The sequence below is a fragment of the Somniosus microcephalus genome, unplaced genomic scaffold, assembly GCF_052327205.1.
Source record: "Somniosus microcephalus isolate GS21.2 unplaced genomic scaffold, FLI_Smic_1.0 unresolved_chr2, whole genome shotgun sequence".
In the NCBI taxonomy this organism is placed as follows: domain Eukaryota; kingdom Metazoa; phylum Chordata; class Chondrichthyes; order Squaliformes; family Somniosidae; genus Somniosus; species Somniosus microcephalus.
Window position 1 is genome coordinate 44483592 of NW_028225180.1, and position 72089 is coordinate 44555680.

Here is a 72089-nt window from a genome sequence, read left to right on the forward strand (position 1 = left end):
ATCTCCCACCATCAAAATCCTGGGGGTCACCACTGACCAGCAAATTAACTGGACCAGCCACGAGTGGTGATGACCTGGAATTCTTTGCCGATGGAAGTGGTGGAAGCAGACACACTCAATGTTTTCAAGGGGAGACTGGATGGGCACTTGAGGGAAATAAACTTGCAGGGCTACGGGGATAGAGTGGGGGAATGGGACTGACTGGATTGCGCTACAGAGAGCTGGCACGGGCTCCACGGGCCGAATGGCCTCCTTCTGTTCCGTTATGACTCTCTCATAACTTAACAGGATTCTTATTTGTCAATTCTCTGTAACTATTTTAATTATTTCAGTGTTTCCTTCACCTGGAGTGTCACTGCAGTGACCTGAACTCTGCTCATATACGCTTTCATCATTTAATTCTCATTTTTACTGTTGTTTATGACTGAGCCCTATCCCTACCCCATTTAATAGTTTAATGTAAATTTTGGCCACGCTATTATCCTTTCCACTAAGACTTTGGTTTCAACGAGGTTCAGGTAAAGCCTGACATCAGTAGTGGGGAAAATGCTAGAGTCCATTATAAAAGATGTAATAGCAGAGCATTTAGAAAACAGTGACAGGATTGGACAAAGTCAACGTGAATTTACAAATAGTAAATCGTGCTTGACTATTCTACTGAGTTTTTTTAGGATGTAACTGGTAAAATGGATAAGGGAGAACCAGTGGATGTGGTGTATTTGGACTTTCAGAAGGCTTTTGATAAGGTCCCGCATAAGAGATTAGGGTGTAAAATTAAGGCACATGGGATAGGGGCAAGGTATTGACTTGGATAGAGAACTGGTTGGCAGACCGAAAGCAAAGTTTTGGAATAAACGGCTCTTTTTCCGAGTGGCAGGCAGTGACTGGTGGGGTGCCGCAGGGATCGGTCCTTGGGCCCTAGCTATTCACAATTCTGAGTGGCAGGCAGTGCCTGGTGGGGTACCGCAGGGATTGGTCCTTGGGCCCTAGCTATTCACAATTCCGAGTGGCAGGCAGTGACTGGTGGGGTACCGCAGGGACCGGTCCTTGGGCCCTAGCTATACACAATACATATAAATGATCTAGACAGGGGAACTAAATGTAATATCTCCAAATTTGCAGATGACACAAAGCTGGTTGGGCGTGTGTGCTGTGAGGAGGATGCCGAGAAACTGCAGGATGATTTGGACAGGTTGGGTGACTGGGCAAAAGCATGGCAGATGCAATATAACGTGGATAAATGCGAGGTTCTCCCGTTTGGTTGCAAAAACATGAAGGCAGATTATTTTCTGAAAGGCAATAGATTGGGAGAAGGGGAAGTGCAATGAGACCTGAGTGTCCTTGTGCACCAGTCGCTGAAGGTAAGCATGCAGGTGCAGCAGGTGGTTTTGAAGGCAAATGGCATTTTTTGACCTTCGTAGCGAGAGTGTTGGAGTACAGGAACAAGGAGGTCTTGCTGCAGTTATACAGGGCCTTGGTGAGACCACATCTTGAGTATTGTGTGCAGTTTTGGTCGCCTTATCTGAGGAAGGATGTTCCTGCCATGGAAGGAGTTCAGCAAAGATTCACCAGGCTGATACCTGGGATGGCAGGAATGATGTATGAGGAGAGATTGGGTCAATTGGTCTTGTACTCGCTGGAGTTTAGAAGAATGAGTGTGGATCTCATTGAAACTGATAGAATTCTGACAGGACTGGACAAACTAGATGCTGGAAGAATGTTCCCGATGGTCGGGGAATCCAGAACCAGGGGCACAGTTTAAGGATAAGGGGTAGGCCTTTTAGGACAGAAATGAGGAGGAATTTCTTCACCCAGAGAGTGGTGAGCCTATGGAATTCTCTACCACAGAAGGCAGCAGAGGCCAATGCATTAAATATATTCAAGAAGGAGCTGGATATATATCTTAAGGCTAAAGGGATCAAGGGGTATGGGGAGAAAGCAGGGACCGGGTACTGAATTTGGATGATCAGCCATGATCACATTGAATTGTGGAGCAGGCTCGAGGGGCCGAATGGCCTACTCCTGCTCCTATCTTCTATGTTTCTATGTTTATGTTTCGCCCAGCACTGGTAGCAGTGTCCCATGAAATGGAGCCTGTCCCTCCCACAACACTCATCTAGCCACGTGGTCACCTTTCTGGTCTGTTTGACTCTATGGCAATGAGCACGTGATAATCGGGTAATAATCCTGAGATTAGCTCCATTGAAGACATGGTTTTTAATGAAGCTCCTCACTCCACATACTCCCTCAGAAATAACTCCTCACTTTTTTACCTTTGTCACTGGTGCCGACATGAACCACGAGTAATCCCGCTTTCCAAACTCCTTTGCAACTGCATCAAGCTATCCCTTATCATGGCATAAGATTATGGGTAAACGGAGGTAATGAATCCGGGAATTTCCGATAATCCTCCCTGTGTGTGTGAGGCCCCGCTCGGGGAGGGAACTTTAGCAACCTCCGCAAAAACGGTCCAGCAAGTTACACCTGAAATAGTTGTAGACGCAGTTTATTGGGAAATAAAGTGAGAGAGTCCCCTCTCCTATAAATTAGTTGCGCAGGAACATTTAAAACGTGTAACGGTGCAGAATAAACTCTCATTTCTTTCAAACATCCCTTGGGACGAATGTTACAGCAGCAGTTATCGCCGTTTCCAATGCTCTTTTGCAATTTCCAATTGAATATCGCCCAACTACACTTTCAGGTATTGTTTTCCCGATATTAACATCTCGCTGTGCAAAAAAAGTTTCCTTATGTCGCGTCTGGTTCTTCTGCCCATTACCTTGGAATTCACAAAAGGGCGTGTCAATATGATTGGAGCTATTTGCTCGTGTGGAGGATAAAGAAAGCCATTTACTGGTTGGGCGGAATGGAATGTTTCCGTGTTGTAACATCGATGTATTTCTGTGTACATTGAGACCTCTCGGATGAGCATTGTATTAGGATCCTGGGAAAGTGATTGGGGATCTCAGGATGTTAGAACACTGGGGCCAGACCTGGGATAAGGGAGCACTGGGGATGTGGCCTAAAGGTTTGTTAACAGAGAAACCGGATCTGGAGTGAGGTAGTTGGGGCAAATACGAAACGTGGCTGTTTGAGATCCAGAAATGCGAACAACTTGGAATGCACATATGTCTTTGAAAGATTTTGCCAAGCTTCAGTTTCGAACCCGGTATTGGCAGATTTTCAACATTTGCCATAAGGCTCGGCCTTTGATGCAGCAATTTCACTGGGAATTGACTCATCTGTGAATCTTGGCCATACCTCACCTTGGAGAGCTTGAAAATTACATTCGCGTCGAATTTTATCATGTAACCGTACCGTGTTGTACTTGAGTTAGTTAGCTTCATTGGAATGTGTCAGAGGAGCTTTAAGCTGCATTGACCACATGCTGTATCTGAGTTACAAAATATAGCGAAATTTACACTGTGTTTAACACCTGCCGTACCTGCCCAGGGAGTACTTGATGGGACAGTATAAAGGGAGCTTAATACAGTATCTAACCTGTTGTGTCTGTGTATAATAAGACACAGACTGCAGGAGAACGGTACAACAGGTGTTTACTCAACGTGGCTCATACGGGAACTGATCTGCACAGATTACTACTCAGTGCTATATACAGGTGTGGTCACTGCCGGTACTACAGTACACATGAGCTGTAAAAGATAGTACCCCCCTTAAAGGTATATACATTACAATTCCTCCCCTTTTAGATTACCTGTACCATAACTCTCATTTCACAATTAAATATCAAACTAATTACAATTAACACTTTTAACATGCAACATTAGCTGAAAATAGTCTATTTATATATTCAGTCTTTGGGGAGGCTTCCTGATCCTTTCTGGATAGTGCCTTTCCCAAGTGTCTTGCTCTTGGTGCAGAGGCGATTCTGGCCCCCTGTCATCAGTTGGTTCATCAGCTTCCGATCCTACTGTTTCTGGGTAGATGCAACCTGTACGTCGGGTTCATCACCAGGTACATATGGGCGAGGCATGGGGATGACTTGTTCCTGTGACTCTAGGATCTGGTCAGCATGGCATCTCACGATGCTCTCCCCAACGTCCACTGTGTACATTAGTGGGCCCTGCCATGTCCTTATCGTTCTTGGCTGCCATTTTTCTGCTCGGTAGCCGCGGGCCAAGACTGGTTGCCCTACATTGAAGCTTCTTGTTGGCTTCTCATGGATGTGCTGGAATTGCTTACTCTCAACATCTCTTCATACGTTTGTTCTGAGCAAATCCAGGCGAGATCTTAACCTTCAGTTAAAGAACATCATGGCTGGGGCCTGGTTGGTGACTGCATATGTTGCATTCCATTAGGCGAACAGGAAATTGTCCACCTTGTGCTGCAGCGGAATGTTGTCATTGTACATAGCCTTTATTACCTTCTTAAAGGTTTGTACAAACCTCTCAGCCAATCCATTTGTGGCTGGATGATACGGGGCGGATGTGTAATGCCTTACCCCATTCTTTTTCAAGAACCTGCGGAACTCTTTGGACACAAACTGTGGTCTGTTGTCGGAGCAAATCTGTTCTGGCAAGCCATTCCTGGCAAAAATGGTCCGTAGGAATGCAATAGTTTTCTCCGTGGTGGTGGAGGACATTTTGATGACCTCAGGCCATTTCGAGTGCGCATCCACGGCAATTAAAAATATTAAGTCCATGAATGGACCAGCAAAACCAATATGCACCCGTTGCCATGGAGATGAGGGCCACTCCCATGGGTGTAGAGGGGCCTGTGGTGGTGCATTTTGGACTTTCTGGCATCCTGAGCAGCTCTTGGTCAGGTCCTGGATTTGTTTATCGATTCCCGGCCACCACACATAAGCCTAGGCTTTTCATTTTTACCCCTCCCAGATGATCCTCATTAAAATCATTGAGCACTCTATCCCTTAACTTGCGTGGAATTACCACTCGGGATCCACACATCAAGGTCCCCCGGCACACTGACAGCTGTTCTCGCCTTGTTGAGAATGCTGCCAACAGTGAGCCGCCATGTGCTGGCCATCCCTTCACCATCAAATCATATACCCGAGACAGTGTCGGGTCATTTCGGGTTTCCTTTTCGATACAAGCATTAGTTACCGGTAGGTATTCAACTATAGTCGAATGGAATATTTCTACAGGATCCACTGCTGGTGCTTCCACCGCAGTAGGCAGTGGCAGGCGTGATAGCCCATCAGCATTTCCATGCAGTTTCGTGCCCCTGTATTCAATCTCATAGTGGTGCGCCCCTAGAAAAAGTAACCATCTTTGTAGTTGTTGCGCAGTCATCATCGGAATGCCCTTCTTTGGATTAAAAATGGAGACAAGAGATTGGTGATCAGTCAGCAAGGTGAATTTCTGCACATGCAGATAGTGATTGAACTTATCCACTCCCCACACTAGGCTGAGGGCCTCCCTGTCAATCTGGGCATAGATACGCTCGGCTGAGGTTAGTGATCGTGACGCAAAGGCTAGTGGCCTCTCTGAGCCATCCGAGAATTTGTGCGACAGCACCGCTCCAATCCCAGAGGGTGACGCATCACATGCCAACCGAATTGGTAATGCTGGGTTGTAATGGGCCAATACCTCTTTCGATGTGATTAGTGTTTTGCTCTTCTGGAAAGCTCGTCTACATTCGTCACTCCACTTCCATGGCACCCCAGTTTGCAGTAGGGTGTTCAGTGGGTGTAGTATTGTAGACAAATTCGAAAAGAACTTATGGTAGTAGTTTACCAACCCGAGGAACGACCTCAGCTCTGACACATTTTCCGGTGCTGGAGCCTTGACTACTGCTTCAATCTTCTCTGGGGACTTATGTAACCCCTCTTTATCGATAACGTGGCCACAATACAAGATAGATCCCCCCCTTAAAGGTATATACATTACATAACCCGTGCTGTACCTGTCCTGAGAGTGTATGATGAGCAGTGTAGAGGGAGCTTTACATTGTATCTCGCCCATCCTGTACCTGCGCTGGGAGTGTTTGAAGGGACAGTATGGATGGAGCTTTACTCTGTATCTAGCCCGTCCTGTATCTGCCCTGGGAGTGTTTGATTGGTGGTTGTAGAGGGAGCTTTACTCTGTTTCTAACCCGAGCTGTACTTGCCCATGGAAGGTTTGATGGGACCGCGTAGAGGGAATTTTACTCTGGTGAGACTCTAAACTATTATTTTGGATCGGTCTTCACAGTAGAGGACATTAAACACATCCCAATAATAATAAATAATCAAGCGGCTATAGGGAGGGAGGAACTTAAAACAATCTATATCGCTAGAGAAAAAGTATTAGGCAAGCTACTGCGTTTAAAGGCTGACTAGTCCCCTGGACGCGATTGCCTGTATCCTAGGGTCTTAAAAGAAGTGACTGCAGCTATAGTGGTTGCATTGTTTGTAATCTACCAAAATTCCCTGGATTCTGGAGAGGTCCCAGCAGATTGGAAAACCGCAAATGCAACAACACTATTCAAGAAAGGAGGCGGACAAAAAGCAGGAAACGAAAGGCAAGTTAGCCTAACATCTGTCATTGGGAAAATGTTGAAATCCATTATTAAGGAGTTAATAGCAGGCCATTTAGAAAATCATAAGACAGTCAAGCAGAGTCAGCATGGGCTTATGAAAGAGATGTCGTGATTGACAACTTTGCTAGAGTTGTTTGAGGATGTAACAAACATGCTGGATACAGGGGAACCAGAAGATGTAGAGTATTTGGATTTCAGGAAGGCATTCGATAAGGTGCCACATAAAAGGTTACTGCACAAGATAAGAGCTCACGGGGTTTGGGGTAATATATTGGCATGGATAGCGGATTGGCTAACGAACAGAAAACAGAGAGTCACGAAAAATGGGTTATTTGCTGGTTGAAAATCAGTAACTATTGGAGTGCCACAGGGATCAATGCTGGGAACTCAACGTTTTGCAATATATATTAATAACTTGGATGAAGGGACCGAGTGTACTGTAGACAAGTTTGCTGATGATACAAAGATAGGTGGTTTAGCAAGTTGTGAGGAGGACACAAAGTGTCTGCAAAGGGATATAGATAGGTTAAGTGAGTGGGAAAAATTGGCAGATGGAGTACAATGTGGGAAAATGAGAGTTTATCCACTTTGGAAGGAAGAATGAAAAAACAAATTATTATTTAAAGTGGTGAGACTACAAAATGCTGCGATACAAAGGCATCTGGGGCTCTTAGTACATGAAACACAAAAGTTGGCATGCAGGTACAGCAATAATTAGGAACGCTAATGCAATGTTGGCCTTTATTACAAGGGGAATGGAGTATAAAAGTAGATACGTTTCGATGCAACTTTACAGGGCGCTGGTGAGACCACACCTGGAGTACTGCGTACAGTTTTGGTCGCCATATTTAAGGAAGGATATATTTGCATTGGAGGCAGTGCAGAGAAGGTTCACTATGATGATTTCTGGGATGAAGTGCTTGATGTATGGTTGAGCAGGTTGGGCTTATACTCGGTGGAGTTTAGAAGAATGAGAGGTGATCTTATTGAATCATATAAGATTCTGATGGGGATTGACAGGGAGGATGCTGAGAGGATGTTTCCCCTAAGGGGGTATCTAGATCAAGGGGGCATAGTTTGAGAATAAGTGTTTGCCCATTTCAGCCGGAGATGAGGAGGAATTTCTTCTCTCAGTGGGTCGTGAATCTCTGAAACTCTCTACCCCAGAGAGCTGTGGAGGCAGATTCATTGACTATGTTGAAAAGGAGATTGACAGACATTTGAACTACAAGGGATTCAAGGGGTTTGCAGAGTGAGTGGGGCAGTGGTGTTGAGGCCAAGATTGGATCAGCTATGATCTTATTGAATGGCGAAGCAGGCTTGAGGGCTCGACTGGCCTACTCCTGCTCCTGTTTCTTATGTTTTTCGTATGTTTCTCTTATGTATCTAAGACGTGCTGTACATGCCCCGGAAATGGTTGATGGGGCAGTGTAGATGGAACTTTACTCTGTACCCAACTAGTCCTGTACCTGCCCTCGGAGTATTTGAGTAGTGAGTGTAGATTGAGCTTTACTCTGTATCTAACGCATGCTGTACGTGCCTTCAGAAGGTTTGATTGCACGATGTAGATGGAGCTTGTCTCTGTATATAACCCATCCCGTAACTGCCCTGGGAGTGTTTTAACGTACACTGTTGAGGGAAATTTATCCTATATCATACGGGTACTGTTCCTAACCCGATGATTCAACCACTTGATACCACAGATGACCCCTCCACTTATTCTCTCTGATGCTCTGAGCGGGGTCGGAGACAGGACTGAATGCACAACCTGTGTACATGCCCAATGAGAATGCGCACCAGAAGCAGAGCCTGGCCATATGACCCTGGAACAAATCGACTGTGCGGAGCTCCGGCTGCTATATGACATTACTCCAGGCTGCTATATAAATGTCTCCTGTCTCCTTTCTGGTGTCACCTGGAGCCGAGTTTCCACCCCTGGTTACGCCCCATCAGTGGTGTGTCATTTTGGGCAGAGCTGGAGTGGGCAGCAGATATTGTGAATGATGTTAATGCCTATAAATAAGGGCAAACAAAATAACTATTTAAAATTAAAGTAATTAATTCAAATAAATTGTAAATATTTTTAAATTAAATATATTAATATTCTCAAAAATAGTCTCATTGTTTTTCTGTAATAAAGTTTCTAATTAAGATGAATCATGTTTATCTTAAAAGTTTCTTTGATTGAGCAGTATCCCAGGAAGGTGGAGAGACTGAAGACGAATCATCACTACACTAACTGGGGCGCGAGAAAGGTCGCTAGGTTCATACAGAAGATCTGGTGGGACCAAGACACCCAGTGTCGAAGACCAGAAACGGGAAGCTTCAAGAATGATTGCAAATGTGAGGAGCATTACTGAGAATCTCTTCAGTCGATGATTTCACCGCGATCAGAGTCTAAAAAGGTTTCGGGAGAAGTTTAGCAACTGGCATAATACTCGGCAGTTGATGCAGTAATTTGACTGGGGATTCACTGGTATGTAAAACTAACGGATATCTCTAGTTCTTGATCCACTTGGCAGATGGAGTACAATGCGGGGAAATGAGAGTTTATCCACTTTGGAAGGAAGAATGAAAAAACAAATTATTATTTAAAGTGGTGAGACTACAAAATGCTGCGGTACAAAGGCATCTGGGGCTCCTAGTATATGAAACACAAAAGTTAGCATGCAGGTACAGCAATAATTAGGAACGCTAATGCAATGTTGGCCTTTATTACAAGGGAAATGGAGAATATAAGTAGAGACGTTACGATGCAAATTTACAGGGCGCTGGTGAGACCACACCTGGAGTACTGCGTACAGTTTTGGTCGACATATTTAAGAAAGGTTATATTTGCATTGGAGGCAGTGCAGAGAAGGTTCACTATGTTGATTTCTGGGATATAGAGCTTGACGTATGGTTGAGAAGGTTCGGCTTATACTCGGTGGAGTTTAGAAGAATGAGAGGTGATCTTATTGAAACATATAAGATTCTGATGGGGATTGACAGGGTGGATGCTGAGAGGATTTTTCCCCTAAGGGGGTATCTAGATCAAGGGGGCATAGTTTGAGAATAAGTGTTTGGCCATTTCAGCCGGAGATGAGGATGGATTTCTTCTCTCAGTGGTTCGTGAATCTCTGAAACTTTCTACCCCAGAGAGCTGTGGAGGCAGATTCATTGACTATGTTGAAAAGGAGATTGACAGACATTTGAACTACAAGAGATTCAAGGGGTTTGCAGAGTTTGTGGGGCAGTGGTGTTGAGGACAAGATTGGATCAGCTATGATCTTATTGAATGGCGGAGCAGGCTTGAGGTCTCGACTGGCCTACTCCTGCTCCTGTTTCTTATGTTTTTCGTATGTTTCGCTTATGTATCTAAGACGTGCTGTACCTGGCCCGGGAATGGTTGATGGGGCAGTGTAGATGGAGCTTTACTCTGTATCCAACTAGTCCTGTACCTGCCCTCGGAGTATTTGAGTAGTGAGTGTAGATTGAGCTTTACTCTGTATCTAACCCGTGCTGTACGTGCCATCAGAAGGTTTAATTGCACGATGTAGATGGAACTTGACTCTCTATATAACCCATCCCGTAACTGCCCTGGGAGTGTTTTATTGAGAATCTCTTCAGTCGATGATTTCGCCGCAGTCAGACTCTAAAAAGGATTTGGGAGAAGTTTAGCATCTGGCATAATACTCGGCATTTGATGCAGTAATTTGACTGGGGATTCACTGGTATGTAAAACTAACGGATATCTCTAGTTCTTGACCCACTCCCCAGAGGGAATAGTTTATTCTGTCTGCTCTACCAAAACCCATATCATCTTCAAGACCTCTATTATGTAACTTCTTAACTTCTCTGTGTGCTAAACCACTGTTTGTATTCCTGTTTGTCCTGTTTGTATTCCACTGTGTACATGCCTGGACATGCCTCGGCTGACTCCTCCCACAGGTCCTAGTATAAAGGTGACTGCTCCTCAGCCCTCGTATCCTGGACCGGTCGACCACTCGAGGCAGACCTCCATTCTGTTGTTAATAAAAGCCTTTGGTTACTCTTCTAACTCTCAGTCTTTTATGAGTAATTGATAGCGCATCAATTTTATTAACAACATTTTTATAATGGAGAAGATCCTCACACCAGCATGCCTGGACATAGATCATCGGGAGGCGGACTCATCCACCAAGTTTACTCACTGGCTTAAGTGTTTCGAAAAATTCCTGACCGCCTCCGAAGCAATCAAATCGGACCAGGACAAACTGGATGTCCTGACCTCCAAAGTGAACCACCGAGTGCACTCGGTCATCCAAGACGCGACCTCGTATGCGGATGCTATCAAGCTCCTCAAGGACCAGTACACGAGCACAGTGAACGAAGTGTACGCCAGGCACCTCCTGGGGAGTCGTAAACAACAACCTGGGGAATCGACCGTGGAATACCTTCAGGCACTGTCTGTGCTTGGCCGGGCCTGTGGTTGTAAGGATGTAAAGGCCGCCGTGTACACAGAGGAACTTATCCGGGACGCTTTTGTAGCGGGCCACAGATCCAATTAAACACGACAGCGACTGTTGGAGCAGAGTAACATCGACCTCAACAAGGCCTCTGAACTCGCACTATCGTTGGATGCAGCCTACCAGGGCATGGATGCCTACTCCTCTGCACCGTGGACGCCACGGGGAATGACAGCCTGGGACACGGTAGGACCGCCTCATAGCGCCGTGCCACCCCAGCCACACCCCAACAACGGCCCAACTACCGCAGCAGTGTCCCAAGGCCAGACAGCAGTGCCCCAAGGCCAGAAATGCTACTTCTGTGGCCACGCAAAACACCCCAGAGCGCGCTGCCCGGCGAAAAACGCGATCTGCTCGGGCTGCGGGAAGAAGGGACACTACGCTAGCGTCTGCAGGGCCAAAGCCACCCCGAACCCGAGCAGCGCCACGTGTGGGCCATGCGGGCCGCCATTTTGGACCTCCCCGGCCGTGTGCGAATCACCGGTACAGCAGCCATTTTGGACGCCTCCAGCCACATGGGGATCATGGACGCCGCCATCTTGGACGACAGCCGGGACGCAGCAGGCCCCCGACACCGCCTCATCTGATACCCGCAGCGACACACCGACCCCTACGCTGGCATCCGTTACACTGGACCAAGCGAGACCGCACCAACTGGCCAGTTCCACAATGGACATTAAGGTAAATGGTCACGATACAATCTGCCTTTTTGACTCTGGGAGCACGGAGAGCTTCATCCACCCCGACATGGTGCGGCGTTGCTCTCTCCCAGTCCTGCCTGCACAACAGCGGATTTCTATGGCCTCCGAGTCCCAGTCGGCGGACATCGGCGGCTACTGCGTGGTGACACTCGTAGTAGACGGGACCGTGTACGATCATTTTAAACTTCTGGTCCTGCCTGACCTCTGCGCTGCCGTCCTGCTGGGGTTAGATTTTCAGTGCCACCTTAAAAGTGTTACGATGGCGTACGGTGGACCCCTACCCCCACTCACAGTCCGCAGCCAGCAGCTTCCAAATTGCCCGCCATGCACCAGGTGCAACCTCTCCACACTCAGAGTCACCCCCCCACCACTGTTTGCTAACCTCACCCCCGACTGTAAGCCCATCGCCACAAAGAGCAGGCGATACAGTGCCGGGGACAGGGTTTTCATTAAAACCGAAGTGGAGCGGCTCCTGAAAGAAGGGATTATTGAGTGCAGCACCAGCCCCTGGCGAGCCCAGGTTGTGGTCGTTAAGACCAGCGAGAAGCAGCGCCTGGTCATCGACTACAGCCAGACAATAAATCGCTACACCCTGCTGGACGCCTACCCACTCCCCCGTATAGCTGATATGGTCAACCAGATCACGCAGTACCGCGTCTTCTCGACCATTGACCTGAAATCAGCGTACCACCAGCTCCCCATCCGCCCTGAGGACCGCCAGTACACTGCCTTTGAGGCAAACGGCCGCCTCTATCACTTCCTTAGGGTTCCCTTTGGCGTCACCAACGGGGTCTCCATCTTCCAAAGGGAGATGGACCGGATGGTAGATCAAAATGCATTGCAGGCCACTTTCCCATATCTGGACAATGTGACCATCTGCGGCCGTGACTTGCAGGACCATGACGCAAACCTCGAAAAATTCCTCCGCACCGCCCAACTCCTAAACCTGACATATAACAAGGAGAAGTGCATATTCCGCACAAACCGCCTCGCCATCCTTGGCTGTGTTGTGGAACACGGAGTCATCCGCCCCGACCCCGACCGGATGCGTCCCCTTATGGAACTTCCACTGCCCCACTGCCTCAAAGCCCTGAAGAGGTGCCTAGGGTTTTTCTCCTATTACGCCCAGTGGGTCCCCTACTATGCGGACAAGGCCCATCCGCTGATCAAGTCCACCTCTTTTCCCTTGACGGCAGAGGCCCGCTTAGCCTTCCACCGTATCAAGGAGGACATTGCCAAAGCCACCATGCACGCAGTGGACGAATCCATCCCCTTCCAGGTGGAAAGCGACGCGTCCGACTTTGCCCTGGCCGCTACCCTCAATCAGGCGGGGAGACCCGTGGCCTTCTTTTCACGAACCCTCCAAGGCCCGGAGACCAGACACTCCGCTGTTGAGAAGGAGGCCCAGGCGATTGTGGAGGCTGTGCGTCATTGGAGGCACTACCTGGCCGGAAAACGATTTACCCTGCTCACTGACCAGCGTTCAGTTGCTTTTATGTTTAACAACAAGCAGAGGGGCAAAATCAAAAATGACAAGATCTTGAGGTGGAGATTCGAACTTTCCACCTACAACTACGAGATCTTGTACCGGCCAGGGAAGCTAAATGAACGCCCGGATGCGCTATCGTGTGGCACCTATGCCAGCGCGCAGATCGGTAGACTACGTGTCCTCCACAATGACCTCTGCCACCCGGGGGTCAACAGGTTCTTCCACCTCATCAAGGCCCGCAACCTGCCTTACCCTATTGAGGAGGTCAGGACCATGACCAGGAACTGCCAAGTCTGCGCTGAGTGCAAACCGCACTTTTATAGACCAGACAGGGCCCACCTGATAAAAGCCACTCGCCCCTTCGAGCGCCTGAGCGTTGATTTTAAAGGGCCTCTCCCCTCCTCCGACCGCAATGTGTACTTCCTCAATATTATTGATGAGTACTCCCGTTTCCCGTTCGCCTTCCCCTGCCCGGACATGACCAGTGCCACGGTCATTAAATGTCTGAACAACCTCTTCACCCTGTTCGGCTTCCCCAGCTATATCCATAGCGACCGGGGCTCATCGTTTATGAGCGACGAACTCCATCAGTACCTGCTAACTAGGGGTATTGCCACAAGCAGGACCACCAGTTACAACCCCCGGGGGAACGGACAGGTGGAAAGAGAAAATGCGACAGTTTGGAAGGCCGCCCTGCTAGCCTTAAAGTCTAGGGGCCTTCCAACCTCCCGCTGGCAGGATGTGCTCCCCGATGCGCTCCACTCTATTCGGTCACTGCTCTGCACTGCCACTAACGCCACCCCTCATGAGAAAATGTTTGTCTTCCCAAGGAAGTCCACATCAGGGACATCGCTACCGCCATGGCTGACGTCCCCAGGGCCGGTCCTACTGAGAAGACACGTGAGGACCCATAAAACGGACCCACTGGTCGAGAGGGTCGACCTCCTCCACGCCAATCCCCAGTATGCTTACATCGCATACCCGGACGGGCGGGAGGACACAGTCTCCATAAGAGACCTTGCACCCTCGGGGACCACAGTAACCCACTACCTACTACCACCACCCCCCACGATCCGATATCCAGCCCCAGCAGACGGCAGGCCTGGGCCCCGCGACCCGCTCGACATCTACGAGGATGACACGCCTGTGCCACAGCCTACGCTGGACTTGACGCCGGAAGCTTCACTACCCCTGCCGTCGCCACGCCGGTCACAGCGGCAGACAAGACCTCCGGAGAGACTCCAATACACTAACTTTTAATACACTTCACCCCGCCGGACTCAATTTTAAACAAGGGGTGAATGTGGTAAACCACTGTTTGTATTCCTGTTTGTCCTGTTTGTATTCCACTGTGTACATGCCTGGACATGCCTCGGCTGACTCCTCCCACAGGTCCTAGTATAAAGGTGACTGCTCCCCAGCCCTTGTATCCTGAACCGGTCGACCACTCGAGGCAGACCTCCATTCTGTTGTTAATAAAAGCCTTTGGTTGCTCTTCTAACTCTCAGTCTTTTATGAGTAATTGATAGCGCATCACTCTGTTCCAAGGATAATAGTCCTAACTTTTCAAACTTATCCTCATAACTGAAGATCATCATCTCTGGTAACATCCTGGTGAACCTCCTCTGTTTCCTTTCTAAGGCTTTTACATCCTTCCTGAAATGTGGAGCTCAGAAATGTCAACAATACTCCAGCTGAGGATTTGCCAGTGATGTATAAAGTTCTAGCATGCGCTTTTAGCTTTAATATTGTATTCTTCTATTAAAAACCCAAGTAATGTATGTGATTTTTTAAGTACTTGTCAAATTGCCCTGCCACCTTTAAGGATTTGTGTATGTGGACATCAAGGTCCCTGTGCACATTTGAACTTTTCAAAATTGTGCCATTTATAGTATATTGGCCCAGAAATTCATTTGGGCGCTGCAAGATTTGCACCCAGTTGGCGCCTAAAGAGGGTTTCTGCACCAGTATAAGAGGTTGCGCTGATATTCAGCACTGCGGTAATGGCGGCGGTAGCCGGTTGCGCTGCGCCAACACCGATGACGCCATCGATGTGCGCAGTGCCCCGGTACCGCCCCGCTTCCGGCCCAAACCCCATATTTAGTTGCGGCCGCCTCTTCTGCAGCAGCCGCAAACAACGTTCGTAAAACGGGGCCGTACTGCTGCGCTACTGGGGCGCTTTAAGGTGGAGGTGCGGATGGCCGCTTTTTCGGCGGCCGCCTGCCCGCACCTCCCTCCCCGGCCTCCTCCACCACCCCCCCGCGGCATTGGTGGCTGATTCCCATGAGTCCGGCACTTTTCCGTGGTGCTGGGCTCATTTGCTGGCAGAATCCAGCGGCGATCTCACGGCTGCAGGCAGCTCCTCCTTAAGAGAAGGAGGAGGCCTGCAGTACTCCAGCCTGCCGCACCGCATCGGGTGGCGCAGCAGCAGCTGGAGCGCTGAAATTCACGTTCAGCGCCCCAAGCGGAGGCGGGCACACCCTGGAACAGCGCCCAGTTCCGAATTGGGGCGCAAAAAGTGAATTTCTGGCGGTCGCAACGGGCTCCGCAAGCAGCGTTAACTTTTGGGCGTTATCCTGCTGGCGGGCCTTAACTGAATTTCTAGGCCATTGTCTTTACATTTTAGTCCTCCAAAGTGCCACAGTTACAATTCTCCGCACTTCTCTGCCATGCTTCTTCCCATTGCACCATTCTAGCTATGAAATCCTGAAGGCTATAACTATCCTGAACACTATCATCTACGTTTGCAAGTGCATCATGTGAAAACCTGATAATACTGCTCTCTAGGTTGTTTATAAAAAATTTAAAGAATAATGACTTAAAATGATACTTGATGAACACCATAGACAGCTACACTGCCCACTCGCCCCCAGTCTGAATAAACATCCATTCACTTCCACCATTGGCTTCCTGTCACTGAGCCTATTTTGTATCCTTATCACCACTTTCCCCTTAATTCGCTTGGCTTATATCTTCTTAACAAGCCACATATATAAGTTTGACGATGACACAAAATAGGCAGCTTTGTAAGCAATTTAGATGGAAGCATAACATTAAAAATAATTATTAATAGATTAATTGACTGGACAGAACTGTTGCAAATTGATTTTAATGTAGGCAATTGTGAGGTCACCGACTTTGGACGTAAAAAGTATACATCAGATAAATTTCTAAATGGTTAATAACTAAAAAAGCTGAGGGACCAAAGAAAGTTGTGGATCACAAAAATGTCATGGACAGGTGCAACTATACAAATCCCTGGTTAAACCACACCTGGAATACTCTGTCAGTGCTGTGCACCACACCTTAGGAAGGATGTATTATCTTGGAGCGAGTGCAGTGTAGATTTACCAGAAAGATACATAGACTGCAAGGGTTATATTAGGAGTAAATGGTTGGATTCCCTGGAATTTAGAAGGTTAAGATGTAGGTAGAATGAAGTTTTCAAGATATTAAGGGGAACTGATAGGGTAGATATAGTGAAAATATTTCCGATATTTGGGGAGTCCAGGTCTGATAAACACTTCTATATGCAAAGGATGGTAGACATTTGGAATGCTCTTCCACAAACGGCAGTTGATGCTAGGTTAATTGTTAATTTTAAATCTGACATTGATGGATTTTTGTTAACTAAAGGTATTAAGGGATATGGGTCAAAGGTGAGTATATGGATTTCGGTCGTAGATCAGCCATGATGTCAATGAATAGCGGAATAGGCTCGAGGGTCTAAGTGACCTACTCCTGTTCCTGTTTAATGTCGCTGCATTTGGGGAGGGCTAACAAGGAAAGGGAAACACGTTAAATGGTTGGAAATTGTGCAGTGCAGAGTAACAAAGGGAACTTGGAGTGCATTTCCACAGACTCCTGAAGGTAGCAGGCTAGGTAGATAAGGTGGTTAAGAAGGCATACGGAATGCTTGACATTATTAGCCGTGGCATAGAATACAATAGCAGGGGGTTATGCTTCAACTGTATAAAACACTAGTTATGCATCAGCTAGAGTAATGCGTGCAGCTCTGGTCACTACATTGCAGAAACGATGTGATGGCACGAGAGAGGGTACATAGGAGATTTACAAAGATGTTGCCGGGAGTAGAGAATCTTAGCCATGAGGAAAGACTGGATCGGCTGGGTCTGTTTTCCTTGGAACAGAGGAGACTGAGGGCAGACCTTATTGTGGTGCATAAAATGATGTGGGGCCCAGATAATGTGGTTAGAAAAGGAGATATATCCCTTAGCAGAGGGGTGAAAAACCAGGGGGCACAGAATTATATTAGTTGGTGCAAGATTTGGAGAGAAAGGTCTTCACCCAGAGGGTTGTGGGTTCCTTGAACTCGCTGCCTGAAAGGATGGTAGAGGCAGGTATCCTAACCACATTTAAAAAGTACTTGGAAGTGCACTTGGGCTGCGTTAACCTGCAGGGCTGCGGACCAAGAGCTGGGAAGTGGGATTAGGCTGGATAGCTCTTTTTTGGCCGGTGTGGACACGATGGGCCGATCTGGCCACCTTCCATGCTGTAACTTTATATGATTCTATGATTCTAGGAGGGGACAGATAGAGTGACTAAGGTGACAGCAGGGAAAAAGAGAAATATGTCAAATCTCAAGGCAGTATATTTGAATATGCAAAGCATTCACAAAAAATAGGTGAATTAATAGCGCAGATAAAAATTTACAAGTTTGATCTAATAGCCATAATGGAGACACGGTTGCAAAGTTGCCAACGTTGGGAAAATAATATTCCAGGATACATAACTTTTAGAAGGGATAGGTTAAATGGAAAAGGATGAGGGGTAGCCCTGATAATAAAGGATGGAATACAGACAGCAGAGAGCAAGAACCTTAGCTCTAAAAATCAATAAGTAGAATTAGTTTGTGTGGAGCTAAGAAACAGCAAGGGGCTGAAAAAATTGGCGGGAGTTGTTTATAGGCCCTAAACATTAGTTGTAATGTAGGGCAGAGTATAAATCACGAAATTAGAGGCGAGTGTAGCAAGGGTAATACAGCAATGATGGAGGACTTTAATCTACATATGGCCTGGGCAAACCAAATTTGCAGTAACAGCGTGGAGGATGATTTCATGAAATGTATACAAGATAGTTTTCTAAATAAGTGTGTTGAGGACCAGACGAGGGAACAGGAACTTAGAGCTAGTACTGTGCAAGGAGAAAGGATGAATTAATAACCCTGTAGTAAAGGGGCACTTTGGGAAGTGTGACTATAATAATATGACATTTTAATATTGTGTTTGAAAGTGAGTTAGCTAAATCCGAAACTAAGGTATGAGGGGCGAGTTGGCTAAGGAAGATTGCGAAAATACATTAAAAAGTATGACAGTGGACGAGCAATGGCTAGCATTTAAAGAATCAATACATAATTAACACCAAATATACATTCCATTAAGGCACAAAAACCCCAAAGGAAAAGTGGTCCAACCGTGGCTAACAAGAGAAGTTAAAGATAGTATTAGGTCAAAGGAGGTGGTTTTTAATGCTGCTGGAAAGAGTAGTAAGTCTGAGGTTTGGGAGGATTTTAGAATTCAACAAAGGAGGACCAAGAAATTGATGAAGAAAGTGAAAATCGAATATGAAAGTAAACTTGCGAGAGACATAAAAAGAGTCTGTAAAAGCTTCTATAGATATGTAAAAAGGAAAAGATTAGCGAAAGCAAATGTGGTTCCCTTACAGACTGAGATAAGAAAAATTATAATGGGTAGTAAGGACATGGCAGAGAAATTAAACAAATATGTTGTGTCTGTCTTCACAGAAGAAGAGGCAAAAAAACTTCCCGGAAATAGTGGAAAACCAGGGGTGTAGCGAGAATGAGGAGGGAAGTTTATTAGGATTAGTAAAAAAATAGTATTGGAGAAATTAATGGAGCTGAAAGCCGATAAATCCCATGGATCTGATGGCCTGCATCTTAGTGTTGGCTATAGAGATAGTGAATGTGTTGGTTGTCATTTTCCAAAATTCCAGAGAGTCTAGAATGTTTCCCGAGGCTTGGAAGGTAGCAAATGTAACGCCACTATTTAAGAAAGGAGAGGGAGAGAAAATGCGGAACTACAGACTAATTAACCTGACATCATTAGTAGGGAAAATGCTAGAATCTATTATCAAGAACGTGGTAACAGGGCACTTAGAAAATAATAATAGGATTGAGCAGTCAACATGGATTTATGAAAGGGAAACCATGTTTGACAAATCTTTTAGGGTTTTTTAGGTTGTAACTCGCAGAATAGATAAGGGGGAAGCAGTGGACGTGGTGTATTTGGATATTCAGAAGGCATTCGATAAGGTGACACACAAGCGGTTATTAAAAAATTAGGTCTCATGGGATTGGGGGTACGATACCAGCATGGATTGAGGATTGGTTAATGAACTGAAAACGGAGAGTAGGAATAAATGTGTCATTTTCGGGTTGGCAGGCTGTAACTAGTGGGATACCGCAAGGATCAATGCTTGGGCCACAGCTATTCACAATCTACATCAATTATTTGGATGAGGGGACCAAATGAAATAGATACAAATTTACTGATGGTAAATGGAATATAATTTGGAGAAATATGACGTTATCCACCTTTGTAAGAAAAACAGAAAAGCAGAGTTTTTTTAAATGGTGCAAGATTGAGAAATGTTGATGTTCAGAGTGAACTGGGTATCCTTGTACATGAATCACTGAAATTTAACATGCAGTACAGCAAGCAATTAGGAAAGCAAATGGTATGTTGGCCTTTTCTACAAGAGGATTTGAGTTGAAGAATCAAGACTTCTTCCTGCAATTATATAGAGCCCTGGTGAGACCACTCCTGGAGTATTGTGTACAATTTTGGGCTCCTTACCTAAGGAAGGATATACTTGCCATTGAGGGATTGCAATGAAGTTTCAGCAGACTATTTCCTGGGATGGGGGGATTCTCCACTGAGGACAGATTGAGTAGACTAAGACATTATTTTCTAGAATTTAGAAGAATGAGAGGTGATCTCATTGAAACATGCAAAATACTTACAGGGCTTGACAGGGTAGATGCAGGGAGGATGTGTCCCCTGGCTGCGCAGTCCAGAACCAGGGGTCACAGACTCAGAATAGGGAGTCAGCAATTTAGGATTGAGATGAGGAGAAATTTCGTCACTCAGAGGTTGGTGAAACCTCGGAATTTTCTACCCCAGATGGCTGTGGAGGATGAGTCGTTGATTATATTCAGACAGAGATAGATAGATTTTTGAATATTAAGGGAATCAGGAAAGATGGGGATAGTTCTGGAAAGTGGAGATGTGGTTTGTAGATCAGATACGATCTTATTGAATGGCAGAACAGGCTCGAAGGGCTAAATTGCCTCCTCCTGCTCCTATTTCTTATGTTCTGTTGTTCTTATGAATGCAAGCTAAGTAAGCGCTTCCATCATTTTCCTTTAATCCGCCCATTGTTTGTGTGAGATTCCGGCCGTGTGGCAGGTCTGGGAGATCCCATTGCTGAAGTAGACAAGTGGAAAGTAGTTAAGAAAGTATTAGTGGATGTGGAATTAAAATTCATTCATCCATTGAGAATAGGAGACACCGTGGGTAGACGTCATTATGTAGGGAGCAATATTAAGGATAAAGTAAAAGCTTTTAAATTATCCAAAAATGCTGGCAAGTAGATAGTAAGGACTAGCAAAGACTGTTTGGTAAATGTTCGGAGTAGTTCACAAGTGAAGCACTAAAGGAGGGCTTGCATGATCGGCAGTGATAAACCGGTTTTTAAGTTCAATTACAGTATTCAACCAAACTACATGGGAATCTGGAATCTAGGGACACAGACACCGCGAGATAAAGGAATGGGGACTGACAGGAATGACAGTTTACTGACAATGTTACAAGTTTCCTCAATTAGAGAATATTTTTGAGGATCTGACAGCGGCTGAAATAATCGCAGTGTTTAAAATAAGGCCAGGAGAGATCCAGTGGTGAGCACCTGGGAGGGGTGCAATGTAACAGGGAATTCTATTGGTGTAAGGGACGATATGTCATCTTTAACTAACCTGCTTCGGTTTCTGAAACACATCACAGGCCTGTAGGGCAGGGGAAATGCAATTGTAATCACACAGTCGCATTGAAGCAGCGGACAAGGTCCCACATCTACAAATGGCGAGGAATTATGGGATGGGCTGGGAGATCTGGCACTGCACAGAGAGCTCATTACAAAATGTAAGTAGGTTATTGACAAATCGGAACCTGTAAGGGACGGGTGACTCTTGAAGAGCTGGGATCTTCCTTGATGCCAGTTTATTTATAATCTTTTGTTCAATAGAAGCTCAATGGGGATGTGTGTATCTTACATCCAAAAAAATTGGTAATAATACCAACAGGGGTAACTCTGTAAATCCATAGAAATGTAATGGGTGGGAGTAGTTCAATTGCCGCATTCTATCTGTACTGGATTCTTTGACAGAGCAATCAAAAATTATCGACACTGTTCCCCTCTCTTTCCACAGACAATTACTTTTTCATTTTGAAATATTCACCAAATTTTCCATTAACAATTCCCTGAGTTAAACAATCCAAGCTCCAGCAACCCTTTGCATAAAGAAAGTTCTGCTAATCTGTTTGCTCTTCCTTTTGGGACAATTTGAAGTCGACCACCCTTTATTGCTTGCTCCCCAATTAGATGAAATAATCTCTCCCTCTTCACTCTGCCAAAGTGTTCATAATTATTAAAAGCTCTATTAAATCTGCTCTTAGATTTCGCACCTCCAGTGAAAATAGTCCCAATATATTGCCCCTCATCACCAATATAGCTCTGATCCATGGCATGGTCCTGGGTTATCTACATTTCCTAATCTCAGTGGGGTTAATGGCCGTTCCACAATGTGGGTTTGAATCTGTACCTGGTGTTCCAACGGTGGCCTCGTCAGCATCTTGTAAAGGTTGATCAAAACATATGTTTCTTGTGATCTATACTTATGTCTGCAAAACACATATTTCTGTTGGTTTTCCCATGGATTTACCCACACGCAGGCATACTTTCTTGCAATTAATATTTTGGATCTCTATCGATGTTCATCCAAACCCTGCAGCTCCTTCCCATTGAGAGCCTGCTCCCATTCCTTGGCGTTTCTGAAAGATTGAGGCGAGATCACCGATGAACAATTTGTAGCTGATTCTAAGTTGCTGGGATTTTTCAATTATTATTTGGAACAATATGCAGCCACATAACAAGACGGTAATTTCCAAAGATTCTTTCTGACCATTTGCAATGTTCAGCCAAAGACAAGAATGCTTTATATCACTTTCATTTTACCTGATTTCAGGCATTGTTTTTAACAGGTCACTTGCAACAATTGTAATAGTTTAGAACGTTATGAATAAACATTAATTCTTACATTCCTTAACATTTGTTTGGGAGACTGATACAGAATAGCAATAATATTACTCATGATATTTTTATCAACAGCACTGAACAAGTCGAGACACCATCTTTGTGCTGAGTGAGAAACACCAGACTGCGCACAATCGAGATTTTAAGTCAGTATCTGGGACAAAAGAGATGAAAGGTCACATCGATGAGCCGAGATCCGAAAGTTTCCTCCATTCGAACACTGATCACGTGAAAATCGTCAATGAGGAATGGAGTCCGATAGAGAGATCCGCACCTCCAATATTCACATCAAACTTCCAGGAAAGTTACCAATATCGGCGATCGCAAGACCTTTGATTGTTTCGGCACAGAATGAAACTTTATTGATAATTTTAAACTGGTGCGCCCGATCCCAGTACCTGCAGTGTAAGGTGGATTCCTCTGTTGCCCACATGTCCGACTCCACTGCTGAACCTCAACATTGTTATCTATGATCCCTGAACTTGAAATGTGCTTATTAGCAGGAATAGGTTATGATTACTCAGCAAAAGCACCGTAAAACTAAAGCAATGCCGACATCAAACGCATGCTGCAAAATGGTAGAAATGTTTACAAAAGAACTCACATTTCCAGAAAGAAGGACGTTCTACGGTGGAAAGGGCGTTGAAATTGAGCTTCAGTTTAAAAAAAAGCATTTGTTTAACCTGATTATTCTTACTCTCATTTTCTAACTAATCTCAGAATTAGTGTCCAGGGGGATTTCGCCACATTCTGCAGCTCTTCTCTGAATTTGCTCTGCGTCGCTGCATAAATACACGGGTTTTGAAAGCAACTCAAAAACTTCAACAATGCTCCGGTTTCAGTGGCGATATATCCAGGATTTGTGTGGTTGCCTCGGTAAATAGTGGTGCTTGTCAGTCTGGTAGTTACGAAACTCACAGCATATGTCAGCCACAACACTATAAAACTGCCCGAAATAGTGAACAATAAAATGATGGATTTCCTTCGGTTCTCCATCTCTGTATCACTGTGATTCTCACTCCTGTGACCCCGGAGTCCCCTGCGGGATCTGCTGGCCACTAAAATACTTCGAACGGTTAAAGAATTAAACAAGGCAATTAAAGTAAAAGGAAGCCAAAGCACCCAGGCGCTGTGAAACCAGACGTAAGCTATGCCTGGAGGTGAGGTAAAAAAGCCTACACTATTCTGGCAGCCCAAATGCACCTTGTTAATTATTAGCTCAGATTCAAATGCAAACAACACGGGGATGTCCTTCAAAAAGATGAGGACCATGAACGATGTTATAACCACGGCCGCAGTTCTCTCGGTGCAATACTTTGCTTTTAACCTCTCGCAGCAGATAACAACACATCGGTCAAATGTGAAGGAGACGGTGAACCAAACAGACAAATCGAGGGTGACAGCAGTCATATATAGAATGAACTTACATACTGGAGTCTGGGACAGTAATGAAAGTGGAAAGTGATAACTAAAAATATGATATACTATTACATTAATGATGATGACCGTTAGATCTGCTGTTGCCATGGCCGCCATGTAGACAGAGATACACTTGGAAAGGCCGCAGTTTCCTCGGGAGAGAATCACCATTGTCACGAGGTTCGCTGTAAGAAAGGGAGAGGAGAAAAATAATGTTCCAGTGTCTGATTGAAATATATAGGGCAATACTTGTGGAGAGCATTATGCTCCATTCAGTGTAATTCTCAATACGGAGCAGCGTAAGAACAGGATTAGTATTGGAACCATTACCTGGGAAACGGGCTCATACATTCTAATGAGCTGCTGCAGCGCTCATTCTGCACGGGGCTGGGGCTGGAGGGGCGGGAAGACGGTCTGAAAAACCGCCAAAGGCCTTGTGTAGCTGCTTCAAAGAACATTGTAAAATCAGTGAGGTTATTGGATTAAGGGTGGCACAGAAGGTGTAAATAGGCGGTTCACGAGTTGGTTCCAATCACTACCGACTAATTTGTACTGACATCTAATAAACAACTTACCTTTTCCGACCAGGCTGACCAGGTACACAGTTAATCCTGATAAACAGTAAACAGGTTACAATGGCTCACCGGGGACACCGACGGCTGCGAGAATCGGGTAATAAATCTCTGTTATCAGCAGCATAGTTGGTTGGCCCATTTTCTATGTGAATGGAAGAATTCTGTGTCAGAGCTGAAAGACTCTGACTGGCGCACGGCTGAGGCAATGGAAGGGAACCTATATTTATCCACACATCAATCCTCCAGCGAGTCAATCAGGTTAAATCATAATTAGCATTTGTTACAGTCATTGAACAAATAGATTCAGGTAAGTTGTTTTTCATCTGATACGTCAGATTAATAGAAATGGTTGAAATTGAAATGGGAAAGTTTGTCAAATAAAACATAATTAAATCATTCTTTACAATTAGAGTGTTCAATCTCTCAGTACTGCTGCTGCCTCTATTACTACAGGAGCAATGAAGGCAGCCCCCTAGCCCTACACGTCCTCACCCTATACTTGACTCAGTTTTATTGCTCCAAACCCTCCAGAACAGGCGGTGATAAAATCTTGCGGTGTTGGTGATGACTACAGTCATGCGGTATTAAAGGAAACCGCGTTCCTCTGGTAGCTGTAGTAAAGCTACACTTACACAAGAGGTGAGAGTGCTCCTCCTGTACTTGTGGCAGCCCTACACTTAAACTAGAGGTGACTGTGTTTCTCTGGTACTATTGCTGCCCCTACACTTACACTAGAGGAGACAGTGCTCCCCTGGTACAAGAGGTACCCCTGCACTTACACTAGAGTAGACAGTATTCCTTCAGTACTGGCGGTACACCTGCACTTACACTGGAGGGGAAAGTGCTGCTTCAGTACTAGTGTTGCCCCTACACGAACACCAGAGGATACAGTACTTCTTCAGTACTAGTGGTGCCCTTACACTTACACTAGAAGAGCAGTTTACTTCATTACTAGTGGTGCCCCTACACTTACACAAGAGGAGAAAGTGCTCCTTCAGTATTGTGGTACACTACACTGATACTCGATGGCCTTGCTCCTGCGGTGCTAGATATACCCTTGCAATAGACTACTACTGGACGTTAACGTCCTGTTATAGTCGTTCCCACACTTACACAAGCCATGCTCCTTCTTCTATGGTACGAGTGGTGACCCTACATATATACTAGAGGTGTCCGTGCTTCAGCAGTAGTTGTGGTAAACCCAAAATTTCAGTGGTAGTGACAGTGATGTTCTGGTATTAGTGATAACCTACAATTAATCACGAGCTGACCATCCTCGACAGGTGCAAGCGTCACCCCTACACGTACAATAGAGTTGCTCCTCCTGTACTATTGGTAATCCTGTACTTATATTAGAGGTGAACACGCTACTCCATGTCTAGTGTTACCCTACACTTATTCTAGGTGTGAACATGTTCCCCCTTACTAGTGGTACCCTTACACTTACACTGATACTGAAAATGCTTTTATGGTATTAGTGGCAGCCTACATTTACACAACAGCAGGCCGTACTCCTCCTGTACTAGCAGTAACCCTACACTTACAGTAATGCTGCACGTGTTCCCTACACTTTAACCAGCGGTGATCCTGCTTCTACGGTATGAGTGGTAACCCTACATATATATGAGAGGTGACCGTGCTTCACCAGTAGTAGTGGAAACCCCACACTTACAATGGTAGTGAAAGTGATGTTCTGGTATTAGTGATAACCTACAATTAATCACGAGCTGACTGTCCTCGACAGGTGCTCGTGGTACCCCTAAACATACATCAGTTGTGACCGTGCTCCTCTGGTAATAGGGTGCCTGAACTTACACCAGATATGACACTGCTTTTCCTCTGCTATAGCTGATTATTTTCCTATTCGAGGCCCCAATATTGTTATATGGACGGAGACCCATCTATTGCACTACTGGTGATGAATCTGCTGTTGCAGCACCAGCGATATACCTGCAGCTGGGACACAAGAAAGAATACAAGAATATAAGAGATTAAGAGGGTGCTAGATAGAGTGGACAGGAAGGGCCTATTCATTTAGCAGGGAGGTCAATAACTAGAAGGCATAGTTTTAAAATAAGTGTTATAAGGATTAAACAGGAGAGGATGAGAACTGTTTCCAGCCAGAGGGTGTTGGGGCTCTGGAACTCACTGTCTGAAATGGTGGTAGAGACAGAAAATCTCATCACTTTTAAAAAGTACTTGGATATGGACTTGATGTGCCATAACCTACAGGGCTACGGACCAAAAGCTGGAACGTGAGATTAGGCAGGCGAACTCTTTCTCGGCCGGCACAGACACGATGGGTCGAATGGCCTCCTTCTGTACCATACATTCTCTGCCGTACATTTCTATGATTCTATTCGGCCCTTCGAGCCTGCTCCACTATTCAATAAGATCATGGATGACCTTCTACCTCAAATCCAGCTTCACGCACTATCCTCAAATCCGTTGGTTCCCTGAGTATGCAAAAATCTTTCGATATCTGTGTTGAAAATAGTCAAGGACTGAGCATCGGCAGCCCTCTGGGGTAGCGGATTACAAAGATTGACAACCCTCTGAGTGAAGAAATATCTCCACAGCTCAGTCCTAATTGGCCGGCTTCTTATTCTGAGATTGTGACACCGAGTTCTAGATTTCATGGACAGGAGAAACATCCATCCAGCAATTACCCTGTCAAGCTCCTTAAGAATGATATACGTTTCAATGAGATCACCTCTCATTCTTCAAAACTCTAGGAATTATAGGCCTAATTTACTCAGTCTCTCCTCAGCCTAGGAATCAGTCGAGACAATCTGTAAGGCAAGTTTATCCTTCATTAGTTAAGGAGAGCAAAATTGCACACAGTAGTCCAGGTGTTGTCTCACCAAGGCCCTATATAAATGCAGTAAGACTTCTCAATCTTATACTCCAATCCTTTTGTAATGAAGACGAAAATATCATTTCATTTCCTAATTCTATGCTGCTGTCACGGGTGTGGGGAGCAACGGGGCCGTGTAGATACGGGTGAAACCCATGAACAGCTAACAGGCCCTTAACAATTAACACAGGAGGCGAGGAACAATTAACAAAGGGCTAGAAACAAACAAGTGAAGGTGCCATCTAGAGGCTACAGAAGGAACTGACTGGCACCCTCACAGGACCCCCCCCCCAGGAACGGCTCCTGATGTTCCCAACACAGGGCTCGAAAACACAGGGCTCGAAAACATAGGGCTCGAAAAGAGAGGGCTCGAAAACACAGGGCTCGAAAAACCAAGGCTCGAAAAGACAGGGCTCGAATACACAGGGCTCGAATACACAGGGCAAATCTTCTTAGCTTTTCAAGCAATCATATTTCCCATTCCAACTGTTCACAAACTGCAGATGTTCAGAAATCTCAAGACAGAATCATCCTCCTCATCCACTAGCGGCAAGGACATGTCGTGGCAATCATATGACCAAAATCTTTGTAAGCAACAAAGCCATCATTGTCCAGAGTTAGCACGCTCAATGGATTATATTTGTCCAGGAGAACTCGAAGGTATCCAATGCAGGAGAGCTCAAAATTTGTCTTGACCAGGACAGCTCGAAAATTCAACATATCCAGGAGAACTCGAGAGTCTATACGATCCAGAAGAACTCGAAAGTTTAATCTGTCCAGGAGAGCTTGAGAGTTTACTTTGTCCAGGAGAGCTTGAAAACTTAATTTGCCCAGAAGAACTTGAAAGTCCCTCTTTTGTAGGAGAAATTGAAAGCTTAACACAATAAAGGTCCAAAAGACTTGAAGGTTCACTTGAATTTAACATAGGAGACTTGAAAATTTACTCAAAAAATCTAACACAGTAGAGGCCCAGGATGCTTGAGAATTTACATGGGGTTCAAAAAACAGTAGAGGCCCAGGAAGCTTGAGAATTTACTTGGGGTTTAACAAAGTAGAGGCCCACGAAGCTTGAGAATTTACTTGGGGTTTAACACAGTAGAGGCACAGGAAGCTTGAGAATTTACTTGGGGTTTAACACAGTAGAGGTCCAGGAAGCTTGAGAGTTCACTTGGGGTCTAACACAGTAAAGGCCCAGGAAGCTTGAAAGTTCACTTGAAAATTTAACACAGAAGACTAGAAAGAACACTTGAAAACTTAACAGTGGGGGTCTTCTTCCTAGGAGACTCAAAATTAAGCATCAACACAGCGGGGAGTCTACGTCCTAGGAGACCATATATTTGCCCAAAACAGCTCAAAAAATTAACTCGAGAGTTCCAAACCTTAGCTGATTGGTCTCTGCTGTATCCATGTATGGCTCAGTCCTACTGTCACAGGGTGTGGGGAGCCATGGGGCCGTGTAGATACGGGGCCGTGCTCTCCGGGCAAGGTAGGTTCTGGACCCAAGTGCGGAATACCAGGCTAGAGGCAGGTAGACAATCTTTAAGGTACTTTACTAGATTCACACATAACTAGATTCATACAAGGAACACAACAACAGACAGAGAACTCGAGACAAGTTACAAAACGGCTAGTCAAGAATAGGAACTCAGGACAGCTTCCATGAGGCAACCTACTTGTCCATACTGAGCTGGGATAAGCTTACCACAAGCGCAACCAGCTTGCCGAGACGAGACTCGAGACAAGCTATCACGAGGGGCTGCCACAGGGGTAACAGGCTTATCAATACAGAGCTCAAGACAAGCGCCAGCATGGCAACACGCTAGTCCAGCCCAGCACCTTATCAAGACTAAGAACAACAAGAACACAGACTTAGATAAATCTTAAATACAGAGCTCAAGAGAACCATGGCAGCCAGCTAGTCAAAGCCAGGAGCCACAGAGCAAAGTCTAGTCCCCGGTTCCCCGGTTAGGACTGAGCACAGAGGAAGGCAACCACAGAAATTATATACCAAGAAAACCAGGTGATACCCATGAACAGCTAACAGGCCCTTAAGAATTAACACAGGAGGCTAGGAACAATTAACAAAGGGCTAGAAACAAACAAGTGATGGTGCCATCTAGAGGCTACAGAAGGAACTGACTGGCACGCTCACAGGTCCCCCCCCCAGGAACGGCTCCTGACGTTCCCAACACAAGGCTCGAAAACACAGGGCTCGAAAACACAGGGCTCGAAAACACAGGGCTCGAAAAGACAGGGCTCGAATACACAGGACTCGAATACACAGGGCAAATCTTCGTAGCTTTTCAAGCAATGATATTTCCCATTCCAACTGTTCACAAACTGCAGATGTTCAGAAATCTCAAGACAGAATCATCCTCCTCATCCACCAGCGGCAAGGACATGTCGTGGCAATCATATGACCAAAATCTTTGTAAGCAACAAAGCCATCGTTCTCCAGAGTTAGCACGCTCAATGGATTATATTTGTCCAGGAGAACTCGAAGGTATCCAATCCAGGAGAGCTCAAATGTTGTCTTCTCCAGGACAGCTCGAAAATTCAACTTATCCAGGAGAGCTCGAGAGTCTATACGATCCAGAAGAACTCGAAAGTTTAACCTGTCCAGGAGAGCTTGAGAGTTTAATCTGTCCAGGAGAGCTTGAAAACGTAATTTGCCCAGAAGAACTTGAAAGTCTCTCTTTTGTAGGAGAATTTGAAAGCTTAACACAATAAAGGTCCATAGGACTTGAAAGTTCACTTGAATTTAACATAGGAGACTTGAATATTTACTCAAAAAATCTAACACAGTAGAGGCCCAGGATGCTTGAGAATTTACTTGGGGTTCAACACAGTAGAGGCCCAGGATGCTTGAGAATTTACTTGGGGTTTAACACTGTAGAGGCCCAGGAAGCTTGAGAATTTACTTGGGGTTTAACACAGTAGAGGCCCAGGAAGCTTGAGAATTTACTTGGGTTTAACACAGTAGAGGCCCAGGAAGCTTGAGAGTTCACTTGGGGTCTAACACAGTAAAGGCCCAGGAAGCTTGAAAGTTCACTTGAAAACTTAACACAGAAGACTAGAAAGAACACTTGATAACTTAACAGTGGGGGTGTTCTTCCTAGGAGACTCAAAATTAAACACAGACACAGCGGGGAGTCTACGTCCTAGGAGACCACATATTTGCCCAAAAGAGCTCAAAAAATTAACTCGCAAGTTTCAAACCTTAGCTGATTGGTCTCTGCTGGGTCCATGTATGGCTCAGTCCTACTGTCATGGGGTGTGGGGAGCCACGGGGCCGTGTAGATATAAGGGCCGTGCTCATCGGGCAAGGTAGGTTCTGGACCCAAGTGCAGAATACCAGGCTAGAGGTAGGTAGACAATCTTTAAGGTACTTTACTAGATTCACACATAACTAGATTCATACAAGGAACACAACAACATACATAGAACTCGAGACAAGTTACAAAACGGCTAGTCAAGAATAGGAGCTCAGGACAGCTTCCATGAGGCAACCTACTTGTCCATACTGAGCTGGGATAAGCTTACCACAAGCGCAACCAGCTTGCCGAGATGAGACTCGAGACAAGCTATCATGAGGGGCTGCCACAGGGGTAACAGGCTTATCAATACAGAGCTCAAGACAAGCACCCGCATGGCAACACGCTAGTCCAGCCCAGCACCTTATCAAGACTAAGAACAACAAGAACACAGACTTAGATACATCTTAAATACAGAGCTCGAGAGAACCATGGCAGCCAGCTAGTCAAAGCCAGGAGCCACAGAGCGAAGGCTAGTCCCCGGTTCCGCGGTTAGGACTGAGCACAGAGGAAGGCAACAACAGAACTTATATACCAAGAAAACCAGGTGAAACCCATGAACAGCTAACAGGCCTTTAAGAATTAAAACAGCAGGCTAGGAACAATTAACAAAGGGCTAGAAACAAACAAGTGAAGGTGCCATCTAGAGGCTACAGAAGGAACTGACAGGCACCCTCACAGGACCCCCCCGCCCCAGGAACGGCTCCTGACGTTCCCAACACAGGGCTAGAAAACACAGGGCTCGAAAACACAGGGCTCGAAAACACAGGGCAAATCTTCTTAGCTTTTCAAGCAATGATATTTCCCATTCCAACTGTTCACAAACTGCAGATGTTCAAAAATCTCAAGACAGAATCATCCTCCTCATCCACTAGCGGCAAGGTCATGTCGTGGCAATCATATGACCAAAATCTTTGGAAGCAACAAAGCCATCGTTCTCCAGAGTTAGCACGCTCAATGGATTATATTTGTCCAGGAGAACTCGAAGGTATCCAATCCAGGAGAGCGCAATAGTTGTCTTGTCCAGGACAGCTCGAAAATTCAACTTATCCAGGAGAACTCGAGAGTCTATACGATCCAGAAGAACTCGAAAGTTTAACCTGTCCAGGAGAGCTTGAGAGTTTAATTTGTCCAGGAGAGCTTGAAAACTCTATTTGCCCAGAAGAACTTGAAAGTCTCTCTTTTGTAGGAGAATTTGAAAGCTTAACACAATAAAGGTCCAAAAGACTTGAAAGTTCACTTGAATTTAGCATAGGAGACTTGAAAATTTACTCAAAAAGTCTAACACAGTAGAGGCCCAGGAAGCATGAGAATTTACCTGCGGTTTAACACAGTAGAGGCCCAGGAAGCTTGAGAATTTACTTGGGGTTCAACACAGTAGAGGCCCAGGAAGCTTGATAATTTACTTGGGGTCTAACACAGTAAAGGCCCGGAAGCTTGAAAGTTCACTTGAAAATTTAACACAGAAGACTAGAAAGAACACTTGAAAAGTTAAGAGTGGGGGTTTTCTTCCTAGGAGACTCAAAATTAAACACTGACACAGCGGGGAGTCTACGTCTTAGGAGACCAAATATTTGCCCAAAACAGCTCAAAAAATTAACTCGAGAGTTTCAAACCTTAGCTGATTGGTCTCTGCTGGGTCCATGTATGACTCAGTCCTACTGTCACGGGGTGTGGGGAGCCACGGGGCCGTGTAGATACGGGGCCGTGCTCTCCGGGCAAGGTAGTTTCTGGACCCAAGTGCAGAAACCAGGCTAGAGGCAGGTAGTCAATCTTTAAGGTACTTTACTAGATTCACACATAACTAGATTCATACAAGGAACACAACAACATACATAGAACTCGAGACAAGTTACAAAACGGCTAGTCAAGAATAGGAACTCAGGACAGCTTCCATGAGGCAACCTACTTGTCCATATTGAGCTGGGATAAGCTTACCACAAGCACAACCAGCTTGCCGAGACGAGACTCGAGACAAGCTATCACGAGGGGCTGCCACAGGGTTAACAGACTTATCAATACAGCGCTCAAGACAAGCGCCAGCATGGCACCACGCTAGTCCAGCCCAGCACCTTATCAAGACTAAGAACAAGAACACAGACTTAGATAAATCTTACATACAGAGGCAAGAGAACCATGGCAGCCAGCTAGTCAAAGCCAGGAGCCAAAGAGCGAAGGCTAGTCCCCGGTTCCCCGGTTAGCACTGAGCACAGAGGAAGGCAACCACAGAACTTATATACCAAGAAAACCTGGTGAAATCCATGAACAGCTAACAGGCCGTTAAGAATTAACACAGGAGGCTAGGAACAATTAACAAAGGGCTAGAAACAAACAAGTGAAGATGCCATCTAGAGGCTACAGAAGGAACTGACTGGCACCCTCACAGGACGCCCCCCCCCAGGAACAGCCCCTGACGTTCCCAACACAGGGCTCGGAAACACAGGGCTTGAAAACACAGGACTGGAAAACACAGGGCTCGAAAACACAGGGCTCGAATACACAGGGCTCGAATACACAGGGCAAATCTTCTTAGATTTTCAAGCAATGATATTTCCCATTCCAACTGTTCACAAACTGCAGATGTTCAGAAATCTCAAGACAGAATCATCCTCCTCATCCACTAGCGGCAAGGACATGTCGTGGCAATCATATGACCATAATCTTTGTAAGCAACAAAGCCATCATTCTCCAGAGTTAGCACGCTCAATGGATTATATTTGTCCAGGAGAACTCGAAGGTATCCAATCCAGGAGAGCTCAAAAGTTGTCTTGTCCAGGACAGCTCGAAAATTCAAATTATCCGGGAGAACTCGAGAGTCTATACGATCCAGAAGAACTCGAAAGTTTATCCTGTCCAGGAGAGCTTGAGTGTTTAATTTGTCCAGGAGAGCTTGAAAACTTAATTTGCCCAGAAGAACTTGAAAGTCTCTCTTTTGTAGGAGAATTTGAAAGCTTAACACAATAAAGGTCCAAAAGACTTGAAAGTTCACTTGAATTTAACATAGGAGACTTCAAAATTTACTCAAAAAATCTAACACAGTAGTGGCCCAGGAAGCTTGAGAATTTACTTGGGGTTTAACACAGTAGAGGCCCAGGAAGCTTGAGAATTTACTTGGGGTTTAACACAGCAGAGGCCCAGGAAGCTTGAGAGTTCACTTGGTGTCTAACACAGAAAAGGCCCAGGAAGCTTGAAAGTTCACTTGAAAATTTAACACAGAAGACTGGAAAGAACACTTGAAAACTTAACAGTGTTGGTCTTCTTCCTAGGAGACTCAAAATTAAACAAAGACACAGCTGGGAGTCAATGTCCTAGGATACCAAATAATTGCCCAAAACAGCTTAAAAAATTAACTCGAGAGTTACAAACCTTAGCTGATTGGTCTCTGCTGGGTCCATGTATGGCTCAGTCCTACTGTCACGGGGTGTGGGGAGCCACGGGGCCGTGTAGATACGGGGCCGTGCTCTCCGGGCAAGGTAGGTTCTGGACCCAAGTGCAGAAACCAGGCTAGAAGCAGGTAGACAATCTTTAAGGTACTTTACTAGATTCACACATAACTAGATTCATACAAGGAACACAACAACATACATAGAACTCGAGACAAGTTACAAAACGGCTAGTCAAGAATAGGAACTCAGGACTGCTTCCATGAGGCAACCTACTTGTCCATACTGAGCTGGGATAAGCATACCAGAAGCGCAACCAGCTTGCCGAGACGAGACTCGAGACAAGCTATCACGAGGGGCTGCCACAGGGGTAACAGGCTTATCAATACAGAGCTCAAGAGAAGTGCCAGCATGGCAACACGCTAGTCCAGCCCAGCACCTTATCAAGACTAAGAACAACAAGAACACAGACTTAGATACATCTTAAATACAGAGCTCGAGAGAACCATGGCAGCCAGCTAGTCAAAGCCAGGAGCCACAGAGCGAAGGCTAGTCCCCGGTTCCGCGGTTAGGACTGAGCACAGAGGAAGGCAACCACAGAACTTATATACCAAGAAAACCAGGTTAAACCATTGAACAGCTAACAGGCCTTTAAGAATTAACACAGAAGGCTCGGAACAATTAACAAAGGGCTAGAAACAAACAAGTGAAGGTGCCATGTAGAGGCTACAGAAGGAACTGACTGGCACCCTCACAGGACCCCCACCCCCAGGAACGGCTCCTGACGTTCCCAACACAGGGCTCGAAAACACAGGGCTCGAAAACACAGGGCTCGAAAACACAGGGCTCGAAAACACAGGGCTCGAATACACAGGGCTCGAATACACAGCGCAAATCTTCTTAGCTTTTCAAGCAATGATATTTCCCATTCCAACTGTTCACAAACTGCAGATGTTCAGAAATCTCAAGACAGAATTATCCTCCTCATCCACTAGCGGCAAGGACATGTTGTGTCAATCATATGACCAAAATCTTTGTAAGCAACAAAGCCATCGTTCTCCAGAGTTAGCACGCTCAATGGATTATATTTGTCCAGGAGAACTCGAAGGTATCCAATCCAGGAGAGCTCAAAAGTTGTCTTGTCCAGGACAGCTCGAAAATTCAACTTATCCAGGAGAACTCGAGAGTCTATACGATACAGAAGAACTCGAAAGTTTAACCTGTCCAGGAGAGCTTGAAAACTTAATTTGCCCAGAAGAACTTGAAAGTCTCTCTTTTGTAGGAGAATTTGAAAGCTTAACACAATAAAGGTCCAAAAGACTTGAAAGTTCACTTGAATTTAACATAGGAGACTTGAAAATTTACTCAAAAAATCCAACACAGTAGAGGCCCAGGAAGCTTGAGAATTTACTTGGGGTTTAACACAGTATAGTCCCAGGAAGCTTGAGAATTTACTTGGGGTTTAACACAGTAGAGGCCCAGGAAGCTTGAGAGTTCACTTGGGGTCTAACACAGTAAAGGCCCAGGAAGCTTGAAAGTTAACTTGAAAATTTAACACAGAAGACTAGAAAGAACACTTGAAAACTTAACAGTGGGGGTCTTCTTCCTAGGAGACTCAAAATTAAACACCGACACAGCGGGGAGTCTAGGTCCTAGGAGAACAAATATGTGCACAAAACAGCACATAAAATTAACTTGAGAGGCTCAAACCTTAGCTGATTGGTCTCTGCTGGGTCCATGTATGGCTCAGTCCTACTGTCACGGGGTGTGGGGAGCCACGGGGCCGTGTAGATACGGGGCCGTGCTCTCCGGCCAAGGTAGGTTCTGGACCCAAGTGCAGAAACCAGGCTAGAGGCAGGTAGCCAATCTATAAGTTACTTAACTAGATTCACACATAACTAGATTCATACAAGGAACACAACAACATACATAGAACTCGAGACAGGTTACAAAACGGCTAGTCAAGAATAGGAAAACAAGACAGCTTCCATGAGGCAACCTACTTGTCCATACTGAGCTGGGATAAGCTTACCACAAGCGCAACCAGCTGGCCGAGATGAGACTCGAGGCAAGCTATCATGAGGGGCTGCCACAGGGGTAACAGGCTTATCAATACAGAGCTCAAGACAAGCGCCAGCATGGCAACACGCTAGTGCAGCCCAGCGCCTTATCAAGACTAAGAACAACAAGAACACAGACTTAGATACATCTTAAATACAGAGCTCGAGAGAACCATGGCAGCCAGCTAGTCAAAGCCAGGAGCCACAGAGCGAAGGCTAGTCCCGGGTTCCCCGGTTATGACTGAGCACAGAGGAAGGCAACCACAGAACTTATATACCAAGAAAACCAGGTGAAACCCATGAACAGCTAACAGGCCTTTAAGAATTAACACAGGAGGCTAGGCACAATTAACAAAGGGCTAGAAACAAACAAGTGAAGGTGCCATCTAGAGGCTACAGAAGGAACTGACTGGCACCCTCACAGGATCCCCCCCCCAGGAACGGCTCCTGACGTTCCCAACACAGGGCTCGAAAGCACAGGGCTCGAAAAGACAGGGCTCGAAAACACAGGGCTCGAAAACACAGGGCTCGAAAACACAGGGCTCGAATACACAGGGCTCGAATACACAGGGCTCGAATACCCAGGGCAAATCTTCTTAGCTTTTCAAGCAATGATATTTCCCATTCCAACAGTTCACAAACTGCAGATGTTCAGAAATCTCAAGACAGAATCATCCTCCTCATCCACTAGCGGCAAGGACATGTCGTGGCAATCATATGACCAAAATCCTTGTAAGCAACAATGCCTTCATTCTCCAGAGTTAGCACGCTCAATGGATTATATTTGTCCAGGAGAACTCGAAGGTATCCAATCCAGGAGAGCTCAAAAGTTGTCTTGTCCAGGACAGCTCGAAAATTCAACTTATCCAGGAGAACTCGAGAGTCTATATGATCCAGAAGAACTCGAAAGTTTAACCTGTCCAGGAGAGCTTGAGAGTTTAATTTCTCCAGGAGAGCTTGAAAACTTAATTTGCCCAGAAGAACTTGAAAGTCTCTCTTTTGTAGGAGAATTTGAAAGCTTAACACAATAAAGGTCCAAAAGACTTGAAACTTCACTTGAATTTAACATAGGAGACTTGAAAATTTACTCAAAAAATCTAACACAGTAGAGGCCCAGGAAGCTTGAGAATTTACTTGGGGTTTAACACAGTAGAGGCCCAGGAAGCTTGAGAATTTACTTGGGGTTTAACACAGTAGAGGACCAGGAAGCTTGAGAATTTACTTGGGGTTTAACACAGTAGAGGCCCAGGAAGCTTGAGAATTTACTTGGGTTTTAACATAGTAGAGGCCCAGGAAGCTTGAAAATTTACTTGGGGTTTAACACAGTAGAGGCCCAGGAAGCTTGAGAGTTCACTTGGGGTCTAACACAGTTAAGGCCCAGGAAGCTTGAAAGTTCACTTGAAAATTTAACACAGAAGACTAGAAAGAACACTTGAAAACTTAACAGTGGGGGTCTTCTTCCTAGGAGACTCAATATTAAACACCGACACAGCGGGGAGTCTACGTCCTAGGAGACCAAACATTTGCCCAAAACAGCTCAATAAATTAACTCGAGAGATTCAAGCCTTAGCTGATTGGTCTCTGCTGGGTCCATGTATGGCTCAGTTCTACTGTCACGGGGTGTGGGGAGCCACGGGGCCGTGTAGATACGAGGCCGTGCTCTCCGGAAAGGTAGATTCTGGACCCAAGTGCAGCAACCAGGCTAGAGGCAGGTAGAAAATCTTTAAGGTACTTTACTAGATTCACACATAACTAGATTCATACAAGGAACACAACAACATACATAGAACTCGAGACAAGTTACAAAACGGCTAGTCAAGAATAGGAACTCAGGACAGCTTCTATGAGGCAACCGACTTGTCCATACTGAGCTGGGATAAGCTTACCACAAGCGCAACCAGCTTGCCGAGACGAGACTCGAGACAAGCAATTACGAGGGGCTGCCACAGGGGTAACAGGCTTATCAATACAGAGCTCAAGACAAGCGCCAGCATGGCAACACGCTAGTCCAGCCCAGCACCTTATCAAGACTAAGAACAACAAGACACAGACTTAGATACAACTTAAATACAGAGCTCGAGGGAACCATGGCAGCCAGCTAGTCAATGCCAGGAGCCACAGAGCGAAGGCTAGTCCCCGGTTCCCCGGTTAGGACTGAGCACAGAGGAAGGCAACCACAGAACTTATATACCAAGAAAACCAGGTGAAACCCATGAACAGCTAACAGGACTTTAAGAATTAACACAGGAGGCTAGGAACAATTAACAAAGGGCTAGAAACAAACAAGTGAAGGTGCCATCTAGAGGCTACAGAAGGAACTGACTGGCACACTCACAGGACCCCCACCCAGGAACGGCTCCTGACGTTCCCAACACAGGGCTCGAAACACAGGGCTCTAAAACACAGGGCTCGAAAACACAGGGCTCGAAAACACAGGGCTCGAATACACAGGGCTCGAATACACAGGGCAAATCTTCTTAGCTTTTCAAGCAATGATATTTCCCATTCCAACTGTTCACAAACTGCAGATGTTCAGAAATCTCAAGACAGAATCATCCTCCTCATCCACTAGCAGCAAGGATATGTCGTGGCAATCATATGACCAAAATCTTTGTAAGCAACAAAGCCATCATTCTCCAGAGTTAGCACGCTCAATGGATTGTATTTGTCCAGGAGAACTCGAAGGTATCCAATCCAGGAAAGCTCAAAATTTGTCTTGTCCAGGACAGCTCGAAAATTCAACTTATCCAGGAGAACTCGAGAGTCTATACGATCCAGAAGAACTCGAAAGTTTAACCTGTCCAGGAGAGCTTGAGAGTTTAATTTCTCCAGGAGAGCTTGAAAACTTAATTTGCCCAGAAGAACTTGAAAGTCTCTCTTTTGTAGGAGAATTTGAAAGCTTAACACAATAAAGGTCCAAAAGACTTGAAAGTTCACTTGAATTTAACATAGGAGACTTGAAAATTTACTCAAAAAATCTAACACAGTAGAGGCCCAGGAAGCTTGAGAATTTACTTGGGGTTTAACACAGTAGAGGCCCAGGAAGCTTGAGAATTTACTTGGGGTTTAACACAGTAGAGGCCCAGGAAGCTTGAGAATTTACTTGGGGTTTAACACAGGAGAGGCCCAGGAAGCTTGAGAATTTGCTTGGGGTTTAACACAGTAGAGGCCCAGGAAGCTTGAGAGTTCACTTGGGGTCTAACACAGTAAAGGCCCAGGACGCTTGAAAGTTCACTTGAAAATTTAACACAGAAGACTAGAAAGAACACTTGAAAACTTAACAGTGGGGGTCTTCTTCCTAGGAGACTCAATATTAAACACCGACACAGCGGGGAGTCTACGTCCTAGGAGACCAAACATTTGCCCAAAACAGCTCAATAAATTAACTCGAGAGATTCAAGCCTTAGCTGATTGGTCTCTGCTGGGTCCATGTATGGCTCAGTTCTACTGTCACGGGGTGTGGGGAGCCACGGGGCCGTGTAGATACGAGGCCGTGCTCTCCGGAAAGGTAGATTCTGGACCCAAGTGCAGCAACCAGGCTAGAGGCAGGTAGAAAATCTTTAAGGTACTTTACTAGATTCACACATAACTAGATTCATACAAGGAACACAACAACATACATAGAACTCGAGACAAGTTACAAAACGGCTAGTCAAGAATAGGAACTCAGGACAGCTTCTATGAGGCAACCGACTTGTCCATACTGAGCTGGGATAAGCTTACCACAAGCGCAACCAGCTTGCCGAGACGAGACTCGAGACAAGCAATTACGAGGGGCTGCCACAGGGGTAACAGGCTTATCAATACAGAGCTCAAGACAAGCGCCAGCATGGCAACACGCTAGTCCAGCCCAGCACCTTATCAAGACTAAGAACAACAAGACACAGACTTAGATACAACTTAAATACAGAGCTCGAGGGAACCATGGCAGCCAGCTAGTCAATGCCAGGAGCCACAGAGCGAAGGCTAGTCCCCGGTTCCCCGGTTAGGACTGAGCACAGAGGAAGGCAACCACAGAACTTATATACCAAGAAAACCAGGTGAAACCCATGAACAGCTAACAGGACTTTAAGAATTAACACAGGAGGCTAGGAACAATTAACAAAGGGCTAGAAACAAACAAGTGAAGGTGCCATCTAGAGGCTACAGAAGGAACTGACTGGCACACTCACAGGACCCCCACCCAGGAACGGCTCCTGACGTTCCCAACACAGGGCTCGAAACACAGGGCTCTAAAACACAGGGCTCGAAAACACAGGGCTCGAAAACACAGGGCTCGAATACACAGGGCTCGAATACACAGGGCAAATCTTCTTAGCTTTTCAAGCAATGATATTTCCCATTCCAACTGTTCACAAACTGCAGATGTTCAGAAATCTCAAGACAGAATCATCCTCCTCATCCACTAGCAGCAAGGATATGTCGTGGCAATCATATGACCAAAATCTTTGTAAGCAACAAAGCCATCATTCTCCAGAGTTAGCACGCTCAATGGATTGTATTTGTCCAGGAGAACTCGAAGGTATCCAATCCAGGAAAGCTCAAAATTTGTCTTGTCCAGGACAGCTCGAAAATTCAACTTATCCAGGAGAACTCGAGAGTCTATACGATCCAGAAGAACTCGAAAGTTTAACCTGTCCAGGAGAGCTTGAGAGTTTAATTTCTCCAGGAGAGCTTGAAAACTTAATTTGCCCAGAAGAACTTGAAAGTCTCTCTTTTGTAGGAGAATTTGAAAGCTTAACACAATAAAGGTCCAAAAGACTTGAAAGTTCACTTGAATTTAACATAGGAGACTTGAAAATTTACTCAAAAAATCTAACACAGTAGAGGCCCAGGAAGCTTGAGAATTTACTTGGGGTTTAACACAGTAGAGGCCCAGGAAGCTTGAGAATTTACTTGGGGTTTAACACAGTAGAGGCCCAGGAAGCTTGAGAATTTACTTGGGGTTTAACACAGGAGAGGCCCAGGAAGCTTGAGAATTTGCTTGGGGTTTAACACAGTAGAGGCCCAGGAAGCTTGAGAGTTCACTTGGGGTCTAACACAGTAAAGGCCCAGGACGCTTGAAAGTTCACTTGAAAATTTAACACAGAAGACTAGAAAGAACACTTGAAAACTTTACAGTGGGGGCCTTCTTCCTAGGAGACTCAAAATTAAACACCGACACAGCGGGGAATCTACGTCCTTGGAGACCAAATATTTGCCCAAAACAGTTCAAAAAATTAACTCGAGTGTTTCAAACCTTAGCTGATTGGTCTCTGCTGGGACCATGTATGGCTCAGTCCTACTGTCACGGGGTTCGGGGAGCCACGGGGCCGTGTAGATACGGGGCCGTGCTCTCCGGCCAAGAAAGGTTCTGGACCCAAGTGCAGAAACCAGGCTAGAGGCAGGTAGCCAATCTATAAGTTACTTAACTAGATTCACACATAACTAGATTCATACAAGGAACACAACAACATACATAGAACTCGAGACAAGTTACAAAACAGCTTGTCAAGAATAGGATCTCAGGACAGCTTCCATGAGGCAACCTACTTGTCCATACTGAGCTGGGATAAGCTAACCACAAGTGCAACCAGCTTGCCGAGATGAGACTCGAGACAAGCTATCACGAGGGGCTGCCAAAGGGGTAACAGGCTTATCAATACAGAGCTCAAGACAAGCGCCAGCATGGCAACACGCTAGTCCAGCCCAGCACCTCATCAAGACTAAGAACAACAAGAACACAGACTTAGATACATCTTAAATACAGAGCTCGAGAGAACCATGGCAGCCAGCTAGTCAAAGCCAGGAGCCACAGAGCGAAGGCTAGTCCCCGGTTCCCCGGTTAGGACTGAGCACAGAGGAAGGCAACCACAGAACTTATATACTGGTCCAGTAATATAACCAACACGCTCTCGTTCTCCCCTCGCCGTCTCTATATCGTTACTGGTCCAGTAATATAACCAACACGCTCTCGTTCTCCCCTCGCCGTCTCTATATCATTACTGGTCCAGTAATATAACCAACATGCTCTCGTTCTCCCCTCGCCGTCTCTATATCATTACGTGTCCAGTAATATAACCAACACGCCCTCGTTCTCCCCTCGCCGTCTCTATATCGTTATGGGTCCAGTAATATAACCAAGATGCTCTCGTTCTCCCCTCGCCGTCTCTATATCGTTACTGGTCCAGGAATATAAACAACACGCTCTCGATCTCCCCTCACCGTCTCTATATTGTTACTGGTCCAGTAATATAACCAACACACTCTCGTTCTCCTCTCGCCATCATTATATCGGTACTGGTCCAGTAATATATCCAAAACACTCTCGGACTCGATACCTCGCCTTCTATATTCTTACTGGTCCAGTAATATAACCAACACGCTCTCGTTCTCCCCTCGCCGTCTCTCTATCGTTACTGGTCCAGTAATATAACCAACACACTCTCGTTCTCCCCTCGCCGCCTCTATATCGTTACTGGTCCAGCAATATAATCAACACACTCTTGTTCTCCCCTCGCCGCGTCTATATCGTTACTGGTCCAGTAATATAACCAACACACTCTCGTTCTCCCCTCGCCGTCTCTCTATCGTTACGGGTCCAGTAATATAACCAACACTCTCTCGATCTCCCCTCGCCATCTCTATATCGTTACTGGTCCAGGAATATAAACAACACGCTCTCGATCTCCCCTCACCGTCTTTATATCGTTACTGGTCCAGTCATATATCCAAAACACTCTCGTTCTCGATACCTCGCCGTCTGTACCCTTACTGGTCCAGTAATATAACCAACACACTCTCGTTCTCCACACCTCGCCATCTCTATATCTTTACTGGTCCAGTAATATAACCAACACGCTATTGTTCCCGACCCCTCGCCATCTCTATATCGTTACTCTTCCAGTAATATAACCAACACGCTCTCGTTCTCCCCTCACCATCTCTATATATTTACTGGTCCAGTAATATAACCAACATGCTCTCGTTCTCCACTCGCTGTGTCTATATCATTACTGGTCCAGTAATACAATCAACACACTCGTTCTCAACTCGCTGTCTCTATATCGTTACAGGTCCAGCAATATAACCAACACACTCTCGTTCTCCACACCTCGACATCTCTATATTGTTACTGCTCCGGTAATATAATCAACACTCTCTTGTTCTCGACCCCTCGCCGTCTCTATTTCGTTACTGGTCCAGTAATATAACCAACACTCTCTCGTTCTCCCCTCGCCGTCTCTATATCGTTACTGGTCCAGGAATATAAACAACACGCTCTCGTTCTCCACTCACCGTCTTTATATCTTTACTGGTCCAGTAATATAACTACACGCTCTTGTTCCCGACCCCTCGCCATCTCTATATCGTTACTGTTCCAGTAATATAACCAACACGCTCTCCTTCTCCCCTCACCATCTCTATATATTTACTGGTCCAGTAATATAACCAACACGCTCTCGTTCTCCACTCGCTGTCTCTATATTGTTACTGGTCCAGTAATACAACCAACACACTCGTTCTCCACTCGCCGTCTCTATATCGTTACTGCTCCAGCAATATAACCAACACACTCTCGTTCTCCACACCTCGTCATCTCTATATTGTTACTGGTCCAGTAATATAATCAACACGCTCTCGTTCTCTCCTCGCCGTCTCTATATCGTTACTGGTCCAGTAATATAACCAACAGTCCCTTGTTCTCGACCCCTCGCCGTCTCTATTTCGTTACTGGTCCAGTAATATAACCAAAACACTCTTCTTCTCCCCTCGGCGTCTCTATATCGTTACTGGTCCAGTAATATAACCAACACACTTTCGTTCTCCCCTCACCATCTCTATATCGTTACTGGTCCATTAATATAAGCAACATGCTCTCGTTCTCCCCTCGCTGTCTCTATATCGTTACTGGCCCAGTAATATACCAACACGCTCTCGTTCTCCCCTCGCCGTCTCTATATCGTTAATGGTCCACTAATATAACCAACACACTCTCGTTCTCCCCTCGCCGTCTCTATATCATTACGGGTCCAGTAATATAACCAACACGCTCTCGTTCTCCCCTCGCCGTCTCTATATCGTTACTGGTCCAGTAATATTACCAACATGCTCTCATTCTCCCCTCGCCGTCTCGATATCATTACGGGTCCAGTAATATAACCAACACGCTCTCGTTCTCCCCTCGCCGTCTCTATATCGTTACGGGTCCAGTAATATAACCAACAAACTCTCGTTCTCCCCTCGCCGTCTCTATATCGTTACTGGTCCAGGATTATAAAGAACACGCTCTCGATCTCCCCTCACCGTCTTTATATCGTTACTGGTCCAGTAATATATCCAAAACACTCTCGTTCTCGATACCTCGCCGTCTATATCCTTACTGGTCCAGTAATATAACCAACACACTCTCGTTCTCCACACCTCGCCGTCTCTATATCGTTACTGGTCCAGTAATATAACCAACATGCTCTCGTTCTCCCCTCACCGTCTCTATATCATTACTGATCCAGTAATATAACCAACACGATCTTGTTCTCCCCTCGCCATCTCTACATCGTTACTGGTCCAGTAATATAACCAACACAACTCTCATTCTCCCCTCGCCGTCTCTATAACATTACTGGTCCCGTAATATAACCAACATGCACTCGTTCTCCCCTCGCCGTTTCTATATCGTTACTGGTCCAGTAATGTAACCAACTCACTCTCGTTCTCCCGCCGCCGTCTCTATATCCTTACTGGTCCAGTAATATAACCAACATGCTCTCGTTCTCCCCTCGCCATCTCTATATCGTTACTGGTCCAGCAATATAACCAACACACTCTCGTTCTCGCCTCGCCATCTCTATATCGTTACTGGTCCAGTAATATAACCAACACGCTCTCGTTCTCCCCTCGCCGTCTCTATATCGTTACTGGTCCAGTAATATAATCAACACGCTCTCGTTCTCCCCTCGCCGTCTCTATAACGTTACTTGTCCAGTAATATAACTAACACACTCTCGTTCTCACCCGCCATCTCTATATCGTTACTGGTCCAGTAATATAACCAACAGGCTCTCGTTCTCCCCTCGCTGTCTCTATATCATTACTGGTGCAGTAATATAACCACATGCTCTCATTCTCCCCTCGCCGTCTCTATATCGTTACTGGTCCAGTAATATAACCAACACATTCACTCTCCCCTCGCCATCTCTATATCGTTACTGGTCCAGTAATACAACCAACACGCTCTCGTTCTCCACACCTCGCCATCTCTATATCGTTACTGGTCCAGTAATACATAGATACATAGATACATAGAAGATAGGAGCAGGAGTAGGCCATTCGGCCCTTCGTGCCTGCTCCGCCATTTAATGAGATCATGGCTGATCCTTTAATTCAGTATCCCGTCCCCGCCTTCTCTCCGTAACCCTTAACCCCTTTTGCCCGTAGAAATATATCTAATTCCCTCTTAAATATATTTAATGAGTTGGCGTACACTGCCCTCTGTGGCAATGAGTTCCACAGGTTCACCACTCTCTGAGTGAAGAAATTCCCCCTCATCTCTGTCCTAAATGGTTTAGCCCTTATCCTTAAATTATGTCCTCTAGTTCTGTTCTCACCCGCCAAGGGAAACATTCCTTCTGCATCCAGTCTGTCTAGACCTGTCAGAATTTTATACACTTCTATGAGGTCCCCTCTCAATCTTCTAAACTCCAGTGTGTACATCCCTAAACTACATAGTCTCTCCTCATAGGTCATTCCCGCCATTCCTGGTATCAGCCTGGTGAATCGCCGCTGCACCCCCTCCATGGCAAGAACATCCTTCCTCAGATGAGGCGACCAAAACTGTACACAGTACTCGAGGTGTGGTCTCACCAGTGCCCTGTACAGCTGCAGCAAGGTATCCCTGTTCCTGTATTCTAACCCTTTTGCTATGAAGGCCAGCATACCGTTTGCCTTCTTGACCGCCTGTTGCACCTGCATGCTCGCCTTCAGTGACTGGTGTACAAGAACACCCAGGTCTCTCTGTACTTCCCCCTCTCCCAATCTATTGCCATTTAAATAATAATTTGCCCTCCCGTTCCTGCACCCAAGGTGGATAACTTCGCACTTGTCCACATTATAGTGCATCTGCCATTTATCCGCCCAATCGCCCAGTCTGTCCAAATCGCTCTGGAGCTTCCTGGTCTCTTCCTCTGAGCCCACCCCACCTCCTAGTTTAGTGTCGTCTGCAAATTTGGAAATGCTGCATCCGACTCCCTGATCCAGGTCATTAATGTAAATTGTGAACAGCTGGGGGCCCAGGACAGATCCCTGTGGTACCCCACTTGTTACTGCCTGCCATTCAGAAAATGAGCCGTTTATTCCAACTCTCTGTTTTCTATCTGACAGCCAGTTCCCTATCCACGCCAAAACTTTCCCCTTTATCCCATGAGCCTCAATTTTCCATGCTAATCTTTTATGTGGGACCTTATCGAAGGCCTTTTGGAAGTCCAGGTACACCACATCTACTGGCTCTCCCCCATCTATTCTACCAGTTACTCCCTCAAAAAATTCCAATAGATTAGTCAAGCACGATTTACCCTTTGTAAATCCATGTTGACTCTGTCCTATCCTGTCCCCATTTGCTAAGTGCTCCGCTATTTCATCCTTAATGATGGACTCCAGCATTTTGCCCACAACTGATGTAAGGCTTACAGGTCTGTAATTACCTGCTTTTTCCCTACCCCCCTTTTTGAATAGTGGGGTAACGTTAGCTACCCTCCAATCCATCGGCACTGTTCCCGAGTCTAATGAATTCTGAAAAATCATCCTTAGTGCATCCGCTATCTCTAGGGCCACCTCCTTCAGTACCCTAGGATGCATGTTATCAGGCCCTGGGGATTTGTCCACCTTCAATCCCTTTAGCTTCCTTAACACCATATCCTTAGAGATATTGATTTGCGTCAGTTCCTCCTTTGCCAATGTCCCTATTTTTCCCGATATCCCAGGGAGGTTTTTTGTGTCTTCCTTCGTAAAGACTGACCCAAAGTATGCATTTAGTTGATCTGCCATTTCCTTATTTCCCATTATATATTCCCCCGTATCTGACTGCAATGGACCAACTTTGGTTTTCACCAGTCTTTTCCTTTTGATATATTTATAAAAGCTTTTGGAGTTAGTTTTTATATTTTCCGCCAGCTTATTTTCGTAAGCTATTTTGCCCCTCTTGATCATGCCCTTTGCCCTCCTTTGCTCTATCTTAAACTGTTCCCAATCTTCCGCTCTGGCGCTTTTTTTGGCTATTTTATACGCCCTATCTTTGGATTTTATGCTGTCTCTAATTTCCCCTGTTATCCACGGTTGAGTCACCTTTTTAGATTTCCTTTTATGCCAGATTGGTATAAACAATTTTTGCAATTTTGTCATTCTATCTTTAAATGTTTGCCATTGTTTATCTACCTCCAGTCCTCTCAGGAACGTTGTCCAATCAGACCTACTCAGTTCCCGTCTCATGGCATCATAATTCCCCTTGTTTAAATTCAGGACCTTAGTCTCTGAGTCAATTTCTTCGCTCTCCATTTCGAGTGAGAAATCGATCATGTTATGATCGCTCTGACCCAAGGGTCCCCGTACAACAAGATTACTGATTAGTCCCTTCTCATTGCACAGTACCCAGTCCAATATAGCCTGTTCCCGAGTTGGTTCCTCGACATATTGATCCAGATAACCATCCCTTAAACACTCAAGGAATTCCTCCTCCTCATTATTTTTACTGATTAGGCTAGTCCAATCTATATGTAAGTTAAAGTCACCTATGATGACAGCTGTGCTCTTACTGCACGCTTCTCTAATTTCCCTCGTGATGCCCTCCCTAACCTCTATTTTACTATTTGGAGGCCTATATACCACTCCTATTAATGTTTTTCGCCCCTCGCTATTTCTTAGCTCCACCCATATAGATTCTGTATTAACTGAGTTAATATCCTTCCTTTCAATTGCATTTATCCCCTCTTTTACTAGCAATGCTACCCCTCCTCCCTTTCTTTTTTGTCGATCCTTCCTAAATACTGAATACCCCTGTATGTTAAGCTCCCAGCCCTGCTCACCCTGCAACCATGTTTCCGTAATCCCAATTAGATCATAATTATTAACCTCTATTTCCACAGCTAATTCATCTACCTTGTTCCTGATGCTTCTCGCATTAAGGTATAAAACCCTCAGGCTTTTTTTATGCTCACATTTTTTATGAATTAGTTTGGCCCTTTGTTTTTTGTTCCTCACCCTTTTACCATTTATTTCTGTCTGCCTTTCACTTTCCTCTATTTCACTACATAGGTTTCTAGCCCCCTGCCATACTAGTTTAAATGCTCCCGAACTGCTTTATCAAAAATTACCCCGAGAACATCAGTTCCATCTCTGCACAGGTGTAGACCGTCCCTTTTGTATAGGTCACACCTACCACAAAACTGGTTCCAATGCCTCAAAAATTTAAAACCCTCCCTCTTACACCACTGCTCAAGCCACGTATTTAGCCTAACTATCCTGTTCTCTGTACTCTTACTAGCACGTGGCACTGGTAGTAATCCAGAGATTACTACCTTCGAGGTCCTACTTTTTAGCACTCTCTTGTTCTCGACCCCTCGCCGTCTCTATTTCGTTACTGGTCCAGTAATATAACCAACACACTCTCGTTCTCCCCTCGCCGTCTCTATGTCGTTACTGGTCCAGTAATATAACGAACATGCTCTCATTCGCCCCTCGCCATCTCTATATCGTTACTGGTCCAGTAATATAACCAACACCCTCTCGTTCTCCCCTCGCCGTCTGTATATCGTTACTGGTCCAGTAATATAACCAACACACTCTCGTTCTCCACACCTCGCCGTCTCTATACCGTTACTGCTCCAGTAATATAACCAACATGATCTCGTTCTCCACACCTCGCCAAATCTATATCGTTACTGGACCAGTAATATAACCAACATGCTCTCGTTCTCCACACAAACAACCATCTCTATATCGTTATTACTGGTCCAGTAATATAACCAACACACTCTCGTTCTCCACACCTCGCCGTCTCTATATCGTTTCTTGTCCAGTAATATAATCAACATGCTCTCGTTCTCCACACAAAAACCATTTCTATATCGTTATTCCTGGTCCAGTAATATAACCAACACACTCTCGTTCTCCCCTCGCTGTCTCTATATCGTTACTGGTCCAGGAATATAAACAACACGCACTCGATCTCCACGCACCGTCTTTATATCGTTACTGGTCCAGTAATATATCCAAAACACTCTCGTTCTCGATACCTCGCCGTCTATATCCTTACTGGTCCAGTAATATAACCAACACACTCTCGTTCTCCACACCTCGCTGTCTCTATATCGTTACTGGTCCAGTAATACAACCAACACACTCGTTCTCCACTCGCTGTCTCTATATCGTTACTGGTCCAGTAATATAACCAACACACTCTCGTTCCACACACCTCGCCATCTCTATATTGTTACTGGTTCAGTAATATAATCAACACGCTCTCGTTCTCTCCTCGCCGCCTCTATATCGCTACTGGTCCAGTAATATAACCAACACACTCTGATTCTCCCCTCGCAGTCTCTATATCGTTACTGGTCCAGTTACATAATCAACACGCTTTCGTTCTCAACCCCTCGCTGTCTCTATATCGTTACTGGTCCAGTAATATAACCAACACTCTCTTGTTCTCGACCCCTCTCCGTCTCTATTTCGTTACTGGTCCAGTAATATAACCAACATGCTCTCTTTCTCCACAACTCGCCGTCTCTATATCATTACTGGTCCAGTAATATAACCAACACGCTCTCGTTCTCCCCTCACCATCACTATATCATTACTGGTCCAGTAATATAACCAACGCGCTCTCGTTCTCCCCTCACCATCACTATATCATTACTGGTCCAGTAATATGAGCAACTCACTCTCGTTCTCCCCCCGCATTCTCTATATCGTTACTGGTCCAGTAATATAACCAACATGCTGACGTTCTCCCCTCGCCATCTCGATATCGTTACTGGTCCAGTTATATAACCAACACGCTCTTCTGCTCCACACCTCGCCGTCTCTATATCGTTACTGGTCCAGTAATATAACCAACACGCTCTCGTTCTCCCCTCGCCGTCTCCATATCGTTACTGGTCCAGTAATATAACCAACACACTGTCGTTCTCGCCTCGCCGTCACTATATCGTTACTGGTCCAGTAATATAACCAACACGCTCTTCTGCTCCACACCTCGCCGTCTCTATATCGTTACTGGTCCAGTAATATAAACTACATGCTCTCGTTCTCCCCTCGCCGTCTCCATATCGTTACTGGTCCAGTAATATAAACTACATGCTCTCGTTCTCCCCTCGCTGTATCTATAATGTTACTTGTCCAGTAATATAACCAACACACTTTCGTTCTTCCCCCTCCGTCTCTATATCGTTACTTGTCCAGTAATATAACCAACACACTTTCGTTCTTCCCCCTCCGTCTCTATATCGTTACTGGTCCAGTAATATAACCAACAGGCTCTCGTTCTACCCTCGCTGTCCCTACATCGTTACTGGTCCAGTAATATAACCCATATGCTCTCATTCTACCCTCGACATCTCTATATCGTTACTGGTCCAGTAAAGTAACCAGCACTTTCGGTCTCCCCTCGCCATCTCTATATCGTTACTGGTCCAGTAATACAACCAACACGTTCTCGTGCTCCACACCTCGCCGTCTCTATATCGTTACTGGTCCAGTAATATAACCAACATGCTCTCGTTCTCGACCCCTCGCCGTCTCTATATCGTTACTGATCCAGTATTATAACCAACACGCTCTTGTTCTCCCCTCGCCGACTCTATATCATTGCTGGTCCAGTAATATAACCAACACGCTCTCGTTCTCCCCTCGCCGTCTCGATAACGTTACGAGTCCAGTAATATAACCAACACACTTCTGTTCTCCCCTCGGCGTCTCTATATCATTACTGGTCCAGTAATTTAACCAACACGCTCTCGTTCTCCCCTCACCGTCTCTATATCATTACTGGTCCATTAATATAACCAACATGATCTCGCTCTCCCCTCGCCGTCTCTATATCGTTACTTGTCCAGGAATATAAAAACACGCTCTCGATCTCCCGTCACCGTCTCTATATCGTTACTGGTCCAGTAATATAACCAACACACTCTCGATCTCCCCTCGCCATCTTTATATCGTTACTGGTCCAGTAATATATCCAAAACAATCTCGTTCTCCCCTCGCCGTCTCTATATCGTTACTGGTCCAGTAATATAACCAACACACTCTCTTTCTCCCCTCGCCGTCTCTATATCGTTACTGGTCCAGTAATTTAACCAACACGCTCTCGTTCTCCCCTCGCCGTCTCTTTATCGGTCCGGGTCCAGTAATATAATCAACACGCTCTCGTTCTCCCCTCACCGCCTCTATATCGTTATGGGTCCAGCAACATAACCAACACAATCTCGTTCTCCCCTCACCGTCTTTATATCGTTACTGGTCCAGGAATATAAACAACACGCTCTCGATCTCCCCTCACTGTCTTTGTATCGTTACTGGTCCAGTAATATATCCAAAACACTCTCGTTCTCGATTCCTTGCCGTCTATATCCTTACTGGTCCAGTAATATAATCAACACACTCTCGTTCTCCACACCTCGCCGTCTCTATATCGTTACTGGTCCAGTAATATAACCTACATGCTCTCGTTCTCCCCTCACCATCTCTATATCATTACTGGTACAATAATATAACAAACACGATCTTGTTCTCCCCTCGCCGTCTCTACATCATTACTGGTCCAGTAATATAACCAACATGCTCTCGTTCTCCCCTCGCCATCTTTATATCGTTACTGGTCCGGTAATATAAACAACACTCTCTCGTTCTCCACACCTCGCCGTCTCTATATCGTTACTGGTCCAGTAATATAACCAACACAACTCTCATTCTCCCCTCGCCGTCTCTATATCATTACTGGTCCAGTAATATAATCAACATGCACTCGTTCTCCCCTCGCCACTTCTATATCGTTACTGGTCCAGTAATGTAACCAACACGCTCTCGTTCTACCCCCGCCGTCTCTACATCATTACTGGTCCAGTAATATAACCAACATGCTCTCGTTCTCCCCTCGCCATTTTTATATCGTTACTGGTCCGGTAATATAAACAACACTCTCTCGTTCTCCACACCTCGCCGTCTCTATATCGTTTGTGGTCCAGTAATATAGCCAGCAGACTCTCGTTCTCCACACCTCGCCGTCTCTATATCGTTACTTGTCCAGTAATATAACCAACACACTCTTGTGCTCCACACCTCGCCGTCTCTATATCGTTACTGGACCAGTAATATAACCAATACACTCTCGTTCTCCCCTTGCCGTCTCTGTATCGTTACTGGTCCAGTAATATAACCAACATGCTATCGATCTCCCCTCGCCATGTCTCTAATGTTACTTGTCCAGTAATATAACCAACACACTCTCGTTCTCCCCCCGCCATCTCTATATCGTTACTGGTCCAGTAATATAACCAACAGGCTCTCGCTCTCCCCTCGCTGTCTCTATATCGTTACTGGCCCAGTAATATAACCCACATGATCTCATTCTCCCCTCGCCGTCTCTATATCGTTACTGGTCCAGTAATATAACCAAAACATTCATTCCCCCCTCGCCATCTCTATATCAATACTTGTCCAGTAATACAAACAACACTCTCTTGTTCTCGACCCCTCGCCGTCTCTATTTCGTTACTGGTCCAGTAATATAACCAACACACTCTTGTTCTCCCCTCGCCATCTCTATATCGTTACTGGTCCAGTAATATAACGAACATGCTGTCATTCTCCCCTCGCCGTCTCTATATCATTACTGGTCCAGTAATATAACCAACACCCTCTCGTTCTCCCCTCGCCATCTGTATATCGTTACTTGTCCAGTAATATAACCAACACACCCTCGCTCTCCACACCTCGCTGTCTCTATATCGTTACTGGTCCAGTAATATAACCAAATTGCTCTCGTTCTCCAGACCTCGCCATCTCTATGTCATTACTGGTCCAGTAATATAACCAACACGCTCTCGTGCTCCACAACTCGCCGTCTCTATATCATTACCGGACCAGTAATATAACCAACACACTCTCGTTCTCCCCTTGCCATCTCTATATCATTACTGCTCCAGTAATATAACAAACATGCTCTCATTCTCGACCCCTCGCCGTCTCTATCGTTACTGGTCCAGGAATATAACCAACATGCTCTCGTTCTCCCCTCGCCATCTCTATATCGTTACGGGTCCAGTAATATAACCAACACGCTCTCGTTCTCCCCTCGCCGTCTCTATATCGATACGGGCCCAGTAATATAACCAACACGCTCTCGTTCTCCCCTCGCCGTCTCTATATCGTTACGGGTCCAGTAATATAAACAACACCCTCTCGTTCTCCACTCGCCGTCTCTATATCGCTACTTGTCCTGCAATATAAACAACACGCTCTCGATCTCCCCTCAACGCCTCTATATCGTTACTGGTCCAGTAATATAACCAACACACTTTCGTTCTCCCCTCGCCGTCTTTATATCATTATGGGTCCAGCAATACAACCAACACGCTCTCGATCTCCCCTCACCGCCTCTATATCGTTACTGGTCCAGTAATATAACCAACACGCTCTCGTTCTCCCCTCACCGTCTCTATATCATTACTGGTCCATTAATATAACCAACATGATCTCGCTCTCCCCTCGCCGTCTCTATATCGTTACTTGTCCAGGAATATAAAAAACACGCTCTCGATCTCCCGTCACCGTCTCTATATCGTTACTGGTCCAGTAATATAACCAACACACTCTCGATCTCCCCTCGCCATCTTTATATCGTTACTGGTCCAGTAATATATCCAAAACACTCTCGTTCTCCCCTCGCCGTCTCTTTATCGTTACTGGTCCAGTAATATAACCAACACACTCTCTTTCTCCCCTCGCCGTCTCTATATCGTTACTGGTCCAGTAATTTAACCAACACGCTCTCGTTCTCTCCTCGCCGTCTCTTTATCGGTACGGGTCCAGTAATATAATCAACACGCTCTCGTTCTCCCCTTGCCATCTCTATATCATTACTGGTCCAGTAATATAACCAACATGCTCTCATTCTCGACCCCTCGCCGTCTCTATCGTTACTGGTCCAGGAATATAACCAACACGCTCTCGTTGTCCCCTCGCCGTCTCTATATCGTTACGGGTCCAGTAATATAACCAACACGCTCTCGTTCTCCCCTCGCCGTCTCTATATCGTTACGGGCCCAGTAATATAACCAACACGCTCTCGTTCTCCCCTCGCCGTCTCTATATCGTTACGGGTCCAGTAATATAACCAACACGCTCTCGTTCTCCACTCGCCGTCTCTATATCGCTACTTGTCCTGCAATATAAACAACACGCTCTCGATCTCCGCTCACCGCCTCTATATCGTTACTGGTCCAGTAATATAACCAACACACTTTCGTTCTCCCCTCGCCGTCTTTATATCATTACGGGTCCAGCAATACAACCAACACGCTCTCGATCTCCCCTCACCGCCTCTATATCGTTACTGGTCAAGTAATATAATCTACACGCTCTCGTTCTCCCCTCGCCATCTCTATATAATTACGGGTCCAGCAATACAACCAACACACTCTCGTTCTCCCCTCGCCGTCTCTAATTCGTTACTGGTCCAGCAATATAAACAACACGCTCTCGATCTCCCCTCACCGTCTTTTTATCGTTACTTGTCCAGTAATATATCCAAAAAACTCTCGTTCTCGATACCTTGCCGTCTATATCCTTACTGGTCCAGTAATATAAGCAACACACTCTCGTTCTCCACACCTCGCCGTCTCTATATCGTTCCTGTTCCAGTAATATAACCAACACGATCTTGTTCTCCACTCGCCGTCTCTACATCGTTACTGGTCCAGTAATATAACCAACACAACTCTCATTCTCCCCGCGCCATCTCTATATCGTTACTGGTCCAGTAATATAAACAACATGCACTCGTTCTCCCCTCGCCGTTTCTATATCGTTACTGGTCCAGTAATGTAACCAACACGCTCTCGTTCTCCCCCCGCCGTCTCTGTATCATTACTGGTCCAGTAATATAACCAACCTGCTCTCGTTCTCCCCTCGCCATCTCTATATCGTTACTGGTCCAGTAATATAACCTACACACTCTCGTTCTCGCCTCGCAGTCTCTATAGCGTTACTGGTCCAGTAATATAAACAACACACTCTCGTTCTCCACACCTCGCCGTCTGTATATCGTTATTAGTCCAGTAATATAACCAGCACACTCTCGTTCTCCACACCTTGCCGTCTCTATATCGTTACTGGTCCAGTAATATAACCAACATGCTCTCGTTCTCCACACCTCGCCATCTCTATATCGTTACTGGTCCAGTAATATAACCAACACACTCTCTTTCTCCCCTCGCCGTCTCTATATCGTTACTGGTCCAGTAATTTAACCAACACGCTCTCGTTCTCCCCTCGCCATCTCTTTATCGGTACGGGTCCAGTAATATAATCAACACGCTCTCGTTCTCCCCTCACCGCCTCTATATCGTTACGGGTCCAGCAATATAACCAACTCAATCTCGTTCTCCCCTCACCGTCTTTATATCGTTACTGGTCCAGGAATATAAACAACACGCTCTCGATCTCCCCTCACTGTCTTTGTATCGTTACTGGTCCAGTAATATATCCAAAACACTCTCGTTCTCGATTCCTTGCCGTCTATATCCTTACTGGTCCTGTAATATAACCAACACACTCTCGTTCTCCACACCTCGCCGTCTCTATATCGTTACTGGTCCAGTAATATAACCAACATGCTCTCGTTCTCCCCTCACCATCTCTATATCATTACTGGTACAGTAATATAAACAACACGATCTTGTTCTCCCCTCGCCGCCTCTATATCGTTACTGGTCCAGTAATATAACCAACACAACTCTCATTCTCCCCTCGCCGTCTCTGTATCGTTACTGGTCCAGTAATATAACCAACATGCACTCGTTCTCCCCTCGCCACTTCTATATCGTTACTGGTGCAGTAATGTAACCAACACGCTCTCGTTCTCCCCCCGCCGTCTCTACATCATTACTGGTCCAGTAATATAACCAACATGCTCTCGTTCTCCCCTCGGCATGTTTATATCGTTACTGGTCCGGTAATATAAACAACACTCTCTCGTTCTCCACACCTCGCCGTCTCTATATCGTTTGTGGTCCAGTAATATAGCCAGCAGACTCTCGTTCTCCACACCTCGCCGTCTCTATATCGTTACTTGTCCAGTAATATAACCAACACACTCTTGTGCTCCACACCTCGCCGTCTCTATATCGTTACTGGACCAGTAATACAACCAATACACTCTCGTTCTCCCCTTGCCGTCTCTATATCGTTACTGGTCCAGTAATATAACCAACATGCTCTCGATCTCCCCTCGCCATGTCTCTAACGTTACTTGTCCAGTAATATAACCAACACACTCTCGTTCTCCCCCCGCCATCTCTATATCGTTACTGGTCCAGCAATATAACCAACAGGCTCTCGCTCTCCCCTCGCTGTCTCTATATCGTTACTGGTCCAGTAATATAACCCACATGCTCTCATTCTGCCCTCGCCGTCTCTATATCGTTACTGGTCCAGTAATATAACCAACACATTCATTCCCCCCTCGCCATCTCTATATCATTACTTGTCCAGTAATACAACCAACACTCTCTTGTTCTCGACCCCTCGCCGTCTCTATTTCGTTACTGGTCCAGTAATATAACCAACACACTCTTGTTCTCCCCTCGCCATCTCTATATCGTTACTGGTCCAGTAATATAATCAACACCCTCTCGTTCTCCCCTCGCCATCTGTATATCGTTACTTGTCCAGTAATATAACCAACACACCCTCGCTCTCCACACCTCGCTGTCTCTATATCGTTACTGGTCCAGTAATATAACCAACTTGCTCTCGTTCTCCACACCTCGCTATCTCTATGTCATTACTGGTCCAGTAATATAACCAACACGCTCTCGTGCTCCACAACTCGCCATCTCTATATCGTTACCGGACCAGTAATATAACCAACACACTCTCGTTCTCCCCTTGCCATCTCTCTTTCATTACTGGTCCAGTAATATAACCAACATGCTCTCATTCTCGACCCCTCGCCGTCTCTATCGTTACTGGTCCAGGAATATAACCAACACGCTCTCGTTCTCCCCTCGCTGTCTCTTTATCGTTACGGGTCCAGTAATATAACCAACACGCTCTCGTTCTCCCCTCGCCGTCTCTATATCGTTACGGGCCCAGTAATATAACCAACACGCTCTCATTCTCCCCTCGCCGTCTCTATATCATTACGGGTCCAGTAATATAACCAACACGCTCTCGTTCTCCCCTCGCCGTCTCTATATCGCTACTTGTCCTGCAATATAAACAACACGCTCTCGATCTCCCCTCACCGCCTCTATATCGTTACTGGTCCAGTAATATAACCAACACACTTTCGTTCTCCCCTCGCCGTCTTTATATCATTACGGGTCCAGCAAAACAACCAACACGCTCTCGATCTCCCCTCACCGCCTCTATATCGTTACTGGTCCAGTAATATAACCTACACGCTCTCGTTCTCCCCTCGCCATCTCTGTATCATTACGGGTCCAGCAATACAACCAACACACTCTCGTTCTCCCCTCGCCGTCTCTAATTCGTTACTGGTCCAGGAATATAAACAACACGCTCTCGATCTCCCCTCACCGTCTTTTTATCATTACTTGTCCAGTAATATATCCAAAACACTCTCGTTCTCGATACCTCGCCGTCTATATCCTTACTGGTCCAGTAATATAAGCAACACACTCTCGTTCTCCACACCTCGCCGTCTCTATATCGTTCCTGTTCCAGTAATATAACCAACACGATCTTGTTCTCCGCTCGCCGTCTCTACATCGTTACTGGTCCAGTAATATAACCAACACAACTCTCATTCTCCCCGCGCCATCTCTATATCGTTACTGGTCCAGTAATATAAACAACATGCACTCGTTCTCCCCTCGCCGTTTCTATATCGTTACTGGTCCAGTATTGTAACCAACACGCTCTCGTTCTCCCCCCGCCGTCTCTATATCGTTACTGGTCCAGTAATATAACCAACCTGCTCTCGTTCTCCCCTCGCCATCTCTATATCGTTACTGGTCCAGTAATATAACCAACACACTCTCGTTCTCGCCTCGCAGTCACTGTCGCGTTACTGGTCCAGTAATATAAACAACACACTCTCGTTCTCCACACGTCGCCGTCTGTATATCGTTATTAGTCCAGTAATATAACCAGCACACTCTCGTTCTCCACATCTTGCCGTCTCTATATCGTTACTGGTCCAGTAATATAATCAACATGCTCTCGTTCTCCACACCTCACCATCTCTATATCGTTACTGGTCCAGTAATATAACCAACACGCTCTCATGCTCCACACATCGCCGTCTCTATATCGTTACTGGACCAGTAATATAAACAACACTCTCTCGTTCTCCCCTTGCCGTCTCTATATCGTAACTGGACCAGTAATATAACCAACATGCTCTTGTTCTCCCCTCGCAGTCTCTATATCTTTACTGGTCCAGTAATATAATCAACATGCTCTCGTTCTCCACACCTCGCCATCTCTATATCGTTATTACTGGTCCAGTAATATAACCAACATGCTCTCATGCTCCACTCCTCGCCGTCTCTATATCGTTGCTGGACCAGTAATATAACCAACACACTCTCGTTCTCCCCTTGCAGTCTCTATATCGTTACTGGTCCAGTAATATAACCAACACGCTCACGCTCTCGACCCCTCGCCGTCTCTATATCGTTACTGGTCCAATAATATAACCAACACGCTCTTGTTCTCCCTCGCCGTCTCTATATCGTTTCTGGTCCAGTAATATAACCAACACGCTCTCGTTCTCCCCTCGTCGTCTCTATATCGTTACTGGTCCAGTAACATAACCAACACTCTCTCGTTCTCCCCTCGCCGTCTCTACATCGTTACTGGTCCAGTAATATAACCCACACTCTCTCGTACTCCCCTCGCCGTCTCTATAGCGTTACTGGTCCAGCAATATAACCAACATGCTCTCGTTCTCCCCTCGCCGTCTCTATATCGTTACGGGTCCAGTAATATAACCAACACGCTCTCGTTCTCCCCTCGCCATCTCTATATCGTTACTGGTCCAGGAATATAAACAACACGCTCTCGATCTCCCCTCACCGTCTCTATATAGTTACTTGTCCAGTAATATAACCAACACACTCTCGTCTCCCCCCGCCGTCTCTATATCGTTACTGGTCCAGTAATATAACCAACATGCTCTCGTTCTCCCCTCGCTGTCTCTATATCGTTACTGCTCCAGTAATATAACACACATGCTCTCATTCTCCCCTCACCATCTCTATATCGTTACTGGTCCAGTAATACAAACAACACGCTCTCGTCCTCCACACCTCGCCATCCCTGTATCATTACTGGTCCAGTAATACAACCAACACTCTCTTGTGCTCGACCCCTCTCCGTCTCTATTTCGTGAGTGGTCCAGTAATATAACCAACACACTCTCGTTCTCCCCTCGCCGTCTCTATATCGTTACTGGTCCAGTAATATAACGAATATGCTCTCATTCTCCCCTCGCCATCTCTATATCGTTACTGGTCCAGTAAGATACCAACACCCTCTCGTTCTCCCCTCGCCATCTGTATATCGTTACTGGTCCAGTTATATAACCAACACACTCTCGTTCTCCACACCTCGCCATCTCCATATCATTAGTGGTCCAGTAATATAACCAAAATGCTCTCGTTCTCCACAACTCGCCATCTCTATATCGTTAATGGACCAGTAATATAACCAACACGCTCTCGTGCTCTACACCTCGCCATCTCTATATCGTTACTGAACCAGTAATATAACCAACACACTCTCGTTCTCCGCTTGCCGTCTCGATATCATTACTGGTCCAGTAATATAACCAACACGCTCTCGTTCTCGACCCATCACCGTCTCTATATCGTTACTGGTCCAGTAATATAACCAACACACTCTCGTTCTCCACTCGCCGTCTCTATATCGTTACTGGTCCCGTAATATAACCAACATACTCTCGTTCTCCCCTTGCCGTCTCTATATCGTTACTGGTCCAGTAATATAACCAACATGCTCTCGTTCTCCACACCTCACCATCTCTATATCGTTATTACTGGTCCAGTAATATAACCAACTTGCTCTCATGCTCCACACCTCGCCGTCTCTATATCGTTACTGGACCAGTAATATAACGAACATGCTCTTGTTCTCCCCTCGCCGTCTCCATATCGTTACTGGTCCAGTAATATAAACAACATGCTCTCGTTCTCGACCCCTCGCCGTCTCTATATCGTTACTGGTCCAGTAATATAACCAACATGCTCTTGTTCTCCCCTCGCCATCTCTATATCGTTACTGGTCCAGTAATATATCCAAAACACTCTCGTTCACGACACCTCGCCGTCTATATCGTTACTGGTCCAGTAATATAAACAACGCACTCTCGTTCTCCCCTCGCCGTCTCTATATCGTTCCTGGTCCAGTAATATAACCAACAAACTCTCGTTCCCCCTCGCCATCTCTATATCGTTACTGGTCCAGTAATATAACCAACATGCTCTCGTTCTCCCCTCACCATCTCTATATCATTACTGGTACAGTAATATAACCAACACGATCTTGTTCTCCCCTCGCCGTCTCTACATCGTTACTGGTCCAGTAATATAACCAACATGCTCTCCTTCTCCCCCCGCCATCTCTATATCGTTACTGGTCCGGTAATATAAACAACACTCTCTCGTATCTCCACACCTCGCCGTCTCTCTATCGTTTCTGGTCCAGTAATACAGCCAGCAGACTCTCGTTCTCCACACCTCGCCGTCTCTATATCGTTACTTGTCCAGTAATATAACCAACACGCTCTTGTGCTCCACACCTCGCCGACTCTATATCGTTACTGGACCAGTAATATAACCAACACACTCTCGTTCTCCCCTTGCCGTCTCTATATCGTTACTGGTCCAGTAATATAACCAACACGCTCTCGTACTCCCCTCGCCGTCTCTATATCGTTACTGGTCCAGTAATATAACCAACATGCTGTCAATCTCCCCTCGCCATGTCTCTAACGTTACTTGTCCAGTAATATAACCAACAAACTCTCGTTCTCCCTCCGCCGTCTCTATATCGTTACTGGTCCAGTAATATAACCAACAACTCTCGCTCTCCCCTCGCTGTCTCTGTATCGTTACTGGTCCAGTAATCTAACCCACATGCTCTCATTCTCCCCTCGTCGTCTCCATATCGTTACTGGTCCAGTAATATAACCAACACATTCATTCTCCCCTCGCCATCTCTATATCATTACTTGTCTAGTAATACAACCAACATTCTCTTGTTCTCGACCCCTCGCCGGCACTATTTCGTTACTGGTCCAGTAATATAAACAAAACACTCTTGTTCTCCCCTCACCATCTCAATATCGTTACTGGTCCAGTAATATAACGAACATGCTCTCATTCTCCCCTCGCCGTCTCGATATCATTACTGGTCCAGTAATATAACCAACAGCCTCTCGTTCTCATCTCGCCGTCTGTATATCGTTACTGGTCCAGTAATATAACCAACACACTCTCGTTCTCCACACCTCGGTGTCTCTATATCGTTACTGGTCCAGTAATATAACCAACTTGCTCTCGTTCTCCACACCTCGCCATCTCTATATCATTACTGGTCCAGTAATATAACCAACACGCTGTCGTGCTCCACAACTCGCCGTCTCTATATCGTTACTGGACCTGTAATATAACCAACACACTCTCGTTCTCCCCTTGCCATCTCTATATCATTACTGGTCCAGTAAAATAACCAACATGCTCTCATTCTCGACCCCTCGCCGTCTCTATCGTTACTGGTCCAGTAATATAACCAACACGCTCTCGTTCTCCCCTCGCCGTCTCTATATCGTTACGGGTCCAGTAATATAACCAACACGCTCTGGTTCTCCCCTCGCCGTCTCTATATCGTTACGGGTCCAGTAATATAACCAACACGCTCTCGTTCTCCCCTCGCCGTCTCTGTATCGCTACTTGTCCAGTAATATAAACAACACGCTCTCGATCTCCCCTCACCGCTTCTATATCGTTACTGGTCCAGTAATATAACCAACACACTTTCGTTCTCCCCTCGCCGTCTATATATCGTTAATGGTCCAGTAATATATCCAAAACACTCTCGTTCTCGATACCTCGCCGTCTATATCCTTACTGGTCCAGAAATATAACCAACACGCTCTCGTTCTCCCCTCGCCGTCTCTATATCGTTACTGGTCCAGTAATATAATCAACACACTCTCGTTCTCCCCTTGCCGTCTCTATATCGTTACTGGTCCAGTAATATAACCAACACGCTCTCGTTCTCCCCTCGCCGTCTCTATATCGTTACTGGTCCAGTAATATAACCAACATGCTGTCAATCTCCCCTCGCCATGTCTCTAACGTTACTTGTCCAGTAATATAACCAACACACTCTCGTTCTCCCCCCGCCGTCTCTATATCGTTACTGGTCCAGTAATATAACCAACAACTCTCGCTCTCCCCTCGCTGTCTCTATATCGTTACTGGTCCAGTAATCTAACCCATATGCTCTCATTCTCCCCTCGTCGTCTCTATATCGTTACTGGTCCAGTAATCTAACCAACACATTCATTCTCCCCTCGCCATCTCTATATCATTACTTGTCTAGTATTACAACCAACATTCTCTTGTTCTCGACCCCTCGCAGGCTCTATTTCATTACTGGTCCAGTAATATAACCAACACACGCTTGTTCTCCCCTCGCCATCTCTATATCATGACTGGTCCAGTAATATAACGAACATGCTCTCATTCTCCCCTCACCGTCTCTATATCATTACTGGTCCAGTAATATAACCAACAGCCTCTCGTTCTCATCTCGCCGTCTGTATATCGTTACTGGTCCAGTAATATAACCAACACACTCTCGTTCTCCACACCTCGCTGTCTCTATATCGTTACTGGTCCAGTAATATAACCAACTTGCTCTCGTTCTCCACACCTAGCCATCTCTATATCATTACTGGTCCAGTAATATAACCAACACGCTGTCGTGCTCCACAACTCGCCGTCTCTATATCGTTACTGGACCAGTAATAAAACCAACATACTCTCGTTCTCCCCTTGCCATCTCTATATCATTACTGGTCCAGTAAAATAACCAACATGCTCTCATTCTCGACCCCTCGCCGTCTCTATTGTTACTGGTCCAGTAATATAACCAACACGCTCTCGTTCTCCCCTCGCCGTCTCTATATCGTTATGGGTCCAGTAATATAACCAACACACTCTCGTTCTCCCCTCGCCGTCTCTATATCGTTACTGGTCCAGTAATATAACCAACCTGCTCTCGTTCTCCCCTCGCCATCTCTATATCGTTACTGGTCCAGTAATATAACCAACACACTCTCGTTCTCGCCTCGCAGTCTCTATAGCGTTACTGGTCCAGTAATATAAACAACATACTCTCGTTCTCCACACCTCGCCGTCTGTATATCGTTATTAGTCCAGTAATATAACCAGCACACTCTCGTTCTCCACACCTTGCCGTCTCTATATCGTTACTGGTCCAGTAATATAACCAACATGCTCTCGTTCTCCACACCTCGCCATCTCTATATCGTTACTGGTCCAGTAATATAACCAACACGCTCTCATGCTCCACACATCGCCGTCTCTATATCGTTACTGGACCAGTAATATAAACAACACTCTCTCGTTCTCCCCTTGCCATCTCTATATCGTAACTGGTCCAGTAATATAACCAACACGCTCTCGCTCTCGACCCCTCGCCGTCTCTATATCGTTACTGGTCCAATAATATAACCAACACGCTCTTGTTCTCCCCTCGCCGTCTCTATATCGTTTCTGGTCCAGTAATATAACCAACACGCTCTCGTTCTCCCCTCGTCATCTCTATATCGTTACTGGTCCTGTAACATAACCAACACTCTCTCGTTCTCCCCTCGCTGTCTCTACATCGTTACTGGTCCAGTAATATAACCAACACGCTCTCGTACTCCCCTCGCCGTCTCTATATCGTTACTGGTCCAGCAATATAACCAACATGCTCTCGTTCTCCCCTCGCCGTCTCTATATCGTTATGGGTCCAGTAATATAATCAACACGCTCTCGTTCTCCCGTCGCCATCTCTATATCGTTACTGGTCCAGGAATATAAACAACACGCTCTCGATCTCCCCTCACCATCTCTATATAGTTACTGGTCCAGTAATATAAACAACACACTCTCGTTCTCCCCTCACTGTCTCTATGTCGTTACTGGTCCAGTAATATAACCAACACACTCTCGTTCTCCCCTCGCTGTCTCTATAACGTTACTTGTCCAGTAATATAACCAACACACTCTCGTCTCCCCCTGCCGTCTCTATATCGTTACTGGTCCAGTAATATAACCAACATGCTCTCGTTCTCCCCTCGCTGTCTCTATATCGTTACTGCTCCAGTAATATAACACACATGCTCTCAATCTCCCCTCACCATCTCTATATCGTTACTGGTCCAGTAATACAAACAACACGCTCTCGTCCTCCACACCTCGCCATCCCTATATCATTACTGGTCCAGTAATACAACCAACACTCTCTTGTGCTCGACCCCTCTCCGTCTCTATTTCGTGACTGGTCCAGTAATATAACGAACATGCTCTCATTCTCCCCTCGCCATCTCTATATCGTTACTGGTCCAGTAATATACCAACACCCTCTCGTTCTCCCCTCGCCATCTGTATATCGTTACTGGTCCAGTTATATAACCAACACACTCTCGTTCTCCACACCTCGCCATCTCTATATCATTACTGGTCCAGTAATATAACCAAAATGCTCTCGTTCTCCACAACTCGCCATCTCTATATCGTTAATGGACCAGTAATATAACCAACACGCTCTCGTGCTCTACACCTCGCCATCTCTATATCGTTACTGAACCAGTAATATAACCAACACACTCTGGTTCTCCGCTTGCCGTCTCTATATCATTACTGGTCCAGTAATATAACCAACACGCTCTCGTTCTCGACCCATCACCGTCTCTATATCGTTACTGGTCCAGTAATATAACCAACACACTCTCGTTCTCCACTCGCCGTCTCTATATCGTTACTGGTCCCGTAATATAACCAACATACTCTCGTTCTCCCCTTGCCGTCTCTATATCGTTACTGGTCCAGTAATATAACCAACATGCTCTCGTTCTCGACCCCTCGCCGTCTCTATATCTTTACTGGTCCAGTAATATAACCAACATGCTCTTGTTCTCCCCTCGCCGTCTCTATATCATTACTGGTCCAGTAATATAACCAACATGCTCTCGTTCTCCACACCTCACCATCTCTATATCGTTATTACTGGTCCAGTAATATAACCAACTTGCTCTCATGCTCCACACCTCGCCGTCTCTATATCGTTACTGGACCAGTAATATAACGAACATGCTCTTGTTCTCCCCTCGCCGTCTCTATATCGTTACTGGTCCAGTAATATAAACAACATGCTCTCGTTCTCGACCCCTCGCCGTCTCTATATCGTCACTGGTCCAGTAATATAACCAACATGCTCTTGTTCTCCCCTCGCCATCTCTATATCGTTACTGGTCCAGTAATATATCCAAAACACTCTCGTTCACGACACCTCGCCGTCTATATCCTTACTGGTCCAGTAATATAAACAACGCACTCTCGTTCTCCCCTCGCCGTCTCTATATCGTTACTGGTCCAGTAATATAACCAACAAACTCTCGTTCTCCCCTCGCCATCTCTATATCGTTACTGGTCCAGTAATATAACCAACATGCTCTCGTTCTCCCCTCACCATCTCTATATCATTACTGGTACAGTAATATAACCAACACGATCTTGTTCTCCCCTCGCCGTCTCTACATCATTACTGGTCCAGTAATATAACCAACATGCTCTCCTTCTCCCCCCGCCATCTCTATATCGTTACTGGTCCGGTAATATAAACAACACTCTCTCGTTCTCCACAACTCGCCGTCTCTCTATCGTTTCTGGTCCAGTAATATAGCCAGCAGACTCTCGTTCTCCACACCTCGCCGTCTCTATATCGTTACTTGTCCAGTAATATAACCAACACGCTCTTGTGCTCCACACCTCGCCGTCTCTATATCGTTACTGGAGCAGTAATATAACCAACACACTCTCGTTCTCCCCTTGCCGTCTCTATATCATTACTGGTCCAGTAATATAACCAACACGCTCTCGTACTCCCCTCGCCGTCTCTATATCGTTACTGGTCCAGTAATATAACCAACATGCTGTCAATCTCCCCTCGCCATGTCTCTAACGTTACTTGTCCAGTAATATAACCAACAAACTCTCGTTCTCCCTCCGCCGTCTCTATATCGTTACTGGTCCAGTAATATAACCAACAACTCTCGCTCTCCCCTCGCTGTCTCTATATCGTTACTGGTCCAGTAATCTAACCCACATGCTCTCATTCTCCCCTCGTCGTCTCCATATCGTTACTGGTCCAGTAATATAACCAACACATTCATTCTCCCCTCGCCATCTCTATATCATTACTTGTCTAGTAATACAACCAACATTCTCTTGTTCTCGACCCCTCGCCGGCTCTATTTCGTTACTGGTCCAGTAATATAACCAAAACACTCTTGTTCTCCCCTCGCCATCTCTATATCGTTACTGGTCCAGTAATATAACGAACATGCTCTCATTCTCCCCTCGCCGTCTCCATATCATTGCTGGTCCAGTAATATAACCAACAGCCTCTCGTTCTCATCTCGCCGTCTGTATATCGTTACTGGTCCAATACTATAACCAACGCACTCTCGTTCTCCACACCTCGCTGTCTCTATATCGTTACTGGTCCAGTAATATAACCAACTTGCTCTCGTTCTCCACACCTCGCCATCTCTATATCATTACTGGTCCAGTAATATAACCAACACGCTGTCGTGCTCCAAAACTCGCCGTCTCTATATCGTTACTGGACCAGTAATATAACCAACACACTCTCGTTCTCCCCTTGCCATCTCTATATCATTACTGGTCCAGTAAAATAACCAACATGCTCTCATTCTCGACCCCTCGCCGTCTCTATCGTTACTGGTCCAGTAATATAACCAACACGCTCTCGTTCTCCCCTCGCCGTCTCTATATCGTTATGGGTCCAGTAATATAACCAACACGCTCTCGTTCTCCCCTCGCCGTCTCTATATCGTTACGGGTCCAGTAATATAACCAACACGCTCTCGTTCTCCCCTCGCCGTCTCTATATCGCTACTTGTCCAGTAATATAAACAACACGCTCTCGATCTCCCCTCACCGCCTCTATATCGTTACTGGTCCAGTAATATAACCAACACACTTTTGTTCTCCCCTCGCCGTCTATATATCGTTAATGGTCCAGTAATATATCCAAAACACTCTCGTTCTCGATACCTTGCCGTCTATATCCTTACTGGTCCAGAAATATAACCAACACGCTCTCGTTCTCCCCTCGCCGTCTCTATATCGTTACTGGTCCAGTAATATAACCAACAAACTCTCGTTCTCCCCTTGCCGTCTCTATATCGTTACTGGTCCAGTAATATAACCAACACGCTCTCGTTCTCCCCTCGCCGTCTCTATATCGTTACTGGTCCAGTAATATAACCAACATGCTGTCAATCTCCCCTCGCCATGTCTCTAACGTTACTTGTCCAGTAATATAACCAACACACTCTCGTTCTCCCCCCGCCGTCTCTATATCGTTACTGGTCCAGTAATATAACCAACAACTCTCGCTCTCCCCTCGCTGTCTCTATATCGTTACTGGTCCAGTAATCTAACCCACATGCTCTCATTCTCCCCTCGTCGTCTCTATATCGTTACTGGTCCAGTAATCTAACCAACACATTCATTCTCCCCTCGCCATCTCTATATCATTACTTGTCTAGTAATACAACCAACATTCTCTTGTTCTCGACCCCTCGCCGGCTCTATTTCGTTACTGGTCCAGTAATATAACCAACACACTCTTGTTCTCCCCTCGCCATCTCTATATCCTTACTGGTCCAGTAATATAACGAACATGCTCTCATTCTCCCCTCACCGTCTCTATATCATTACTGGTCCAGTAATATAACCAACAGCCTCTTGTTCTCATCTCGCCGTCTGTATATCGTTACTGGTCCAGTAATATAACCAAAACACTCTCGTTCTCCACACCTCGCTGTCTCTATATCGTTACTGGTCCAGTAATATAACCAACTTGCTCTCGTTCTCCACACCTCGCCATCTCTATATCATTACTGGTCCAGTAATATAAACAACACGCTGTCGTGCTCCACAACTCGCCGTCTCTATATCGTTACTGGACCAGTAATATAACAAACACACTCTCGTTCTCCCCTTGCCATCTCTATATCATTACTGGTCCAGTAAAATAACCAACATGCTCTCATTCTCGACCCCTCGCCGTCTCTATTGTTACTGGTCCAGTAATATAACCAACACGCTCTCGTTCTCCCCTCGCCGTCTCTATATCGTTACATGTCCAGTAATATAATCAACACGCTCTCGTTCTCCCCTCGCCGTCTTTATATCGTTAATGGTCCAGTAATATATCCAAAACACTCTCGTTCTCGATACCTCGCCGTCTACATCCTTACTGGTCCAGAAATATAACCAACACGCTCTCGTTCTCCCCTCGCCGTCTCTATAGCGTTACTGGTCCAGTAATATAAACAACACACTCTCGTTCTCCCCTCGCCATCTCTATATCGTTACTGGTCCAGTAATATAACCTACACGCTCTCGTTCTCCCCTCGCTGTCTCTATATCATTACGGGTCCAGCAATACAACCAACACACTCTCGTTCTCCCCTCGCCGTCTCTATATCGTTACTGGTCCAGGAATATAAACAACACGTTCTCGATCTCCCCTCACCGTCTTATTATCGTTACTGGTCCAGTAATATATCCAAAACACTCTCGTGCTCGATACCTCGCCGTCTATATCCTTACTGGTCCAGTATCATAAGCAACACACTCTCGTTCTCCACACCTCGCCGCCTCTATATCGTTACTGTTCCAGTAATATAACCAACATGCTCTCGTTCTCCCCTCACCATCTCTATATCATTGCTGGTACAGTAATATAACCAACACGATCTTGTTCTCCCCTCGCCGTCTCTACATCGTTACTGGTCCAGTAATAAACCCAACACAACTCTCATTCTCCCCGCGCCGTCTCTATATCGTTACTGGTCCAGTAATATAAACAACATGCACTCGTTCTCCCCTCGCCGTTTCTATATCGTTACTGGTCCAGTAATGTAACCAACACGCTCTCGTTCTCCCCCCGCCATCTCTATATCGTTACTGGTCCAGTAATATAACCAACCTGCTCTCGTTCTCCCCTCGCCATCTCTATATCATTACTGGTCCAGTAATATAACCAACACACTCTCGTTCTCGCCTCGCAGTCTCTATATCGTTACTGGTCCAGTAATATAACCAACACACTCTCGTTCTCCACACCTTGCCGTCTCTATATCGTTACTGGTCCAGTAATATAACCAACACACTCTCGTTCTCCACTCGCCGTCTCTATATCGTTACTGGTCCAGTAACATAACCAACACACTCTCGTTCTCCACACCTCGCCGTCTCTAAATCGTTTGTGGTCCAGTAATATAACCAACACGCTCTCATGCTCCACACATCGCCGTCTCTATATCGTTACTGGACCAGTAATATAAACAACACAATCTCGTTCTCCCCTTGCCGTCTCTATATCGTTACTGGTCCAGTAATATAACCAACATGCTCTTGTTCTCCCCTTGCCGTCTCTATATCGTTACTGGTCCAGTAATATAACCAACATGCTCTTGTTCTCCACTCACCGTCTCTATATCGTTACTGGTCCAGTAATATAACCAACATACTCTCGTTCTCCCCTTGCAGTCTCTATATTGTTACTGGTCCAGTAATATAACCAACACGCTCTCGCTCTCGACCCCTCGCCGTCTCTATATCGTTACTGGTCCAGTAATATAACCAACACGCTCTTGTTCTCCCCTCGCCGCCTCTATATCTTTTCTGGTCCAGTAATATAACCAACACGCTCTCGTTCTCCCCTCGCCATCCCTATATCGTTACTGGTCCAGTAATATAAGCAACACTCTCTCGTTCTCCCCTCGCCGTCTCTACATCGTTACTGGTCCAGTAATATAACCAACAAGCTCTCGTACTCCCCTCGCCATCTCTATATCGTTAATGGTCCAGTAATATAACCAACACACTCTCGTTCTCCCCTCACCGTCTCTATATCGTTACTGGTCCAGTAATATAACCAACACGGTCTCGTTCCCCCCTCACCGTCTCTATATCGTTACTGGTCCAGTAATATAACCAACACACTCTCGTTCTCCACTCGCCGTCTCCATAACGTTACTTGTCCAGTAATATAACCAACACACTCTCGTCTCCCCCCGCTGTCTCTATATCGTTACTGGTCCAGTAATATAACCAACATGCTCTCGTTCTCCCCTCGCTGTCTCTATATCGTTACTGCTCCAGTAATATAACACACATGCTCTCATTCTCCCCTCGCCATCTCTATATCGTTACTGGTCCTGTAATACAACCAACACGCTCTCGTCCTCCACACCTCGCCATCCCTATATCGTTACTGGTCCAGTAATACAACCAACACTCTCTTGTTCTCGACCCCTCTCCGTCTCTATTTCGTTAGTGGTCCAGTAATATACCAACACCCTCTCGTTCTCCCCTCGCCATCTGTATATCGTTACTGGTCCAGTTATATAACCAACACACACTCGTTCTCCACACCTCGCCATCTCTATATCATTACTGGTCCAGTAATATAACCAAAATGCTCTCGTTCTCCACACCTCGCCATGTCTATATCGTTACTGGACCAGTAATATAACCAACACGCTCTCGTGCTCTACACCTCGCCGTCTCTATATCGTTCCTGAACCAGTAATATAACCAACACACTCTCGTACTCCGCTTGCCGTCTCTATATCATTACTGGTCCAGTAATATAACCAACACGCTCTCGTTCTCGACCCATCACCGTCTCTATATCGTTACTGGTCCAGTAATATAACCAACACGCTTTCGTTCGCCCCTCGCCATCTCTATATCGTTACTGGTCCAGTAATATAAACAACACACTCTCGTTCTCCACTCGCCGTCTCTATATCGTTACTGGTCCCGTAATATAACCAACACACTCTCGTTCTCCCCTTGCCGTCTCTATATCGTTACTGGTCCAGTAATATTACCAACATGCTCTCGTTCTCGACCCCTCGCCGTCTCTATATCTTTACTGGTGCAGTAATATAACCAACATGCTTCTTGTTCTCCACTCGCCATCTCTATATCGTTGCTGGTCCAGTAATGTAACCAACATGCTCTCGTTCTGCACACCTCACCATCTCTATATCGTTATCAGCGGTCCAGTAATATATCCAACATGCTCTCATGCTCCACACCTCGCCGTCTCTGTATCGTTACTGGACCAGTAATATAACGAACATGCTCTGGTTCTCCCCTCGCCGTCTCTATATCATTACTGGTCCAGTAATATAAACAACATGCTCTCATTCTCGACCCCTCGCCGTCTCTATATCGTTAGTGGTCCAGTAATATAACCAACATGCTCTTGTTCTCCCCTCGCCGTCTCTATATCGTTACTGGTCCAGTAATATAAACAACGCGCTCTCGTTCTCCCCTCGCCGTCTCTATATCGTTACTG

The 72089-nt window shown here is 45.7% G+C and overlaps 1 protein-coding gene across 1 annotated transcript; it reads right to left on the reverse strand.

The window, feature by feature from the left end:
* Window positions 1–21973: 21973 nt before the first annotated feature.
* Window positions 21974–24662, reverse strand: LOC147092588 (putative G protein-coupled receptor 139). Its single transcript, XM_085975643.1, has 3 exons — window positions 24593–24662; window positions 23241–24133; window positions 21974–21991 (listed from the first exon to the last, which is right to left on the reverse strand). The coding sequence occupies exons 1-3, from the start codon at window positions 24660–24662 to the stop codon at window positions 21974–21976; spliced, it is 981 nt and encodes a 326-aa protein (XP_085831769.1).
* Between the last annotated feature and the right edge of the window lie 47427 nt (window positions 24663–72089).

Excerpts from the sequence above, each read along its gene's own strand:
- LOC147092588 (XM_085975643.1), bottom strand. The coding sequence starts at position 24,662 with ATGGGCCAACCAACTATGCTGCTGATAACAGAGATTTATTACCCGATT. Across the intron at positions 24,134-24,592 it reads CGCAGCCGTCGGTGTCCCCG|CGAACCTCGTGACAATGGTG; the intron begins GTGAGCCATTGT and ends CCTTTCTTACAG.